The 72089-nt window shown below is 33.0% G+C and overlaps 1 protein-coding gene across 1 annotated transcript; it reads right to left on the minus strand.

Annotated features, from left to right (window-relative positions):
• Nucleotides 1–27558: 27558 nt before the first annotated feature.
• LOC115713365 (pentatricopeptide repeat-containing protein At1g08070, chloroplastic) lies at nucleotides 27559–30213 on the minus strand. The gene has a single exon (XM_030641846.2). It carries the CDS (start codon nucleotides 29959–29961, stop codon nucleotides 28150–28152), a length of 1812 nt encoding a protein of 603 aa, XP_030497706.1. The 5' UTR covers nucleotides 29962–30213; the 3' UTR covers nucleotides 27559–28149.
• Nucleotides 30214–72089: the final 41876 nt, after the last annotated feature.

Below are 72089 nucleotides of genomic sequence, written 5' to 3' on the forward strand. Positions count from 1 at the left end.
AAAGGTAACCAATTAATATTTTATTGACATCATAACCAACTATATCGCTACTCATTAATTTTGATTCAATTGTATATGAAATAATAAAATACTATAATATAACCTACAAAACAACTAACTCATTATTAAGATGTATACAAATAAGTTTGGTAGAAAAAAAAATATATCTCAAATTATATACTCATTAGTTATCATTCTACAATTTTTATTAGTTAACAAATAAATCTTATTTTTAAAATTCAGAATATATACTTATATAATATATCAGTGACGAAATATATATTACATCGTTTTATTTGAATATTACTATGAAGTATACTAAATAAAATTAATTTATATATATGCTTATTTGTTTTATTATTTGAAGTATACTTATAGGTTTATTAGCGTATATCATTTTATATTTGATTATAGTTTACTCTGTATTGAAAAAAAAATATTTTTCCAACAAATAAAAACTAGTAGGTTTAGCGACATATATAATGGTAGGCTATATGAAATAAAGAATTGTTGTTCCAATATACGAAAAGTAAAATAAAAATTTGTTTCAATATGCTAAAATAAACTAGTGGATTTATTAGCATATACGATAGTATAAGCTATACGAAAAGGCTACTATGTAAACAAAGAATAAAAATTTGTTTCAATATGTCAAAATAAATCATTTTATTTTGCATGTATGAGTATAGGCATAGTATAGCCATATATGCCAAATAAACTTCTGAACAAGACATTTCATGTGAGCAAGATATTTTATCATATTCAAATCTTTGACAAGTGCATATATTGTTAGCTAGGTTTACTATGTAAGGCATGTTACAGTCATGTTCTTTATATACATCCAGATTTGATGTCTAGACTTGAAAAAAATAGACTAATTAGTTTGTTATTTTATAGCACACATTGTGTTTGAAATAAAAAATGAACTTTTATTCCAATATACGAAAAATAAACTAATAGGTTTATTGGTGTATATCATTATGTTTGATTATCGTTTACTTTGTATTGAAAACTATAAAATATTGTTCCAACAAACGGAAACTAGTAGGTTTATTGACATATATAATGGTAAGCTATATAAAACGAAATGAATTGTTGTTCCAATATAGGAAAAGAAAAATGTAAATTTGTTTCAATATGTCAAAATAAACCAATAGTTTTATTAGCATATACGATGGTAGGCTATACGAAAAATGTAAACAAAAAATGAAAAATTGTTTCAATATGCCAAAATAAACTAATAAGTTTGTTTGGCATATATGAGTATAGGAATATCTGACTATAGGATATTTGGTCTGATCCTCATCTTTTTATTTTAAAATTGATGATTTTATCAAAAGTAACCAATTGGTAACTTATCGAAATCATAACTAATTGGTCCAAAAAAAAAATGTCTTGTTAGTAATAATTTAGAAATTGTTTACAACTTCATTCTTTATTTAACTAATCAAAAAGTATATATTAATATACATTTAAAACATATAGGTGACTTAAACATTTATGATATATATTTTTTAAAAATATATTTTACTAAAATAGTAGCTTACTGGATGACAACTCATTATTTTTGAAAATAAACTTCAAAATTACTCAAATGTATTAATATAACCTAAATAATTAATTGATTATTAAAGTGTATAAATATAAGTTTTAGAGGTAACCAAAATGTATCTCAAATTATATAATATAAAAGTGATACTTTTTTATAAAAAAGTTACTTATTGGTTTATTATCAAAATCATAAGTAACCAAAAGGTTACTCTTGAAACGCAGGAAAATTAAAAAAAAAAAAAAAGAATTTCGGGATTAGTTTCATTCAGGTATATAATTTTGAAATTAAGGTATTTTTTAATGATGTGGTAAGATATTATTGTAATTGAAATTTATTAAGTTATTTTTGTAATTATTTTCTATTTTACTTATATTTTTGAAAAAATCCCTATAATGTATGAGGTGACATAATAATTTAAAATTATTTTAAATATCTCATTTTAATTTTTTTTTTAATTTTTTAATTTCGCTTATAAATATTACTTAATCAATCAATTAAAAAAAAATAAATTCAAAATCTTTATTTATTATTTTTTTTTAAATAAAAAATCTTTATATAGTCATACATATATATATATTTGTAATTGCATTCCTAAAATTCTATTCAAAAACTTTAACTACATGTGTATGTGTGATACACTATCAGGGGTGTGCATACATTGATCAAATCTAATGATAACTGACCGATCCAATTACAACCGACCACCATTGAATATCCAATTGTGATCAGATCGGATTAGATGTTATTTTTTAAATATCCAATTGGATCGGATCAGATGGTGAATGGGGTGTCCAGAAATCTAATACATCTAACATCCAATCAAATTAATTAGTATTTTCATTTAGTTTGAATGAGTGATTAGATTTTATATTGTTATACGTAAAATCTCTATGTATATATGAAAATTAACATTAAAATTTTACTCTTTTTTCTTAGATTGGATGGATCTAGTCTAATTCAGTACATACTAGACTTAAATATTAAATAGATTCGATCCGATCTAAAAAAATACTAGGTCTAAAATATTGAGTAAACTCAAATTAAATCAGTAAATATATATGAAATACATCCAATGGATAAAACCGATCCAATCCAACATCCAATGCACGTTTGATCGATTGGATGACTGAAACTAATTGGATCAGATCGGATGGTAAATCTAACATCTAATATATAAATAGATCGAATCTGGATAAGCCTTAAAATATTGGATGTGGTCCAATAAACACCCATTTATAAATATTCAAGGAAGAAAACAAGAATATTGGATGAATTACCAACATTCATACTTTCAAATTTAATGTTAAGTATAATATTTTTTTAAGAAGTGCTTTGTATAACTATATTAAACTTCATATTTAGGGTATAACCTCTTTTCATTTTAATAGTCCCTTTGTTTAATTTTTTTAATAAGTTGCCAATCTTTCTTCCTCTCTTCTTGACCCCTTTCTTTCTACTAACTAATTAATACTACTTACCATCTTTATAGTTACTCTTTCTTAATCTAATATATCTCTACCATATATATATGAAATACTTCTTAATGGGTATTACTTATTAAAGGGTAATAAACAAATTTAACTATTAATATTAATTTTAAAAATATTAAACCATTAGATTTTAGTTGGATAGCGAATAATAAAAGAGAAATTTGAATTTCTATGCTTAATTTAGCTACTTAATTAAAAACAAAATCAAAAATACCTCTTTTTACATTATATAAAAAATATATTTATATGTAAAATATTTAAGTCAAATTCAACTTTTTTTTATCACTTTTTTGCCAAAAAACTGTTTTTTATTATTTTTTTTTCAGCTGATGGACCAATCTCGGCCCATATAATGTAAAAATGAGAAATTTTTCTAATTAAATGGAAAATTTAATCATTAAAACTCAAAATTTTCTAATATTACCCATTCATAGTAATACCCATTAAAAGTGCACCCATATATATATATGCTTTGTATAATAATTATATATTCCATTCAATATCTTCTTTACTAACATATATTTAGTACAATTTATTTAAGAAAGAAACTTTTATTCTCCCAAAGTAATACAATAGTTTATATGATTGTTTTAGTTTTTATACTATATTGTACCAATTTTATTTTGGGGTTTTTTATAATATTGTTATAAAATAATATAATATAGATAAGAAGAAAAGAAGAAAATGATGAAGAGATAAATAGAAAATGAATGAGAATTTCTTAATTGTTTATTCCAATGTGGTGAATCTCTATTTATACAAAAGTATTGACTAAATGAATGAGAAACTAAATTAATATGTAATAAAGGAAAATATAATCAAGCATTAATGGTGATAATTAATATGGTGATTTAGACATCCATAAACAATATTTCATAACACTCCCCATTGGATGTCCATAAAAACTGTCTCATTAAAAATCTTGCTGAAAAACTTGATCAAAAAAAAAAAAAAGAGTACAGTGTAAACTAACTCCCCCTCATTTAGGCATTCATGGAGATCTTCTAATCGACGAATTTCGATTTTGTCTACCGTCTTTTCAAATGTTGATGTTGGTAATAACTTTGTGAATAAGTTAAAAAATTGACACTTGATTGAATTTGTGAACACCAATATGTATTTTCTTGAAATGTATAAAAATGAAATGTGTTTTTATTTTGTCTCCTTTAATGTATCATCCTTTTAATTGAGCGATGAAAGCGGTATTGTCTTCATAGAGAACTGCTTGTGTTGATACTTCTTTATTAAGTGTAATCTATATGTTTCCCGAATATGCTATGTCAATGATCTCACTCTCAAACATTCTCTACTTGCTTCATAAAATGCAAGTATGTTAACATGATTTAAAGTTGTCTCGTTAAAAACCTTGTCATGAAAACTCAGTTGGACAAAACCTGAGCTAAAGAAAAAGAGTGCAATATATATTCATAATTATTTGCAAGTTGCCTCGTTAAAAATCTTGTCAGGAAAACCGAGTGGGACAAAACTTGAACTAAGGGAAAAAGAGTGCAACATGAATATGTCTCCTCCTCATGCACATATGATCCATAATTCTTTTGGTGATAATATATCTCATAAAATTATTGTTATCACTTTTAAAATATCACCGTATATTATCTATGATCATGTATTCTCTATAACTCTTCCAGAGTGTATGTGTGGACTTCTAAATTATGGATAAAGGGTTCCTGCAACATCAATATTTATCCAACTTGTTGTATCATTCATGTGTGTATACAACTTTGTTCATAATAAAATTTAAAATTTTAAGTAGATATGAACATAACACATTAATGATAATATAAATTTTCATTTGTGACAATGATGGTACTCCAAGATCATACATTTGTTCCATTCTTGTTGTATGATCTTAATTTCTATATCAAATGATCATATATCTATAATTCTTGATGCATATGAAGTACTTCAGGACTTCTCTACTAATGAACAAACTACATACATTTAATATTTCTCGATATACAGAAAGAAATAAAAATTTGTTCTTCAATCATTTATAGAAAACTCTTCAAGAGTCTAACCCAACGTATAATTTATGAATTTAAGCATAGACAACTATGCGTATTTTTCAAACAATAATTTACTTACATGTCTTTATTTCATACAAAGATCTTTGTCATATAATATGCGCGACTTTGAATTTATATCACTTAAGACATTTATTAAATTCTTCTAAAATTTTTAGGTAAGGCTTATTTCAAATTCTCACTGTATTAGGAGCTCCAAATAAATAATCTTTTGTTGCAACATTTATGTGACGCTTATAAATCCTCATAAAATATATTCCAGGTCAAATCATGATTATATTTTCTCAATATTTAAGCCTTATTTCAATCAATCTCATGTCTATGCAAATTTTGTACAACAATTCATTATGTACAAATACATATATGCAAATTTCTCATTAGAAATATTTATTTGCACACCCTACAAGTCTTACTTCTTTTTATGCGAGTAAACTTGGTGAAAAATCAAATGTATGTCTATAATTCTCGACAAATTTAATATCATGATCCTTGCTATTTCATGATAGTTTATTGCATATGCAAACATTCAACATCTATTGTCAATAAAAATTTTATTATATCATAATTTCCTCCCATATTGATATAACTTATAGAGATCTCTTTAAATTACATATTTTTCAAATATGTTTATCATTTATAGGTACTTATATAGAACTAATTCAGGAATTCAATTATGATTAAATGTGTTATGTCTAACTTCTCTTGGGAGTCTCTTCTAGAGTACCGTTTTCATCACGATTATCATTTTTAAATCATCTATACTTTATAATATTAAGGTATCTCCATGAGTACCTCTAGATTTAACAACTTCAAGACATATCAAATGAACATTTACTAATAATTTCTACATTGTTCATTTACGCTTCAGGCGTTTTCAACTCATTATAAATCAACTTTGAATAATATTTATTTGCAGTTGGTATATATCATTTTGAACTATATCGTTCTTATATACTTTGTGCAAGGATCATTTTTCAAAAATTATCATCGATCTCAACTGCTTTTCTCCCCCTGATCGAGAGAATTTTCAAAAATTGTGATATGTAATAATATTAATACACCTGTAGGGATTTCAATATATCACAATGAATCAATATTTATTTAAACTCATTTATACTATATGACATTGAACTTCATGTTCAATAAACTTTAGGTTCAAGTTCAATAGTTATGAACTTAATTCATTTTTAAGAATGAGTCATACGTGTATAATTAGAAATACATAAATTTATAAATTTTATAAATGCATGATCATATGATCTTATCACATTGATAAGAAACTATGCAATAAAATAACAATGACTCAAGATTGTTAAAAAAAATAATTCAAATATTTTCTGTGTGCAAATATATGCATATTCTTCTTTTGAGCCTTATAAATTAACAATGAGAAGAATCTTCTGGTTCTTCAAAAAAATTTAGTCAAATCATTTGACAATTTATTGCATATGATTGATCATGTCAAAATAACTCAATTCACGAACTTCAGGTTTACTATAATTTGTATTTCAATGAAACTTTCAAAAGGTAATGTAAAATCACTACAACATAATCATTACAAGTTTCATTTTTATATACACGAAAATAATTATATTATTCTCCAAAATATACACACTCTTTAGGAGTCACTATTATGTTTATCAAACTTTATATTTCTTCAGGAATCACTATCATTAATCCAATTATGTGTATAATTTAAAAAGTACATGACAACTTCATCATGTTGTTGTAATGGTCAAATCTATATAACCATAATATAACATTCATTTTTCCTCGTATCTTTCTAACAAGTCATCTAATTTATTAATAGACTATTCATCAGTCTAATTATCATGACTTGATATATTATATTTAAATGTACAACCAATATATATATAATAAGTTATTTCTTGTCACTTTCATAACTAGATAAAAATTATACATCTAGGTACATACAAAGATATTTTACTACTCCAAGTAGCAATTGTATGTAAAACTTCTTCAGTAAGCTTTTCAAATAATCATTTTGTGATTCTTTATCACTTTGATTATATTAGATTATATTGGATCACTAACAAATATTAGTAAATTATATATTCACTTTTGGGAATATGCAAACTGAATTAAATAGTAAACATATATATATATATATATCATGTACCAACAATAATTTGAAACTATTGATTTCAAGAAATAATAAAATATGTATATATTAATTTGCTTCTGACATTACCAATATATGTAAAATCTATATCCTTTGAAATAGAATTTCATGTCTATTCATTCTCTTTAGGGAATGATATTTAAATATTCTAAATGTACAATAAATTTGTACAATTCACATTCTATACAATAATCAAATATAATTTTATCTTGATTATAAGTGTGTCCGTACTACAGGTATGTGACTACTATTATTTAATTCCACACTTGATATATAGATTTCATGCACTTTGATTGTGTGTGGTATTTCATCTTTTGATTGTTTTCAATTTTTTCTAGAAATATTTGAGTACTAAATAATGCCATCGATTATTTAAAATTATTGCATTCACTTCAAGGAATGACGTTGAACAAGTAGAATATTATTATAAATTTCTTAAAAATTTATTAATTGTTCATCCATAAAAATATAAGAAATTATTTAGTAATTTTTTTTACAATATTTCAAATAATATATGAGTACAGTTTTTGCATAATCTTCAAGATGTATGTAAATTTGATCTTTAATATATGTCACATGCAATAATTTCTAGTATAAATATTGCAAGTAATAACAATGTATAATAACATGACTAATATATAGAATACGAACAATCTTTAACAGTAATTGACTTCAATTCATATCATTCTCTGCAGGAAATGATGAACAATAAATACATGTCTCATGTATTTAAAAAACATTAGTCACGTTCATTGTTATTCTTATACTTTAATGTTTCAATGCAATTTTCTTAACAATCTTTTTGGGTATTCAAAAGGGAAATTTGAATTTTCATACTTACAATACCCTAAAATTATTTCCCTAAATGCATAGTTATTAAAATTGGTCATATATGACCACATTGTTAATTTCCCAAAAATACCCTTCACATTTGAAAACCCTAAACTCAAGCATCTCTCTTCCTCTCTGCCGACCACGAAAGCACCACACCCACATCCCACCATCACCCAAAACCCCCATCGGAGCAACTCCAGTCCGACCCCAACCCCTCCGACCCAACCCGAAACCCCACACCCACCGTCATCAACGCATATCCTTCCTCCTCGAACCACCCACGCACGGCGTTCACCACGCACGCCGATCACCACGCACGCCGATCCACCACGCACGGTGAACCACAAAAACCGGCCGAACACCACTGGAGATCCACGCCAAATCGAACCACCATGTCAAAGGTAGATCCACGCCGAACCGAACCGAACCAAACCGCCCCCTCTCACTCTCTTCGTCTCTCTCTCTCTTGGACCGAACTGAAAAAAAAGAAAAAAAGGCATATGGTCCGATGGTCGGACCATGTGGTCCGACCATCGGACCATATGCCTTGTTTTCTTTTTTTTTTTTGTTTCAATTTGAGGAAAACGAAGAGAGAGATGGACATGGTCCGATGGTCGGACCACGTGGTCCGATGGGTCCGATTGGTCGAACCCCATCGGACCATGTGGTCCGACCATCGGACCATATGTTTTTTTTTTTTTGTTCGGTCCGAGAGAGAGAGAGACAAAGTAGATAGAGGGGGGTATTTTTGGAGTTTTGAAAAAAGAGTCATATTTTTCATAGTGTAAAATGTATTGGTTCAAAAAAATTTTTTTGAACATTTTTAAGTATAGAAAATCAAAATTCCCTATTCAAAATCCACTATAAAATTGTATCAATAATAATCATTTTTAATGATTCTTTAGTTGTGTTATCCCAAATTTGGAACTCTGACGTGGCATCACGAGAATGGTGACACGTGGACTCTACTTAGAGCATCTGTTCGGATCAACATGCCGAGCAGGATACCTCGCTGGCATATCCAGAATGGAACACTCAACGAGCCGTGCAGAATGAGCAACACTTAGCGAATTCAACTTAACGCATCATGAGTCACCAGCTCAATCCCTATAACTCAGGGATCAACTTACGTGGATGTGGCATACACACGATCCCACTATTAGTGTATTCAGCCTCAATCCCACGATCCTTGCATTCAGCATTGATCACACGATCTTTCTGTTTATGCGCATTGTAACGAGAGAGGAAACTCTTCCTCCTCAAGTTTCCAGCCCTATAAATAGTGAGGAATGTTCAATGGGCAAAAGACTGAGAAATTATAAGCCGAAACGCTGTAAGCTAAGGCTATCTAAGAATTATATATTCAGAGATATTATTGTAAGAGCTATAAGAAAAGAAAACTTCTTCCTTATTCTTAAGTCAATAAAACTAACGAGGATTAGGCTATTATCGAACTGCTCGGGGCTGAACCTCTATAAAATTTCTGTGTCTTATTATTGCTTTATTACATATTCTTATTACGACATATCGTTTATCGCTTATCAAAAAGACTCATTGTCGTTGGCTAAAAGTGAAGTCAACATTTTGGTGCTTTCATTGAGAGAAAAATCACAGATCGCTCTTTTCAATACTTGACACGATGGTACAAACTCGTAGAGGCCTGTCCGACCCAGCAAACTCACAGACGCTGGATCCGACATTGCAAGACCCAGGGAGTTCAAGGGTTCCACCCGCTGTCAATCCTGGATAGACGGGAAGCGTGGTGAATGGTGGGACAACTCCTGTTACTAAAACTGTGCCTGGTGTGCAAGAGACCGGAAACAACGGTTCCGCACACAGCCAGGGCGTTCATAACACAACTGTTCCACCAGGCATCAACGCCCAAACGACCATCGGAGATGCAACCGAATTGCAAAACCTCCGCGCTACGCTCGGACTCAGGCAGGGTCACAACAATACTTTGCATCACGATCAGGAGGAATTACGTGCCGCAATAAACCTCACGTTTGACGAAGAGAGGCATATGTTTGCCGAGTGGAGGGACAAAGAGATGGAGGCATTAAGGGCTCACCATGCAGAAATCGAAGATCGTAGTCGGCAAGCCACTGTGCTGATACGAAGAGCCTATCAGACTGTAGGCCAGCAAACGCCGAGCGTCATTCCCCTGCGGGAAACAGAGGATGACCTGACGGTGAATGCCTCCCAGACAACCAACGGTCAGCCGTCCAATCCCCGGTCACGAGTTCCACTCGTGGGCCAAGAGGTAGGTGGACAAACCTTGTCCGGGAATTCATCAGGAGGGGTCATGCTCAACGGATCCACGCAAAATAATGGAGCCATTCCACCTGCCAACCAAGCTAACCAATCGCTAAGGCAGCCAGGTTCTTCTGTGTTCGATAGGTTGGGAACAACCCATGACCTAAGGGACGATCTAAACAGAAGAAGGGGAACAGACGAGCAAAATGCTACAACGAACGTGCAGTCCGGAGCCCATACTCAAATCTCCGCTTAGAAAGACGCTGATGTAATCCAACCCGACCAGAATGCCAATCAAGTCAGCCCAGTCGTATAGGCCCAGCTCGACGAACTGAAGAATATGTTTCATGGCATGGCCGGGCAGCGTAACAATGATCTTGAGTTAGACCGTGCACGCGGAACTCCCTTCTCATCAGAGATCAACCTCCTGCCACTACCCCACAAGTTCAAGATGCCAACATGGTAGATGTACACTTGGAGAGAAGATCCTCTCTCCCATCTCAAGTATTTTGAGATGCAAATGGATTTACAAGGGGTACGAGGAGACATATGTTGCAGAATCTTCCCCGCCACTCTGTCGGAAGCCGCACAACAATGGTATTTCAAGTTGGCTCCTGGAAAGTTTAGTTCATGGAAAACCTTCTCTTCGAAATTCCATGCACAATTCTCTTCCTCACGCCAACTCCCATTGCATCTGGGAGATTTGGTCAAAGTAAAACAGCGACCAGGCGAGCCACTCCGGGCATACATCAGCAGATTCATGACGGAAGCGACCAAGGTATCACGGGTAACCAAGGATGGAAAGTTATCCGCGATACTGGGGGGCATTGAAGTCCTTGGCGAATTGTGGAAGGATATAAGGAAAAACGGACCGGTCGACTCAATGAGTGATTTCCTTGATCAGGCCGAAGGCTTCATCAAGCTCGAAGAAGCCATTCAGTGAGTAGAAGGTGAGCAAAAGCCGAGCAAAACAAAGGTTCCTTCTACGGAACGTCCGCCCAACTTCCCCATTATTCCAGCAATTTAAGTGGCAAGCGTTCAGGCAACAACCACAAGCAAGGAAATGGGAAGAAGGGAAAGTTCACCGAAAAACCCGGACAGACTCCCCGTGATCACGCCAAACACACTACATTCACTATCTTAACTGAAGATATAGAAAGTGTGTACATAGCAACTCAGTCGTTAATTCCGTACAAAAAGCCCGGGCCCCTGAAAAAAGATACCAGCAAAAGGGACATGACAAAGTTTTGTCGGTTCCATAGAGACTACGGCCACGACACCAACGAATGCTACAACTTGAAGCGGGAAATAGAACTTCTGATCAAGAAAAACAACCCGCACTTACAGAAGTACGTCAAGGCCAACCAAGGTCAGAATAACGAGGATCTGATGCCTCCGCCAATAGATGGACACTTGCAAGTCATCATTGGAGGCCCGCACATCGCTGGAGACACGAGCAAAGCTCGAGAAAGATATGCCCGAACAGCTCAATACGAGCAAGAAGAAGTCATCCTGGCCGTGGAAGAGAGGAAGCCCAAAGTTCCACACGCAGGAGAGCCAACCATAACATTCAACGACGAAGGTGCTGTCCAGATATGATTTTCGCACAACGACCCGCTAGTCGTGGAAGTCCAGATAGCAAACAAAATGGTGGCCAGAACCATGATCGATAATGGGGCTTCTTCAAATATTTTATTTAAGACTGCTTACGAGAAGATGGGACTCCAGCTCAAGGATTTAACTCCATGCCTTCAGCCCGTCTATGGTTTCTCCGGCCAAGGAGTTGCGCCTCTAGGACAAATCCGGCTACCCCTCACAGTTGGACAAGCTCCGACAAGCATAACTATCATGGCACAATTCCTGATATTAGATGTTCCTTCAGCCTTTAACGTAATGCTAGGCCGACCAGCCTTGTATGACTTAAAAGCTGTCACATCAATATTCCACTCGTGCTTGAAGTTTCCAACCAAAAACGGGGTAGGTGTCTTAGAGGGAATTAGGAATCTGCTCGGGAATGTTACAACCTTGCAGTGGCCAAGGCTAAAAAGGAAGTATCCTCCAGCCAGAGCCCAGACAAGGGAATAAATATTCCCATGTAGGAAACTTCCCAAGGCGATGATGAAGATGTGGATCCTCGACTTGGGGACCCAAGCAGCAATGTTGGACCTGTGGAAGAATTAGAAGAGATCGAGATCGATCCATCTATCCCGGCCAGAAAGCTAAAAATTGGAAAGGGTTTGCTGCTCGAAGTAAAATCGAAATTGATAAAATTTCTGAGAGCAAACCTAGATGTTTTCGCCTGGTCACATGCGGATATGGTCGGAATCGATCCTTCTATTATTTCGCACGTCCTGAATATTGATCCTAACATCCGACCAGTTCAGCAAAAACAAAGATTGCTGGATAAAGAACGAGCAGTAGCCCTGAAAGACGAAGTTGAAAAGCTGCGCAACAACAATTTCATCATTGAAGCCTTTTACCCGGCTTGGGTCGCGAACCCCGTACTCGTGCCTAAGCCGAACAAGAAATGGCGAGTCTCTATTGACTTCACAGACCTTAACAAAGCATGCCCTAAAGATTGTTTCCCACTTCCAAGAATCGATCAGCTCATTGATGCAACAGCCGGGCACGAAATATTAAGCTTCATGGATGCTTATTCGTGCTACAATCAAATCAAGATTCATCCACCAGTCTAAGAACGTACCAGTTTTCGGACAGATATGGGTCTCTACTGCTACAAAGTCATGTCGTTTGGTCTTAAAAACGTCGGAGCTACATACCAAAGATTGGTCAACAAGATGTTTAAAGATCAGATCGACAGAAATATGGAAGTGTACGTGGATGATATGCTCGTCAAATCCAGAAAGGCTAGGGGGGGGGGGCACATAGACGACCTGAATGAATGTTTCAAAGTCCTCAAGAAATATAACATGAAACTAAATCCCCTAAAATGCTCCTTTGGAGTACGCTCAGGAAAGTTTCTAGATTTCATCGTCAATGCTCGAGGAATTGAAGCCAATCCAGAAAAAATCCAAGCCCTCCTGGATATGAACTCGCCAACAAAAACCAAAGAGGTACAAAGCATAACTGGTCGAATCGCCGCACTTAGCAGATTCGTGTCAAAATCAACGGATAAATGTGTCCCATTCTTCAACATCCTGCGAGGAAACAAAAAGGTCGAATGGACAGAAGAATGTGAAAGAGCTTTTCAAGACCTAAAGGCACAGCTCGCAAAACCTCCTGTCCTTTTTAAACCTCTAGACGGTGAGGAACTGGGGATATACCTAGCAGTAACGGAGCATGCCGTAAGCGTCGTACTAATCAAAGAAGAAGACGGCGTGTAGCATCCAGTCTATTACATCAGTAAAAGACTCATCGAGGCCGAAGGCCGATATCCGTTGATAGAAAAGCTCGCCTACTGCCTCATCCTAGCAACAAGAAAGCTAAGACCTTACTTTCAAGCTCATCCTGTTCGGGTATACACCGACCAACCACTACGACAAATACTGCAAAAGCCAGATGCCTCTGGACGGTTACTCAAGTGGGCGGTGGAATTAGGTCAGTACGAAATCAACTTCCAACCCCGAACAGCTATCAAAGGCCTAGCCTTGGCCGACTTTGTGGTGGAATGCACAGGCAAAACCGAAAGCATCCCAGAAGGCAATCTCGAGTGAACACCACAACCGAGCAACACTGACAAAAAACCGACCTGGAAGCTGCATGTGGATGGGTCGGCCACAGATCAACTATCCGGCGCAAGAATTGCCCTTGTCACACCTAGGGGGCAGCACCTGCATGCAGCGGTCAAATTTGGATTCAAAGCCTCCAACAATGAGGCTGAATACGAAGCCCTAATCCCTGGAGTCAAACTAGCAAAGGAGATGAAGGCCGAGCACATTGAGATCTGCAGTGATTCACAGCTAGTGGTAAATCATGTATCTGGAGAATACGAGGCTGGGGGAGAAAAAATGATAGCATATCTGAGCAAAATACATGATCTGCTCGCACAATTCAAAAGCTACAGCCTCAGATAAATTCCAAGAGAAGAAAATACAACAGCAGATGCGCTAGCCCGATTGGCGAGCAGCAATATAAGTGACAAGGCAAACCTGGTCCCGATCTAGTTCCTTGAAGAGCCTAGCATCACTGGCACGGAAGAAGTCGAAATGATCGACACATCTTCGAACTGGATGACGCCAATAGTAGCCTATCTCAACTATGGGGAACTCCCAAATAACCGAAATGAAGCTCAGAAAATGAGAAGAAAGGCAGCATGATACACCATCGTAGAAGGGATCATGTACAGAAGAGGATTCTCAATGACATTACTCAGATGCGTCACACCAAATGAAGCTGCACGACTTCTATATGAAGTTCACGACGGATTCTGTAGAAATCATGCAGCCGGACAGAGCCTATCAAAGAAAATCCTAAGGCAAGGCTACTTCTGGCCGACGATGATTGAAGATTCGAAAGCTTATGTCAAGAAGTGCAACAAATGTCAGAGATTTTCAAAGATACCAAGGGCTCCGCCCAACGAGCTGACACAAATGCAAAGTCTGTGGCCCTTTGCCATTTGGGGAATCGACCTAATCGGACAGTTACCTAATGGTAAAGGCGGAGTGCAGTACGCAGTGGTAGAAGTCGACTACTTTACTAAGTGGACAAAAGCCGAACCACTCGCAACTATCACATCAAAAAAGGTTCAAGACTTTATAGTGAAGAACATCATATGTCGGTTCGGACTACCGTACAAAATAGTTTCGGACAACGGCAAACAGTTCGACAGTCAATCTTTCACTGATTTCTGTGCGAACCATGGTATCATCAAAAGCTTCTTCGCAGTGGCACATCCCCAAGCAAACGGTCAAGTTGAAGCAGTCAACAAGAACTTGAAGGATACACTAAAGAAGAAACTTGAAGATACCAAAGGCAATTGGCCAGAAGAATTCCCCGAAGTTCTATGGTCATACCGTACAACAGAAAAAATAGCAATCGGTCAGACACCATTTGCAATGGCATACGGTTACGAAGCTATGCTGCCCGTCGAACTCGAGCCACCATCCCACAGAAGGTTGACGTACGAGCAAGGTACCAATCACATACTCCTTGCAGAATCACTTGATGAAATCGAAGAAAAACGAGCAACTGCAAACTTAAAGTTGATAGCTCATCAACAAAAAGTAGCTCGATATTTCAACAAACGAGTGAAAGCTCGAAAATTCTTTGTGGGAGATATGGTCCTAAGAAGGGTATTCCTAAACACCAAAGATAGTGTGTCAGGCGTACTAGGACCCAACTGGGAAGGACCATACCAGGTGGTCGAAGTTCTCGACTCCGAAGCATACAAACTGGGTAAGTATGACGAAAAAATGCAACTCATTCTAGTACCATGGTACTGGAATGGAGAACATTTAAGGAAATACTACCAATAGAGTACTCAGGTCGGATAGACCACTTCAAAGTACTCAGGTCGGATAGACCACTTCAAAGAACTCAGGTCGGGTAGACCACATTAAAGTACTATTGAACATTCGCTTCTAAGTGAATGGCCTCTTGGGCGGACTACGCGCAAAGGCTTCAGAAACAAAGTACCCAGGTCGGGTAGACCACTTTAAAGTACAGTTTCTTATTTATTTTATGTCATGTTAAGCTAAAAAGATCATATTAGATCACTAGCTCTGATGTAAGTTACTACGGTAACAAATACATTTTTCGATCAATAAAAGAATAAAGATAGTATTTCCAATTCTATTGAGTCGAAAAAATTAGCATGACTATAATTTACCTAAAGTTTGTACAAAAGGTCTAGTCGAACCCAAAACACCGAACAGAAAAGCAATATATTTGCGAAAAACAAGTGACCAAGAGTCATACGTCTGCTCGGTCACTTGGGGGGTACCTATACCTGTACAAAGTATTTGGTAAACATAAAACAATCACAATTGCACGACAATTATAAATAGAGAATGAAATTCATTAAGGATAACAAGAGCATATAGTACTGGGATTAAAAGCTGACCGTTCAGCCCGTTGCCCAAAAAATGAAAAATAATATTAAGTTTAAAGACTGCTTGGTCGGTCACGATGTCTTAAAGGCCTTAAGGCCACATATAATATATATATAAACAGGAGATAAAAAGAGAAGTGTTCAAACAGCTGGAGTCCCAGGCTCTTAGTTTGGTTCTTCTGAGCCAACTAGAGCAGGAGGATCTGTTCTTCGAGCAGGAGAAGCATCAGCAGCCTGGTCAGAAGCTTGGCCGGAAGTTGAAGCAGCCACCTCTTTCCCACCATAGGCAACTTGGGCCGCGCAGTACTCAAGGTACATGTCCTTAGCGTCGCCCAAGTAGTCGAAGTTGGCCTGAGGATTAGCCTTCCAGAAATCAAAGAAGAGCTCGAGGCCGGCAGTGTCCAAAGCATTGACCTTCTCCTTCAAACGGTCCGCCTCGGTCACCTGGGCGTCCCTCTCCTCCTTTAGCCGAAGAAGAACTTGCCACAGAGAACTCCTCTCATCCTGAAGACTGTTAACTTCAGCAGATAAGATCTCGATGGTTTCCTCAAAGCGATCAGCAGCCTCGAGGTCCTTTGTCAGCACGGAGATCTTCTTCTCAGCAACAAACAACTTCTTGTTGGCCTCACCCAACTCACGACAAACAGCTCCAGTCTCCGCCCTGGCCTCTTCAGCTTCCTTCTTGGCAGAGTCCGCCTCCGCCCTCAAGGTGTCGGACAGAGCCGCACTCTTGGAAGTAGCAGATTTAGCCCGGGAGTAAGTGTAAGCCAACTTCAAACCGGCCTGCACAAAGGAAAAAAGTCAGCATATGGAGCTAAGTGTGAAAAGTAAAAAGGGAAGCGTCCAAAAAGACTTACCCTGGTGAGCTCGTTCAAGACTCCGCCCACCAACACATGCAGAGATGAGTCGTTGTCAGCACCAGCCAGTTGCTCACTGACCTCAGGAACCAACCGGTTCATGTAGTGAGCCAGCATCTCCTTGCCCTTTTTGGCCTCAGGCAGGACGGGCACAGGTGGAGTTGGTTCCTGCACCCGCTCAGGGACCCTCCTGACCAGTTTGGACCTAGTTGTTGGTGGCCCAGACTCCTTAGACTTGGCAGATTTGGGAGTAGAAGGATTTGCAGCAGTCAGCTCCTCAGAAAGGTCAATAACCTCTCCAGAAGGTCTCTTCTCAAAAGACCCCTCTCCGCCCTAGAGCTTCCGCCCATCCTCTTCCTCAGAGCGTCAAGCATCTGCCGAGACATGTCTGCACAGAACAAAAACAACGTGGTTAGAAAAAACCAGCAGAAAATACAAAGCATGAAAGTCAAGAAGCTGAAAAAGAAGTAAAGCGCAGAGTGACTGCCCGCCCAGAAAGTCAGAAGTCCATCATCACCTGACATCGAGTTTATCTCAGACATAACGACCTTCCCTTTTCCAACAAAGGGATGAGATGGCCGAACAGGTGAAATGGGCGCCCTTATGCGAAGTGCATGTTCAACAGGCCTGGGTGTGGCCGGGAGTTTCTTCTTCCTCTTCAATGGGGTCACCTGCTCAGCCTCAGCCTCAACCTCAGCTTCATCTTCAGGATTCATAGGCTTCTGAGCATACTGCTTGGCCCGGGCACCTCCCTTCAACTTAGCCTCTCGCTTAAGTTGAATCAACTCATTCTCTGGATGAGTTCGTTCAGGCCGGCCAGCATCAGATTTCCTCTTCTTCCCCACCACGGACTTAGGAGAAAAGTCCTCTGGGTAAAGCCCGTACTGCACCAGATTCTCATTGGAGGTCAACTGGATGATATTCCTGTCTTCCTCCAGCAACCGGGCAAGTTTTTAGCTCTATCCCTAAGAGCAAGAGTGAGGGGAGGATGGTGATATGTCGGAATCTGCCGAAACCGAGTCTGGGTGATGCTCGGATCCTTCACCATGAAGTACTCATCAACAAAACGCCCTATTTTGCTGATGGCCTTGTCGTCCGTCCCGCTCAGCCACTTGAAGCCTGGTTGAGAGAAGTAAAAATACCCCGACCTGCCTTGCTTGGGGGTAGACTTCAGGTCGAAGAACCAAGCGACCTCGTGGGGAGAAGGAGCATCCCATCCCTGGGAAGCGTAGAGGACGAAGAGAGCGGACAAATACTTAATGCCCTTTGGAGTAATCTTGGCCGGGCAGAGGCCGAAGAAGTCCGCCACATCCCTAAAGTACTTATGCAAGGGCATCAGCGCCTCTTGCTGGCCATGAGCCCCCGACCAGGCACACATCCCCTTATCAGGGTTTGTGGCACGATTGTCGTGGGCGGGAATGTAGCAGTCCAGCTCGCCCAGGTATTCGTCCTGGTCGAGAGTGCGGAGGCGTGCCTCTAAAATCTTGGACGGAGGACTTACCCACCTGGCGCCCAAGGCACCCTGCCTCCTGTGAGGAACTGCCTCAGCAAGCTCCTCACTGACGTAGTCAACGCCCTCAACCAGGATGTCTCCGTCAGCATCGACTGGTTGCCCAGCCTCATTGTACTCCCTAAAATTAGGGGGTCCAATCTCTTCCTCTCCCTCAGCAGCGGGAGGACTGCCCGGATGCGCCTCGTCCAGCTCCTCAACCTCCTAGACTTTAGCGTCCCCCTCACGGTCCTCCTCCATCGAGACCGTCAAATCCTGTTCGGCATCGGGCAAAGTGGCGAGCCGAGCCACTTGGGGGTCAGAAGCGTCAGCCATACACGTGGTTTTCTTCGTATGAGCCATCATCCTATGGCTGGGTACGGAATCGAAAGAATTTCCTTCTCTAGAAGGAGAGTTAGCACGAAGACGAGGGTGGACTTCGTGCAGAAGTTGAAGCAGCTCCTGGTCGATTTGATGCTTGGGCTCCCAAGACTCACCTTGGTTCATCTACAAAAGACAACACACAAGATGAGTGTTGGACGGAGTATCAAACGAAAAACAAGCAAATATGCCGACCAGGAGTACCCAACAGATTAAAGAACGACCATGTTCAAAGAAAAGTCTAAACTCAAGAAGTCAGAAAGTTTTCTTGAGTTAGGGCAAAAAAGTTCATGAAGCTTGGAAAAAGAAAAATGGAAAACAGACGCAATGCAGTTCTAAAAGAAGCCTTACGGCTGAGAGCTAACACAAGGACATGGAAAAGAAGAGTCGAAGAAGTTTCAAACCCTAGGGTTTCCTAAAGTGTTCTTTCTACAACAAAGTTACATTCAAAGCATAAACATGCAAAGGAGAGCATAAAGGGAATCAGAAACTTACTCAAAGATTTGAATGTCCGGGTTCAAGCAAGCCAGCAATCGTCTGTAGGCACTACGACAACTCTGAAGCCAGAAAATTCTCTCTTTTCGCTCTGAAGTTTACTTAACAACGAAGGGTGATAAAATGAGTAATGTGCCAGTACTCCAAGTATTTATAGGCAAAAGGGTAACTGTACATAAAGGAACCTTAGACGCCTCGGCTTCCCGCCTCAAAATCGAATATGGGAAATCAAAAGTAATCGAGTGCAACCGTCAGCCGTAGAGAGAGAAATTTGGATTTTCAAAATATTAATTTTCAGAGCATTAATTAGCCAAACCGAAGGGACGCCCAGTCAGCTTCACATCGAGTCTCGAACGGTCATGCTCGACACGTGTCCCCATACAAAGGCAGAGCCAGCTCGGGATAAGTCTACATGCAACCTCGGAGGTCCCGTACAAACTTGGGGGACAAATGTTATCCCAAATTTGGCACTCTGACGTGGCATCACGAGAATGGTGACACATGGACTCTAATTAGAGCATCTGTTCGGATCAACATGCCGAGCAGGATGCCGAGCTGGCATATCCAAAATGGAACACTCAATGAGCTGTGCAAAATGAGCAACACTTAGCGAATTCAACTTAACGCATCATGAGTCACCAGCTCAATCCCTATAACTCAGGGATCAACTTACGTGGATGTGGCATACACACGATCCCACTATCAGTGTATTCAGCCTCAATTCCACGATCCTTGCATTCAGGATTGATCACACGATCTTTCTGTTTATGCGCATTGTAACGAGAGAGGAAACTCTTGCTCCTCAAGTTTCCAGCCCTATGAATAGTGAGGAATGTTCACTGGGCAAAAGACCGAGAAATTATAAGCCGAAACGCTGTAAGCTAAGGCTATCTAAGAATTATATATTCAGAGATATTATTGTAAGAGCTATAAGAGAAGGAAACTTCTTCCTTATTCTTAAGTCAATACAACTAACGAGGATTAGGCTATTACCGAACTGCTCGGGGCTGAACCTCTATAAAATTTATGTGTCTTATTATTGCTTTATTACATATTCTTATTACGACATATCGTTTATCGCTTATCAAAAAGACTCATTGTCGTTGGCTAAAAGCGAAGTCAACAAGTTGTATTCACATAAATACAATATATTTTTTTTTGACAAATATAAAACATTTACTTCAGGAAATATTTGTCAAAATCTACATCGATATTAGATTATTTTTCATTGTCCTCAAAGAATACAAGAACATATATACATATATGTATTAATCTCTTTCATTGTATTTCAGTCAACTATACGATGAATATTACATTTGCATAATCTTCAGGATATATGCAAGATTTTATTGAGGACGCATAATCTTCAAGATATATGAAATATTTTATCAAGGATACATAATCTTCTAGATATATATATAATTTATATAGATTTTCTCGATCATATTATAAACACACATATATTATAAATATAATAAATGATAAGAACATAATATATATCATATATATACATATGAAATCAATAATAAATATATAAGAATAAGAACATATACATACACATGTAATATATAGATATATAGATAAAAAGAAAAAGAAAAAAAATTCTTGAAATTATTTCAGTCAGATGAGTATATATATAAATATATATTTAGTGTATCGTGACCTTGAAACAATTCAAGAACTTTAACCAAATACTTACATTAGGGCTTGTGTAGAGACTCGTGCTTGAAGCTTGGGAAGAGACTCGTGCTAATAACGTGTTATAAAATAATATAGAATAATATATATAGATAAGAAGAAAAGAAGAAGAAGATGAAGAGATAAACAGAAAGTGAATGAGAATTTCTCAGTTGTTTATTCTAATGGGGTGAATCCCTATTTATACAAAAGTATTGACTAAAGGAATGAGAAACTAAATTAATATGTAATAAAGAAAAATATAATCAAGCATCAATGGTGATAATTAATATGGTGATTTGGACATTCATAAATAATATTTCATAACAAATATACATTTATTGTGCCAATTATAAGGTTGGCTTATAAAGAACTTGAAAACTTATAGAAATTACATAATTTATGGAAGAAAAAAAATTAGAATTCACTTTTTTTTTATGACATAATTAAATAATAGTTTGGGATTATAGATTTTTTAGTTTGTTTAGCTTTTTTCTGTCATATTTTTGTATAATGAATCAGGAATACCACATTTTATAATTTCTCTCGTCTGTCTCGCTCTCTTTTACTCTTGCGAGACCTAAGCGAACTAGACACAATTTCGGTTGACCTCTCCCAGTTGTTGCCACAACGAAATGTTAAAGCTTCTCTCTAGGGGTGTTCATAAAATAACTGATCCAATCCAATCCGTAAAGTGCGGATTGGATTGGATTGAAAAATTCAAAATCTGCACTTGTGCGGATCGGATGTTGATTGACATGTAAAAGTAACCGATCCAATCCAATCCACACATATTTATAAAAAATTAAAAAATTATATATACAAATAATATTTTGATGTAAAAAAAATAGTAATTTAAAAGTCTAATATATATAATACAATTATATTTCAAAACTTAATAAATCACATGTACATTCCATTCTTATATATAATTTTTTTTTTCTACATACAATGTAAAATAAAATTAAACATTTCTTTATACATATTGTTAGGATAGAGTTAGTTATAATTTCTATTTTTTATTTTTACAGTTAGTTAGTTATAACTAACTATTTCTTCAGCTGCTTTCTTTTCCAGCTCTTGCATCAATCTCATGTACATTGGATCCAATATATATAGTGGTTTGCTCCTCATTCTTGAGTAGGCCTCTTTCATTTCATTTCGTTTCATCTCTCTATTTCTCTCTCTCACTCTCATACATGGTATCAAAGCTTTCATGGCGTCGATAGGAGCAAACTCAACCAACAATGGTGGACAATTCGATGGAGATGATGCTCCTCCGATCGCAGCTCAACCGATCCCTCCTGCACCTGAGGCTCCCCAAGCAGGACTCCCACATAACAATCTACTTCCGTTCAATCTTTGACTTGACAGGAACAACTACACTTTCTGGAGATCACTAGTTCTTGCAGCAGCCAGAGCTTACAACTTGGATGGCTACATTCTTGGATCGATTCCCCCATCGCCTCAAAATCTTGAAGGTAATGCATCCAACCCTACTTATCTTCAATGGTTAAGATTCGATCAATTTCTAATGCATTGGTTAATGAATTCTGTATCTGAACCAATGCTTGGCCACATCATCAATTGTCGATCCTCCTCTGAGATCTGGAGCATTTTCTCAAGACTTTTTGCTTCAAGATTCAGAGCTCGAGTCTTGAAAATCTATAGATTACTCCATGCCACCAAGAAAGGATCCTCATCAATTGAAGACTTTCCTAAAGATGAAAAGTTATGCTGATGCTCTGGCAGCTGCTGATCAACATATCTCTGATGACGATCTTGCTTTATACATTCTTGGAGGGTTAGGCCAAGAATATGAAGCTATCATAGTCAACCTCACCTGTCGAGAAACTCCTCTCAGTTTACAAGAAATACAATTCATGCTTCACAGTCATGAACTCAGGATTAACCAACACACCACTGAAGCCCTGGCCAATGTCCAAGCTAACATGGCAAATCTATCTATAGGCAACAATCACAGAGGAGGATACAATGGACGTGGTTTAAGAGGAAATTACAGAGGAGGTCGTGGTTAATCGACAAATTGAGGTGGACGTGGCAATAAACATGTGTGCCAACTCTATGGCAGGGTATGTCACACAGCACCGAATTGTTACCATAGATTTGATATCACTTTTACAGGTCCCTCATCATCTGGTTAATCCAGCAACACCAGTGAAACAACCCTCAAGCAAACCTGGCTAAACCCCTACCACAAGTGATATATCTGGTGCATGGTTTCTTGACACAGGTGCCACAAATCACATGAAAGTTGATGCTCAAAACCTACAAAACCATGTGGACTACAAAAGCAAAGCAAAAGTTCTTGAATGTAATGGTAATTCTATGCCCACCTTTCAAATTGGATCTAATCTTGTCCCCACCACACATCAAAATCAATTTCTCATTCTTAAAAATATTTTACATGGTCCCTAATGTCACCAAAAATCTTTTGAGTATATCTCAGTTCACTAAAGACAATAATGTCATTCTTGAGTTTAATGATATTTGTTGTCTTATTAAGGACAAGACAATGAGGCAAGTTATTCTAAAGGGTTCCTTTAATGATGGTCTATACAAACTCCAAGTGCAGCCCTCAAGTGTCCCTGTCCAACAAACTAGAACAAACAAAACTACTCCTGCTCACACCAGCAGGTTTCCCTCAATTTTCAATTGTACTACTACTAGTAATCATGTATTAGATAAGTCCAATATAGTTTCCACTTGGCATTGTAGGCTTGGTCACCATCCAAGCCAATTTTATCCAAAGTTTTATCTCATGTCTGTCCCAATATCAAATGTAAGAATGTCACTTTCTGTGATGCTTGTCAAATAGGAAAAATGCATCAATTTAGTTTCAAATCGACTATAAATAAAACTACTTCCCCTCTTCAAATTATCCACACTGATGTTTGGGGACCCTCATTTTACACTTCCATAAATGGTAACAAATATTATCTTAGCTTTGTTGATGATTATAGTAAATTTGTGTGGATATTTCCTATGAAAACTAGTCTGAAGCTACTACATTGTTCAATCAGTTTAATGCCTTTGTAAAAAAGCAATTTCAAGTTAAAATTAAAAGCATTAAATCAAACTTAGGAAAAGAATTCTCCCCTCTCAAAGATCATTTTCTTGCCAAAGGAATTGTGATTAGAAACTCATGTCCCCATACACATCAACAACAAGGGAGAATAGAGAGGAAGCATAGACATGTGGTTGATATTGGCTTAACTCTCCTAGCTAAAGCTGATATGCCCTTAAAATTCTGGTGGGAGGCATATGTCTCTGCCTCTTACTTAATTAATCGTCTGCCTACCCCCATTAATAACTATTTGCCACCCTATGAAAAACTATATAAAATTGTACCTGATTACGATTTAGTCAAAATATTTGGATGCTCTTGCTTCCCCTTACAAAGACCTTACCAAAATCACAAGGTGTCATTTCGATCCTCCAAATGCCTGTTTATAGGGTACAGTATGACTCAAAAAGGGTATAGGTGTTTACACCCAAGTGGTAGAATCTATGTTGCTAGGAGTGTACAATTTAATGAAAATGAGTTCCCTTACAAAGCTTTATTTTCCAACAACAAGCCCACATCTGTTCCACAGTGTACTATCCTAAACCCAAATGATTACCAACTTCCTCTATCGCTGCTTCCCCCTTCTCCCACACCAGTCACTCATAACCCTCACATAGAAGCTCCAAATTCCCCTAACCATGTCTAGTCCAATGAATTTTTGTCTACTCCAAACCCAGCCTCTGAGTCATCTCATTCATCACATACACCCACTATCAACCAGATGCACACCCCTTCTGTCTCCCACAACCCTAACTCAAATACATCTCTGCCCACACCAGCACCTGTCCCAGAACCAAATCAAAACAACCATCCTATGGTTACTAGATCCAAGGTGGGTATCTATAAGCCAAAAATATACTTGGCTGATGTCAAGACAGAATAAGAACCAACCACAGTCAAACAAGCTATGGCAAATCCCAAATGGAACAAAGCTGTGAATCATGAATTCACAGCTTTAAAGAATAAGAAAACATGGAAATTGGTTCCCCCACACCAGACATGACAATTGTCACAAATAAGTGGCTGTTCAGGATCAAGTACAACTCAGATGGGTCTGTCAACAAACTCAAGGCCAGGTTAATTGTTAGTGGTTTTCAGCAAACACATGGGGTAGATTTCTTTGAGACATACAATCTTGTTATTAAGCCATGCACAATTCGAATCATGTTTACACTTGCAACCACAAATAGATGGGACATACAACAAGTCGATATCAACAATGTGTTCTTAAATGGCCAACTTACTGAAGATGTGTACATGACACAACCCCAGGGTTTTGTTGAAAAAGATTATCCTCACTATGTCTGCAAGTTAAACAAGGTGATTTATGGTTTAAAACAGGCCCCTAGGGCCTGGTTTGATCAGCTCAATTCTCATTTGTTGTAGCTTGGATTTCACAACTCAAAGGCTAACACAAGTCTATTTTACAGCAAAATTATTGGCCAACTTGTGCTCTTTCTTATGTATGTCGATGACACACTCATTATAGGAGCAAACACATAGCAGATACAAAAATTGATACAAAATCTCCATGCCAAATTCGATCTTAAACAGTTGGGGACAATAAACTATTTTCTTGGCTTCGAAGCTTTCAAAAATGGCAGCACCTACTATCTTACACAACAAAAGTACATTAGGGACCTTTTACACAGAACAAACATGATGGACTCAAAACCTCAGTCCACCCCCCATGTGTGCAACATCAAAGCTGTCACTCAACTCAGGGCAACCACTTGAATATGCTAAATAATACAGAAGCATCATTGGAGCATTACAGTATCTCACCACGACCAGGCCTGACATCTCTTTTGTTGTAAACAAATTGAGTCAGTTCCTCAAATCTCCTACAACTACTCATTGGGGTTCTTGCAAACGGGTTCTGAGATACATGGCAGGAATAATTCACCTTGGCCTTTCTTTTTCCCCTGCCACAAACCTTGATCTTCAAGGTTATACTAATGCTGACTGGGTTAGCAGCTATGATGACAGAAAATTGACATTTGGATACCGTGTCTTTCTTGACCAAAACCTCATCAGTTGGTGCTCCAAGAAACAGAATGTTGTTGCTCGTTCCAGCACGGAGTCTGAATATCAAGCCTTAGCTCTTGCCACTGCTGAATTAGTTTGGATCCAATCTCTTCTCACTGAGATTTCAATCAATCTCCCTCAAAGTCCCATACTATAGTGTGACAATCTTGGTGCAGGATCTCTGGCCTCGAATTCGGTCTATCATGCTCGCATTAAACACATAGAAATAGACCTTCATTTTGTGCGAGACAGAGTCCTTGCCAATCAGCTTGAAGTTCGATATGTGGACACTCACTACCAAATAGCTGACATCCTGACAAAACCTTTGCCTATCACGCAATACAACCGCTTCAAGGACAAGTTAACACTTCGGTGCCCAAGTGTAATTATTAAACTATTAGATTTTAGTCCGATGGCGAATAATAAAAGAAAAATTTGAATTTCTATGCTTAATTTAGCTACTTAATTAAAAAAAAATAAAAAAATACTTCTTTTTACACTATATCAAAAATATGTTTATATGAAAAATATTTAAATCAAATTCAACTTTTTTTATCATTTTTTTGTCGAAAAATATTTTTTTTATTATTTTTATTTTCAGTTGATGGACCAATCTCGGTCCATATAATGTAAAAATGAGAATTTTTTTAATTAAATAGAAAAATTAATCATGAAAATTCAAAATTTTCTAATATTACACATTCATATTCATAGATAATATCCATTAAAAGTACTGTAATATATATATATGGGTAAATACCATTTTGGACCCTCTGTTTTACAAAATGTATTTATTTTGTTTCACCTACTTCCCTAATTCAGCAGATTTACCCCCTACCATTTACCACTACTTTTCTCATGCTCAAACTAATTAATCAAACTTGCATCATATTAGTTTTTGAAAGTAATGAACAAATTCGCTACTATAAATACTATACATCTTATGTTTATCAAACAAATACTAAACATGTCACATTTATTAAAATAATACTATACATCTCACAAAAATATGAATAGTTATATAACTAAACAAGTTGTTTATCTATTCCAAGAGCATGAACAACTAATCCTTGCAATGAAAGAACTGGTTTAAAGATGATAATATTCTAAATTACAGTGGCCATCAAATCCACTGCAATGAAAAAAAAAAATAAAACTAGAACGATATGCAACTGATAAAACACTCACTCTCCCTCCCAAACAGAAAGAGTAATTTGAGTTTGAATAGAATAGATCATTAATGGCAAGATTACGTGTAAGTTAAACAAGTTTATGGTGACAATTATACACATAATTTGATTAACAAATCTACATCTACAAGAATGTGACGGTACAACACGTTTCTTGGGTGGCTGCATTTTGTTATAAACTAATAATATTTTAAATTCTAGTAGTTTAGCCACAAAACTATACACTTTGCAGGAGCCATAATATTTGTGTGACTCATCATTGACTTCTTTTTCTCAACACTCTCTTCTTTTCTTGTACGTTAATCTACTATTAACATTAACATCCCGAACACATAAACAGGCCATTACAGTTGACCAATTTAAGTAACATCACTCACCTCAAAATCTTCATCTCACACATCAAATTGACAATTTTGGAAAAGGGTTTTCAGTGTTGTATTCCATCACTAAGTTGCAGCTCAATATTTACATTATGATATTCTGCAGTGAAACTATATTCTACTATGAAGTTGATGAATGAATAACCACATTTGTGAATTTGAACTAGAGAACTAAACCAAATATGGCCAACAAATAATTGGGTGGTTTGTTTCACTGTAAAATCGTCCAGTTCATCATTGTGCCAAGTTGTTGAAGTTCTTTATGTGGCTCATGATTTCCTCCAGCAGCTTGTATATCTCTTTACTTCTTGGGTGCGATTTACCACCCTTTCGAAACTCGTAAACTACACCATCGAGTTCAATCGAACTACACCCTGGAGTTTTCTTGATGTTCTTGCCTTTCATTTCCTTCCTTAACTTCACTGCATCCCTCCATTTATTTGCAGATGAATATATATTTGACATAAGTACATATGCACCATCTCTCTCTGGCTCCACCTTCAGTAGCTTTTTCATTACATCTTCTCCAAGTTCAACACAACCGTGAATCCTACAAGCTCCCAAAAGGGCTCCCCATATATAAGCATCAGGCTCCATCGGCATGTTTTCAATAAGCTCCTGTGCTTCCTCAATTAATCCAGCACGGCCAAAAAGGTCGACCATGCAACCATAGTGTTCTGTTTGAGGTCTAAGGTTATACACACATGACATGTCTTTGAAGTACCTTTTTCCTTCCACAACAAGACCTGCATGACTACAAGCTGTTAAAACACCTATAAATGTCACCTCATCTGGTTTTATACCTCTTCGAGGCATATCGGAGAATATACTCAGTGCCCTTTTTGCTTCTCCGTGCATAGCTAAACCAATAATAATGGCAGTGTAAGAATACACATCCCTACACTTCATGCCTCGGAACACTTTAAAGGCTTGGTCTATGGCTCCACACTTAGCATACATATCCACGAGTGCATTCCCTATGAACCTATCAGCCTCAATCTGTTTTCTATCGATGTATGCATGAACCCACTTCCCCAACTCAAGCAATCCAAGATTTGCACAGGAATTCAAAACGCCCACCAATGTAAAGTCATCAGGCTCAACCCCTATGCTTTGCATTTTCCGAAACATATCCATTGCATCCTTGAATTCGCCTTGGTTAGCCAATCCTGATATCAAAGAATTCCAAGAAACTACATTTCGAACAGGCATTTCATCAAATATTTTGCGTGCGGAATTAGCATCACCACACTTGAGATACATATCAACCAGTGCATTGCCCACGTACACGTCTGAGGGAACCCTATTGTCCAGTATATAGTCATGTAATTTTCTACCTAATTTTAAGTCTCCTAGCTTTGAACAAGCAGAGAGAACAATAACCGCTGTCATCTCATCGGCTTTCATTTTGGCATCACACATCTCAAAGAAAGTCAAAATAGCTTCCCTGGCAAAGCCATTCTTCACGTAACACTGAATGAGCGTGGTCCAAGATACCACATCTCTCAGAGAACTTTCTTCAAACACCTTGCGGGCGTAACTCACAGACCCACAAACAGAATAAAGCCTGATGAGAGTGTTCTTCACGTACACATTGGATAACACCAGCCCAGTCTTGACAGCATAAGCTTGAACCTGGACACCTTCTCTGAGCGCCTGAGACTTGGAACAAGCCTTGAGAACATAAGGAACCGTATAGTTATCAGGACGGAAGCCATTGACAAGCATCTCGCGAAACAAAACGACAGCTCGAAGTGAGTTGCCATTAAGGCTCCGAACGATGTCATTGCATATGTCGAGGCCGAGGTCCTGGTTTTCCAAGTGCTTTAAGATAAAACATAGATAACCCAGATTTCTAGAGGAAGAAATGAGTTCAAGGGTCGGCGGTGGGAGAGGGAAAGAAGCAGTTTTGAGTATAAAGGCGTGGATTTGCCGTAGATTTTTAATGTTGTCCGTTTTGGTCCCCCCGGCGGCGACCCGAAAAGCTTGTGAGTTGACGTAATTTGTGGTTGCCCAGTAGCTGCTCATACAAATCAACATGAACATAAAAACATGCAAGGAAGAAGCAATTAGCAACGATAAATGTTTAGGTATGAAAATGAAAGTAAGGGAATATGTATGATAAATTAAAAGCTCATTAGGATTTTTGCTTACACATGTACCAAATTATGTAAGTTGAGGGGCATAATTTAGTACATGTCAAAATTCGAAGGGCATGATTTGGTAGATATCAAAGTCTGGGTAACATGGTTTAGTATATAAACAATTATTGAAATAGTAAAATTGAATTAAATTAGACAAAAGTCTTTAAATCCAACAATCTCAATAGTTCATGGGGCATTTTCAATAGCTTTAAAAGTTCAAGGGCATAATTTGGTACATGTCAAAGTTCAGGGGGAAAAATTCTATGTTGATTTAGTTTCTCCCAATCTCAACTGTTATGACCCTTTTCTTTTTACCGTTACATTACATGGCACAACACACCTAGAAAACACAAGAGAGTTATTTAAGTCAAAATTGAGAAGTGTAGTTGCAGAGTATTGAGGAAGAGGTTGAGGACTGTATAGAGGAGCACAATTTTGAACTTTAAAATCAAAATTCAAAATTTAAAATAAACAAATATATATAGGATAAGAGTATAGTAAGAACTATTGTTTTGTTCCTACCGTAGGGATGTTTTTTTAACCATAAATAATTTAATGGTAATAAATGAGTAGATGTATAATAATACTTTACACTTGCCGTGCATTATATAATTTCTTCTTATATTATTATAATAATATTTCATAATTAAATATTCTTTTTTTTTAAAAAAAAAAAAACTTCCATTAAATAAAAAATTTCCTCTTAACGAAGTCTCTTCCTCTATCTCTCTCACTCATCTTCTATTTCTTCAACTGAAGCCCTTATTAAATTGGCGTTTTTTCTCAAATCATCCATACCCAAATCACCGTCCACATCTCTTATAAGAACTAAAGGAATCGATGAAGGAATGGAAGAAGAAACTGAAGGATTACTGGAAGGAGAGGGTGAGTTCGGGAAGGGCATGATTCAGATGAGGAAGAAGGAGCTTTCTTTGTGATGCAATGAGAAGAAAATAAAGGGAAGGTTGTCTTTATTTTATACTTGCTGGGAGAGAAACTTCTTGGGTTGGTTTGACCACATATAGTAATAAATTGTAAATGTATTAGCTTCAAGAAAAGAATGGGTTCAGCTATCTTGAAACATGCTTATTCCCAAACAACTACAATGGGAATACAATTCATGCCGTAACCTTCTTCAAAAACAAAAAATAAAATAAAATAAAAGGGAAAAGAAAGATCTCCACCAAAGAAGCTTCTATCTAAGTATCAATGTAATGTTTTAATGTCATTGCTTTAAAAAAAAAAATGTAATGTTTTAATAAACATTTGTTTTCTTCAATATTTTATATTAAAGGCCATATCTTTTTATATTTTGAAATGTCAGAATTTTTGAACCATCGGATTTCAGATTGGAAACTTTCAAAAAGGTTTTATCTTTGTTTTCCATTCTGAATTTAGATTTTTGGGATAGTTTGTTCTTGGTTCCTGAGATAGTTTGTTTTGGGTTCCTTGTAGTAACAATTGAGCTACTCATAGGATTGTCGCTTGAGCTGCTCATATGATTGCTACTTGAACATTTTCTTTTAATATTTTTTATTTCTCACTGTTGGGGAGCTTGCACCCCTGTTGCAGCCATGGACTGGTGTTGACGTTTTTCTTCTCTTTTTTCTCTTATCTTAATGAAGTTTTTTATTCAGCAGGAAAAAAAAGAGGTGTCAGAATTTTTAAACAGCAGTTTATTAAATATTTAATCTAATAATCTTTTCTCAAAAAAAAAAAATAATCTAATACACATAAGCCTATATTAAATAGGATGTATCCTCAAAAGTCACATGTATCAAGGGTTAAAAAAATGTATGTATACTATGAGAACAAAACTAGTGTTCCTATGATAGAATTATTCTATATATATATATATATATATATATATATATTTATATGAAAAATTGTTCAATAGTGACTTTTTAAAATCACTGTCCGTAATTGTTACTTTTTTTTTTTAGAAAATAAAACTAAAACTTAAGATAACTTACCATTGTAAGTAATTTTTTTTTAATAATTAATAATAAGAATAAGAATAAAATTAGTTTATTAGAATAATTGTTTAAAAATTTTCATAATAATCAAAAATTTGTAAAGTATTACTAATATACAATACAATACTTTATGAAGTGTTATTTCACTTGTCAATTTTTTTTTTAATTTATGTCCGCACATCTACTCATCCATAAAGTCAAGAAAATCCCAACATCTATATAAATAGTCTTTCTACAACTAGGTAGATGGTAAACTCGGCCACCAAACTTGAGAGATGTCACAATTTTGTAAGAGAATGAGCGAGAGTATTACTACTCCATTTCTATTAGAGTTAATTAGATTAGTTAGTCTGTTAATTAGTTGTTAGGAATAACCGGTTCAGTTAGTTAAGTTGGTTAGCTTCTCTTCTTAACCGATTCTATTTTTCATTACCTATATATTTAGCTCATGTGTATTTAACAAACATAATTCAATAATAAAATCAAGACAAAGTTTCTTGCTTTGTTTCTCTCATATGGTATTAGAAGAATTCTTGCCCACTACTTCCATGGCAAGATCTTCAACTCGTTCCCAAGATGGTGGTCCTCCATCCACGGTCGACACTCAAATAGCTGACATCACATCCCATCCTCACGTTGCTCCTAATCTCAATTCCTCGGTTGTTCCTCACAAAAATCAATCTTCCAGGCCCCAATCTCAGAATACCTTGAACCCAGAAATGGTTCATTCACAAAATCAATCCACCATTGTCGATGATCACAAGACCACATCTCCTCTACAAGCCAATCGTCTAGTCAATGATGATCATTCCAGTCCTTCTTTCTTAGCACTAGTGATCATCCTGGACTCGTGCTCGTGTCTATTGTCCTCAATGGCAGCAACTATTAATCCTCGAAAAAAGGAATCACCATGGCTTTGGTTGCCAAGAACAAGATTGCCTTCATCGACGGTTCCCTTCCTCGTCTAGAAATTGGTAATCTCTATCTCAATTCTTGGCTTCGATGCAACAATATGATTATATCATGGTTAGTTAATTCTGTATCACATGAAATTTCTCAAAGCATTATGTATTTTGACTTGGCCATTGACATGTGGAACGGTCTTGCTTAGCGGTTTAACGAAGGCAATGGCCCTCACATTTACAAACTAACTCACCCGTTTACAGCAAAGTGACCAATTTGTTTGTTCATACTTAACTAAAATGAAATCCCTTTGGGATGAGTTAAAGGAATTTTAACCAATCACCACTTGCACTACTTGTGGTGCAATGAAAATTTTCTTAGATTACTATAGCCAGAATCAAGTGCTTCAATTCTTGACTAGTTTAAATGAATCTTTTGCATCGGTTCGAGCTCAAATCTTGCTCAATGAACCAATCCCCAATCTATCTCGTGTGTCTGCCATGATCATACAAGAAGAGTGTCAAAGATCTCTTGGCTCTGCTGAAACACTTCCCTTGGCTGCTGCTACAAACTCCATGCCTACTAATCCTCCAAGAGCCAAGAAACCCCGCCCTTCTTGCTCTAATTGTGGCAAACCAAGTCACTGTTGGAATTTATTTTACCAGGATCTTAGATCTACTCACAAGTATGTTGTTTAAACACCCTAAATATGAACTTTCTAAAACGATAAATTAAACACATATAAAGTTAAGAAAACCTTACATTGATGCAGCGGAATTAATGTCTCCTTCCACTCAGATCTCTAACCCTTGTATCCTTTCTGTAGCAGAGTATAATCAAGATCTGAGCCCGAATGTCCTTCTTCTTCAAGTTTGATCCTTCATAGTCTTCCAATCTATGGTTGAGTTACTGCTTGCTGTGTATGGGAACTTACTCTCTCACTAAGGTTCGAAATTGATGAAAAAGAAAAGAGAAAGGGATTTTGGCCAGGTATAGAAAGTGGGAAGGCTCAGTTTTTCTGAAGAGAGAAATTTCTGTCAGAAAGCTAATGAAAAGTATGTGAAAGCATTTGTTGTGACTGAGCCATCACTTTCTATTTATAGGCAACTACTAGGTTTAGGTTAAGAATTATTTGGCATTAAAATAATGAAAATATTAATTTGAAAAACCCTTAATAAGTGGCCGGCCATGGTGTTATAGTGGGCCCCACTTGATTTTGCAGTTTTATCAAATTTTATCTCTATTTTCTCAAAAACACCAATTTTCCAATTCTAACCTTTTAAATGCCAAAACTAATTATTTAATAACTAGAATAGATTATTAAATAATATTGTCATTTAATTTAATTATTAATTAGACATATAAAGTCCATTAATAAATAAATAAACCTAGAAACTCTTTTCTTTACAATTTCACCCCTGCTTAGTGAAAATTCATAAAATTAGACATAGTCTAACTTTAGAATTATAATTGATCAATCACGAATCAATTAATGAGTCTTACAAGCAGCATGTTCTCAACTAGAATGGGGACCATGGATCTATATGCTGAGCTTCCAATAAGTGAACCAAATTTACCAAGTAAATTCCTACTTATTAATTTTTCGTTGAATCCACTCTTAGAACTTAGAATTGCACTCTCAGACTTATATAGAGCATATTGTATGTTCCACGATATCAATATGCTATCTCATTTAACCATTGTTATAATCTTATTGTGATTTAAAGATCCTCTATATAGATGATCTACATCGAGATGGGATTTCTTTACCGTTCTCACCCCTCAATGTATTTTGCCCCTTAAAACACTTAGCTACCTGTAAATGGTGTTTAGTGATCTAATATATAGTCAGTTAAACAAGAGCTCATCCATTTACTTCTATTTGCTAAGCTCGAAGGGAATCATCACTTGACTTCTATACACCAGTAGAAGCTATAGATTCCATATTTATGTTCAGCACTCCCACTCAATCATACTATCATGTTCCCAAAATATACGTATCACCCTGACCCAAAAGTAGGCTTAACTAATAAATCAAAGAACATGAATAGCACTCATGAGTTGAGCCTAAGCATATCAGGATTTAGATTCTTTCAATCTCAAGATCAACTACTGATATTGACTTGGAAAGATATGTATAATGGTAAGTTTGTAATATCTTAACTTAGTTGCAATATCGGTCCAGTCCAATGTATACTCCATACATTCGAAACTAGTATACTTTACTAATGTCCTGGAAAGAACATAACACTTACTCCAAGTGTAAGTACACATCATCGCTGATTATCACATTAGTGTAAATCCAATAACACTGATGAAACAGGGACCAATACTTTTGATTCATATGATCACAATCACATTCCACTGTGTTGACGATACTATAATTGTGAATAAACATATGATCTGTATTTAACTGATTCTGTGTGTAAACATAATAAACATATTAAACCATTAGCATGTAGAATTCATGCAAACATCAATCACTTCAAATTTCTTATATTGATAACTAATCAGATTGTAAAGAGTTTTATTTAGGGCATAAAACCCAACAAACTCCCACTTGCACTAATATAAAACAAACTGTGCAAATAGGTCAATCTGATGTCTTGATCTTCAGATCAAGTGTAGTATATTTGAATCCACCCAAACTTTTGGAAACTAGTTCATAAGTACACTTATGAAACATCCTTTACTATATGCTTTACTCATCAAGGGATACTGAAATCTTTACTGTTTTAAGAGTACATCTGAATAAACAGAAGACATATCTCTCATATTTTAAAATATGTAATTGAGATAATACAGTGTAGACTTTTCTTCAGTGATATAACTTTCTTGGATTTCGAATAGACAAAGTTATACTTTTTCTCTGGTAGAGCTTGAATTATTATTCAATAATTCCTCCACCCCCAAAGTAAACACCATCTCATAGAATCTCGAAATTAGATGGTGAGATACAAGGATAACTGATACACAGTTCCTTAATATCTGACATATAGATCACTTTCATAAATCTTTCTTGAATATCTTCTAATGTTCCCTATTTGATTACATCTCAGATAGCTCCCACTCGATAGCAGATGTCTGGTTAAATAATACTTTTAACCTCTGATTGTTTGGAGAGTTACCTAGTTGTGACTTTTGTATTAGTCTGAAACTTTAAGTCAAGACTAAGTCATCAACATAGCAGACTAGTATTTGAAGTGAAAAATACATGCCAGAGATAAAGTAATCAAAAATTAAGATACCATCAAATTTTATGAGGAATAAGAATTTTAGATTCAAGTCATTCGAATGGACTGAACTAGAGTTCTTTATCTTATTCTCATAATTCTGATAAGCTATTCCTATCCATGTGAATGGTTAGATTTGCTTTTCAGTAGTGTTCTTAAGTACCTATCACAAGTATCAACCTAATGAAAATGGGTATAGAATTTTAAAATTCTCCCACTCAATTAAGGTAGTGTGAAACTTTAACAAAGAACTTTCAAAAGTATCAAACTTTTACTTACAACAGTAAAATCGAAATGGAACATACAATCAAGATCAAGTATTTATATTGATAATAGCTGACTCATTATATTACTTCCATGTTTAAAGAAGATATGTGTTACATAGGGAATTGTGGAATAGACTCCACCCCTAAGAATATACATATAGGGTGCTATGGATAACCTCCACCCCTAAGTATATAGAGATTATGATCCACCCCTAAAGGTTGTAAAGATCATGATTCTCTAAGTGTGATAGAGTTTATGTGGAGTTGAATACTATCCAGAGTTTATTAGATATAAAAGATCGTTGAACTGCATAGTTTTCTTAACTTTTCTCCACCCCTATCAGATCAAAAGATCCTTTTATTAAACAAATTCTTAATAATTGTATTAGAATGAACAATTATTAATAAACATAGAAATAGTTGTTGGGTTTTATGCCCTAAATAAAACTCATTTCAATATAATCAGATTTACTTATTAATATAGATCAGAAATAACATCTAATGTTGCATGGTTCACATGATTTATTTCATGATTATATGTACATAATGTATAAATTCATCTGAAACCCTTTTCACATACTTGATCCTGTTTATTGTGCCGTCAACACATTGGAAAGTAAACATGACTATGTGAATAAAGTTTCCTAGATTTATCAGACATAGGGTTTTACTGATATGATAATCTACAACAGAGTTTACTTGCATTTGGAGAAGTGCTATGTTCTTTCCAGAGCATTGGTTAAAGTAAAGCTCAGGTTGGATGCATGGAGTATGCATCGGAAGGGACTGATATTGAACTTTGACTTAGATTTAATTAAACTTACCGTAAAATCTATTCAAGTCAATATCGCCAAGTTGATCCTAGATCAAATGTTCTTAATCATGTTATGATTAGGCTCAATCTTGAAAGGCTATTCGTGTTCTTTGATTTGTTAGTTAAGCCTACTTTTAGGTCAGGGTGATACGTACATTTTGGGAACACGGTAGTGCAATTGAGTGGGAGCGCTAGCATAAACATGGAATCTATAGCTTCTATCTGGCGAATAGTAAGCAAAGGATGATCTCCTTCGAGCTTGACCAAACGAAAATAAATGGTGGAGATCTCATTTCACATAAGCTGAAATATCATTTATACGGGGTCAAGTGTTTTAAGGATAAAATACATAGTAGGGTGTTACGGTAATTTAATCCCTAAACTGTGTAGATCATTCATATAGAGGATCATTGATCAAATTAGGATTATAACAATGGATAACTAATGATGTGTCTATATGGTGGAACATATAGAGCATTCTATATACTGAGAGTGCAATTCTAAGTTCTATGCGTGGATTCAACGAAGAATTAATAAGTTAGTGAATTTTAGTGCTAAATTCTTGATCTACTTATTGGAAGCTCGGTTATATAGACCCATGGTCCCCCCACTAGTTGAGATAATGTTGCTTGTAAGACTCATGTAATTGGTTTTGATTAATCAATTATAATTCTCAAATTAGACTATGTCTATTTGTGAATTTTTCACTAAGTAAGGGCGAAATTGTAAAGAAAGAGTTTATAGGGGCGTATTTGTTAATTATGATACTTTGTATGGTTCAATTAATAAATATGATAAATGACAATATTATTTAATATTTATTTATAGTTATTAAATAGTTAGAATTGGCATTTAAATGGTTGAATTAGAAAATTGGCGTTTTTGAGAAAATCAGATGCAGAAAAGATAAAACTGCAAAATTACAAAAAGTGAGGCCCAAATCCACTAGAAAATTAATATTTAAGTTGATTTTCATCATCATACTTAAATATTTGAAATTTTTCTTATATATTTAATTAAATAGGAAAATTATATTTTTTGTTGTAAATTAATTTTGTTAATTAATTTTGGGCCAACATTAAATTAGAATAATTTTTCCAGGATTAATTTTTTATTTTAACATGCATTTTCGAAAATTGTATTCTTAAATACTTTAATTTTTCGAAATGCAATATATATTTATAGAAAATTAAATTTGAGTTGTAAATTAATTTATATTAATTTTGTAACAACTTAAATTGGATATTTTTCTAAATATTTATTGGAAATTATTACTAAGATGGAAATAATTCATGTTATTTTCATATCCATCTAAGTAAAATTTATAAATATTAAATTAAAATTTATATTTAGAATTTTTCATTCTAAATTGGAAATTTTAAATAAATATATATTTAAAATAAATAAATTAAATAAAGAGAATCAAAGAAAATACAACTCACTTTAAATAATGAGCTTGATTATTATTAAGATATTCGATCTCCATTGTTGGTCTTACAAAAGTTAAATGTTTTCAATATAACCTCGAGACGCTAGACTTCGTCCCCCTATGGATGGTTATTCGTTGAACGCATTTAACACCGTAAGATTTCATTTGATAAGTGTTTTGTAAGTTTTCATCTCTATTAGACTCTCCCCTACGGTGACTACTTAGAGATAAACTTATGAAACATGAAACAATGGTAGAAGCTCATAAAATGAGAATAACCTTGACTCTCGCCTACCGGGACAACGTTGGATTCTTATTTTGATCGAATAAAAGGTTGCTAGAATGGTTTCTATTTTAGATGAGCTGACAACTCTATTCAATAAATGATGCTTTGACTCTCGCCTACCGGGACACTGTATCAGTTTGTTGAAAACCTTGGAAATTATTTAGGATTGTATGTTTTAGTATTTTCACTAGTCATTCCTACTTGCTATATGTTTATAATTTCTGAATTGTGTATGAATTTATATTGAACCATGTTATTTTCTGTTATTAAGTTGTAGTTTAATTTCGAATCTTCATTGTTGGTCTAACATGTTTGTTTTTCTAATGAGATAAATCCCTAATGGATTTTCACCATTAGACATACATAATAGTGTAAGATCTCGAAAGATAAATATTGTCTATGCAACATCTAGCTGTTCATCAATTGATGACACCTTAGACTAGTATTTTTACAATATGAAACAAGAAGATTACATAAATAAGATTACTTTGTCTTTCGCTAATCGAAGCATCGTTGGATTCTTATTTATAAACGAAATTATCCTAATTCCTCTTAGCTTATTCATTTCGAATTAGCTTTAAAAACATATCATTGGATGAATGGTCTATAAATCATTTCATGTCATTATATTTTCTCTTAAGAAATTAAATGACGCATATGATTATAATCCCGAAATTCTATTCCCAATTGATATAAATCCTCAATCTTAGAAATCTCCTACTTGTATGGGCAAATCTGACTTAGAGTTTGTATTAGTAGTGGTGGTCCAAGATAGAATTACTCATAATATTTGGTATAAATTTAAGTCTTTGACTTTAATTTTAGAATCCAAACAGAAATTTTCTTATATTTCTATTTCCAGAATACAATACAGTTACACTTTCTCAAGTGTTTAATATCTATCTTCTATTAATGGATTAAAACTGTATGGAATATGAGTTAGGTATTCTGTGACCAGGATCCACTTGCAGTATTCTAAGAACTCTTTGATGTAACTAAACCTATGTCATCATAGACACTACCACATTTTTTTAATCTATGGCATTTGTATCTTGTTCATAGTGGATTTGACAAGATCAATCTCTGCAAAGAGTTAATATGCCTATATCCACTGAAAGTAGTTCATCTCATTCGCAGATGGATGTACATTCAGGGGTGGATATGAGTTTATCGTTGTATTCTTAAAACGATAACTCAAGATTATACCTTTTAGCAAAGAAATTTGAAATGTTTGAAAAATTTCATTAATTTCTAGCAATGGTTAAAACCATTAAGGTAAGTGGTTAAAGATCTTGCGAACTGATAGGGGTGGAGAAATAGTTAGTAGATATGCAGTTCAAAGATCATTAAATTGATTTTCGAATTATATCCAAACTTACCTCCCCAGAAATTTCGAGTTGCATATTGATGATTAGTTAGTAGTCGTTGCCTAATCCTTCTATGGTAATACAATTTCAGAATGATGTAATGGTTGTATACTTAATGTAAATCATTACTAGATTCATGGATGACCTAATCAAAATCTTAAGAAAAGCTAGAACCATTAACCATGGTTTGTTAGCTATTCTAAGTGATTAGGGGTGGACCATCCCATTGTCAATAGATAAGAAAGTGTTTGTTCAAACAAATACTACTTTTCTAAGAAAATGACTAAGTCTGAAAAACAAGTAGCAAATAAAGGAGATATTTTTCTTGACTCCAAAAGTGTTCTATCATCTTATATAACATATGATGATCCCACTGCCTCTGTTGTCTTGTCACAACCGAAGAGATCAATACCATTTAGTTTTCTTCGACATAATTCATGGTACCTTGTCGTAGTGGGAGAGTTTCTAGGAACTCACCTTCTTATGACTTGGGAGACATTAGTGATTAAAATCCATTGTGAGTTTAAACAAGTAATGGATTGTCAAGATAAGAAACTAAGAAGAAAGCCAATAGAACTATGGTTTAATCCATTCACATGGAGTAACCTAAAGTTTTCTATTACAAGGACATAAAAGGAAATTTTCGTTTATAAGACTATTCAATGGACTTAACAAACTTCCTGTTCCTAGTATTATAGGTTTGAGTTTATCTAAACCTATGGCTTGTGGTATACCTGGTAATTACTTACTCTAATGCAAGCAACTTACTTTAGTAAGATGCTGAAGCATTTTCTTTCTAATGGCAATCTATAGAAGCTTCACTACTTCTTAGGTATAGATTTTATTTATCTAAGGAAAAGTCTCAACTATTCCAGAAAAGATAAAGCCATGAAAGAATTTCTTATATCAACAGTGAGAGGTCTTATATATGCTTTTGTATGCCTTAGACCAGACACCTGCTGTTGAGTGGGAGTAATGAGTAGGTATCAGATTAATCCAGGAGAAGAACATTGGAATACAATCAAGTAAATCCTAAGATAAAGAAGAGGAACTATATGTTAGTCTATAAGGGTGTGTTTAAAACTCTTAGACTACACAAATATCAGATTTCGAAATTTGTCTTTGTGCTAGTAAATCTTTCTGATAAGATGGTGGTTACTCTGGGGGTGGAATAGTGATTTTGGAGAAGTGTAAAAACCTATCTGAAGTTTCTAGGTCTACCAAAAAGGGACTGAATGTTAAAGCTGCAGGAAAGGTACTTATTCAGTCTAAGGAAAGTTCTATACATTTTTGGCATCATTCCAAATTGCCTTAAACTACTAGTGTTAATTTCCTGATTAACCAAAAGTAGTTGCCAAAGATATAGAATCCAGTATCCCAAGAGAGTAGACATATAGAGAGGAATTTCACATTATCAATGATTTTGTGATTAAGGAAGAGTAATGGTGGAGAAAAGGTTGTGGTTAATTTCAACCTTTCAGATCCTATTACGAGGAGTTTACTAATACTACACTTGATTTGTATATCAAGGTGTTGAGATTATTTGAAACGCACTTTTTGTTTTATATTAGTGCAAGTGGGAGTTTGTTGGGTTTTATGCCCTAAATAAAACTCATTTCAATATAATCAGATTTACTTATTAATATAGATCAGAAATAACATCTAATGTTGCATGGTTCACATGATTTATTTCATGATTATATGTACATAATGTATAAATTCATCTGAAACCCTTTTCACATACTTGATCCTGTTTATTGTGCCGTCAACACATTGGAAAGTAAACATGACTATGTGAATAAAGTTTCCTAGATTTATCAGACATAGGGTTTTACTGATATGATAATCTACAACAGAGTTTACTTGCATTTGGAGAAGTGCTATGTTCTTTCCAGAGCATTGGTTAAAGTAAAGCTCAGGTTGGATGCATGGAGTATGCATCGGAAGGGACCGATATTGAACTTTGACTTAGATTTAATTAAACTTACCGTAAAATCTATTCAAGTCAATATCGCCAAGTTGATCCTAGATCAAATGTTCTTAATCCTGTTATGATTAGGCTCAATCTTGAAAGGCTATTCGTGTTCTTTGATTTGTTAGTTAAGCCTACTTTTAGGTCAGGGTGATACGTACATTTTGGGAACACGGTAGTGCAATTGAGTGGGAGCGCTAGCATAAACATGGAATCTATAGCTTCTATCTGGCGAATAGTAAGCAAAGGATGATCTCCTTCGAGCTTGACCAAACGAAAATAAATGGTGGAGATCTCATTTCACATAAGCTGAAATATCATTTATACGGGGTCAAGTGTTTTAAGGATAAAATACATAGTAGGGTGTTACGGTAATTTAATCCCTAAACTGTGTAGATCATTCATATAGAGGATCATTGATCAAATTAGGATTATAACAATGGATAACTAATGATGTGTCTATATGGTGGAACATATAGAGCATTCTATATACTGAGAGTGCAATTCTAAGTTCTATGCGTGGATTCAACGAAGAATTAATAAGTTAGTGAATTTTAGTGCTAAATTCTTGATCTACTTATTGGAAGCTCGGTTATATAGACCCATGGTCCCCCCACTAGTTGAGATAATGTTGCTTGTAAGACTCATGTAATTGGTTTTGATTAATCAATTATAATTCTCAAATTAGACTATGTCTATTTGTGAATTTTTCACTAAGTAAGGGCGAAATTGTAAAGAAAGAGTTTATAGGGGCGTATTTGTTAATTATGATACTTTGTATGGTTCAATTAATAAATATGATAAATGACAATATTATTTAATAATTATTTATAGTTATTAAATAGTTAGAATTATTTTAATGGTTGAATTAGAAAATTGGCGTTTTTGAGAAAATCAGATGCAGAAAAGATAAAACTGCAAAATTGCAAAAAGTGAGGCCCAAATCCACTAGTATAGGGCCTGCCACTTTTGTAGGAAATTTAAACTGATAATTTCATTATTTTAATGCCAAATAATTCAAACCTAACCCTAGTGGAATGCTATAAATAGATAGTGAAGGCTTCAGGAAAATCACACTTAAATTTTCTATTTTTCTTTCAGAGAAAAACCTGAGCCTTCTCTCTCCCTATCTTTGGCTGAACCCACTCTCTCTCTCTTCATCATTGAGATTTCGAAATCCTTAGTGTATGAGTAGTGCCCACACACAGCAAGCAATACCTCAATCATAGTGAGGAAGATCGTGAAGAAAGATCATCAGCAAAGGAGATTCAGCATCAAAGATTCAGAGAAAGAGATCCAGGTTCAGATATTGATAATGCTCTGCTACAGAAAGGAATCAAGGGCTAGATATCTGAACGGAAGGAGTCATTTAATTCCGCTGCACCCAATGTAAGGTTTCCTAAACTTTATATTTGTTTAATTTATCGTTTTAGAAAGTTCATATTTAGGATGTTAATAAACATACTTGTGAGTAGATCTAAGATCCTGGTAAAATAATTTCCAACAATAGTTTCTAGTGTTTATTTAATATAACTCGATGAAGAGTTTTAAATATTATAGAATTTGCTTCAATAATAAAAACACTTACACATACAAACATACAAATATAATGTGGTAATAATTGATGAAGATAAATTAAATGAAGCTCAATCTCATAAATTGCAATTGTGAATTTCGGAAATAAAACTTTATTAATAATAAATAAACAAAAATATTGCAACAATATGAGAAAAACAGGGATAAATATCCCTAACTAAAATTTGAAATCCAAATTGTCTTTAAACTAAAACAATTAATTCAAAAAATAAATTGAAGAGCTTCATCTTCATCTGGACGATTTCACCCTTTGGTCCAGCTTTTTGATCAAACTCAATTGAGTTCAAGTAGCTTGGCCTATAAGAAGAAGAAAAGAAATAAACAAAGTTAGTCCAGAATCATAAATCCAATTGAATAATAATTCACTAAAACTCTTAAAGTTTATAAAGAGAAATACCTTGTTTCTTTGCAAGAAGTTTAGGACATTGGGGTTTCCAATGACCTTTTTCATTGCAGTAGAAACACTTTCCCTTAAGTGTAGCATCACCAGAAGGAACAACCTTTTTATTCTTCATGGCTTTTGTTTGCTTCTTGGTGTTCTTCCACTTCTTCTTCGATTTGGGCTTTGAAGCAGAGGCAACATTTGCTTCAAGTTTCATCGTCCCATTACCATTCCCAGGATTGTGAGGTTTACTCCCTTTCTTCTTGGGTCCTCCAATCAAATTTTCATAAGTTTGAAGGTCATTGACTAATTCATGAAAGTCAATTTCCTTCTTATTCATGACATAATTTGAAGTGTATGGTAGAAATGCTGGAGTTAGGCTATTCAAGATAAGACTTACTTGAGTAGCACTATCCATTTCAGCACCATGATCCTGGGCTTCTTGGAAATAACTTGACATAAGGAGAACATGGTCACACACGTTTTGATGAGGTTCCATCCGTGCATTAATGTACTTCTTAGTCGCGTCAAAGCGTGACTGAAATGATGCCTTACCGAATAGCTCATTTAACTTCATCATAACTTCAGCAGCCTTCTCAGTTTTAAAAAACCGAGTTTTGAGGGTGTCAACCATGCTAGAAAGCATAAAGTATAGAGCTTTGTCATTTGCTTTCTGCCAACGCTCATACTTTTCTTTCACAGCTTTGGAAGCATTGTCCCCAGGCACTTCAGGTGACGGCTCAGTTAAAACAAACAAGGCACTTTCTCCTATGAGAGCAATATTAATGTTCTCATTCCACTTATTAAAGTTAGATCCATTCAGCTTGTTTTCAATCAACAGTGATAACATGGGATTCATTTTGATAATACAGGATACTACAAAATAATAGAAATCAACAAATAGAAATTAATTATGGTTTAACACAAAATCAATTCAGAAATTATAAGCACATAGAAAGTAGGAATGATATGAGAAAATACTTTAAAAAAATCAATCCTAAATAATTTCCAAGGTTTTTCAACAAACTGATATCAGTGTCCCGTTTAGGCGAGAGTCAAAGCTACCATCCATTGAATAGAGTTGTCAGCTCATCTAAAATGTTAAACATTCTAGCAACCTTTTATTCGATCAAGATTGGAGTCCAGCGTTGTCTCGTTTAGGCGAGAGTCAAGGCTATTCTATCTTATGAGCTACTACCATTGTTTCGCAATTTGCAAGTCAAATATGGTCGCCACCATTAGGGTGATCTATACCATATAAAACACTTACAAACTACTTATCCTTCGAGATTAAACGGTGCAAAATTGCTAATGAACGTTCCTCCATTAGGGAGGATTACTCACTAAAACAAACGCGATGTAAAACCCACAATGGAGATCGAATATCTTAATAATAATAAAGCTCATTCTTTAAAATGTATTTTCTTTATTATTCTAATAAATAAATTCTCATTAAATTCGAAATTTAGATTTAAGATTCAAAAATAAGAATTTAATATAATATTTATAAAATTATACTTAGATGGTGATTGAAATAAAATTAATTATTTCCATCTTAGTAGTAATCTTAAATATAAATATTAAGGAAATTAATTTAAGTTGAATTAAATTAGATTAATTAGCAACTTAAAAATTTCTTTGAGAATATATTTATTGAGTTCGAAAATTTAAAGTATATAAAAAATACAATTTTTGAAAATAATAAAAATAGAAAAGAAATACTTCAAGCAAAAAATATCACCTATCTAGATTTTCTTTTGACTAATTAATTCACTTTCTAATAATATCTATTCTATATAAAGTGTGTCTATATAACTGAAATTCTTGGTTTATGAGAAATTCTTGGTTTATGAGAAATTCATGGGTGAATTTTAATTTTTATTTAATAAAATAATAAAATATTATTTATGTATAATAAAATAATGGTTTATGAGAAATTCATGGGTGAATTTTAGTTTTTATTTAATAAAATAATAAAATATTATTTATATATAATAAAATAATAATAAAATAAATTCTATTAGTATTTGAACTGACATTAAATAGCTCTTCCCAATTTAAAAAAGAAAACATACCGTATCTTAAATTCCTAATGAAATTTTTATAGGAAGTTAATATCTAAAAAATATTAACCTTGGTCAAGTAAATAATTTGTAACAGGTATATTTACAATCTTCTTTCATCTGTGTATGACCTAGCAACATGATAGGATCCATCCAAATTGTGTGCCTGTGTGAGCCTATGTGTTTAATTTTATTATAGATGCATATAGGTTGTTGTTGCTAAATAAAATATCATAGTTCTTGATTGATTTTATTTAGGCCCATTTAGTTTTGGGCCTATTCAATTAATAACAGTTGTTCATTTTAAGGTTAAATTCCTCTCTTTTGGGCCTTGTGTGAGAGTTAGGAGCCATAGTAGTGGGTACGACATACTGAACCCAACACCCCCTCCCATGAACTACCCCAATTGTGAAGGCCCATTTGCATGATTTGAATAACTGTACTAGGTTAATTAAATTAGTTTAACCTAATAAAATTGATTAGCAACATAATTAATTTCATTTATTTTGAAATTAATTTAAGAAAACCATAGTTTAAAGAATTTTATTCTAAGCTAAACTATATGTATTTTCTGGTATTTAATTAAATATAGAATTATAACCATCTAGATTCTTTCTGAAGCTTAATTTAAATTTTTTATTAAATATTTTTATTTAAGTTGATATTTAGTTATATTTAACTAATCAACTTGAATCTGAATATCTTTTGGATTTAAAATTTCAAAATTAAGTTGAGGAATTTTAGGAATTGGCTATTAAGATTCTTTAGATATTTTTTAAGTTTATATTTTTTCAAATATTAACTTAAAATAGAATATTTTCAAATTAAGTGGTTATAACTTAATTTTAAATTTAATTAAATCTAATTTGAAAGATATTTAAGTTGATTTTAGATTCTTCTAAAACAACTTAAACAAGATATTTTTTCAAATTTTGTGGAAAAGATACTTTGTCAAATAAGATATTTTCTAGATACTTATTTCTAGACTACTTATTATTTCTAATATTAAATAGGAAAATATTATACATTGTGAAATTAATTATTTAAATAATTAATTTTGGTACAATTTATTTTAAGTATATTTTTTCCTAGTATTAAACTAGAGATTAATAATTAAGCCTTCTCTAAACTTAATTATTTATGGGTAAATACCATTTTAGACCCTCTGTTTTACAAAAGTTACCAATTGGACCCTGTGTTTTGTTAAATGACAAAATGGACCCTGTATTTTCTAAAATAGTACAAATAGGACCCTGAATTGATTTTTTGTCAAAATAAAGTTTAATTATAATCCGATCTAAAAGTGCTATGACAAAACTGTTTACATTTTTTGTATCTGTTCGTATTAAGCATTGTCTTCAAGTTGGTTGTATTAAAAAAAATTGACAAAAATTAAGCTCAGGGTCCTATTTTTACTATTTTAGAAAATACAGGGTCCATTTTGTCATTTAACAAAACACAAGGTCCAATCTGTAACTTTTGCAAAACACAGGGTCCAAAATGGTATTTACCCATTATTTATTTCTTGAATTTAATACATTTAATTAAATTGAAAATTAAATATCTAAGTTGATATTCATCACGATACTTAAATATTTCTTTTTCATGGCATTTAATTAAATAGAAAATTATTTTTAGTTGAAATTTATTTTTTCAACTAAAGTTAAATAATTTTCAAAATATATTTTTTTTCTTTATTTTATTAATCAATTTTTCCAAATTGCATTTTATAATGCAAGATGATTTTGAATTTATCTTGAAAAATAGATTAAGTTGTATATTAATTATTTATTTTAATTAATTCTTGGAGCAACTTAAATCAATGATTTTTTTCATTTATTGATTAATTTAAAATAAATGAATTAAAGTATATTATTAGAAATTGAATTAATTAGTCAAAGAAAAATCTAGATAGATGATATTTTTGCTTAAAGTATTTTTCTAAGTAATTATTATTTAAGTATTTCAAAAAACATAAAGTTTTTATACTTTCTTTTTCAAAATACAATAAATATATTCTCATGAAAATTTATTTTGAGTTGTAAATTAATTTAAATGAATACAACTTAAATAATTTTCTTAATATTTATATAAATTACTACTGAGATGGAAATAATTCAATTTATTTTAATCACCATCTAAGTATAATTTTATAAATATTAAATTAAATTTTAATTTAGAATTTTAATTCTAAATTCGATATTTAATGAATATATTTTATTATAAATAATAATGAAAATAAATTTTAAATAATGAGCTTTATTATTAAGATATTCGATCTCCATTGTTAGTTTTACATCGCGTTTGTTTTAGTGGGTAATCCTCCCTAATGGAGGAACGTTCATTAGCAATTTCGCACCGTTTAATCTCGAAAGATAAGTAGTTTGTAAGTGTTTTATATGGTATGGATCACCCTAATGGTGGCGACCATATTTGACTTGCAAATTATGAAACAATGGTGGAAGCTCATAAGATAGAATTGCCTTAACTCTCGCCTAAACGGGACAACGCTGAATTCCAATCTTGATCGAATAAAAGGTTGCTAGAATATTTAACATTTTAGATGAGCTGACAACTCTATTCAATGGATGGTAGCTTTGACTCTCGCCTAAACGGGACACAGATATCAGTTTGTTGAAAACCTTGGAAATTATTTAGGATTGTATGTTTTAGTATTTTCACTTGTCATTCCTACTTGCTATATGTTTAATAATTTCTGAATTGTGTATGAATTTATATTGAACCATGTTATTTTCTATTATTAAGTTGTAGTTTAATTTCGAATCTTCATTGTTGGTCTAACTTGGTTTGTTTATCTAATGAGATAAATCCCTAGTGGATTTTCACCATTAGACATACATAATAGTGTTAGATCTCGAAAGATAAATATTGTATGTGCAACATCTAGCTGTTCATCAATTGATGACACCTTAGACTAGTATTTTTACAATATGAAACAAGAAGATTGTATAAATAAGATTACTTTGACTCTCGCTAATCGAAACATCGTTGGATTCTTATTTATAAACGAAATTATCCTAATTCCTCTTAGCTTATTCATTGCGAATTAGCTCAATAACATATCATTGGATGAATGGTCTATAAATCATTTAATTTCATTCTATTTTCTTTTAAGAAATTAAACGACACTTTTGATTATATTCCCAAAATTCTATCCCAAAATGATATAAATTCTCAATGTTAGAAATCTCCTACTTGTATGGGCAAATCTAACTTAGAGTTTATATTAGTAGTGGTGGTCCAAGATAGAATTACTCATTATATTTGGTATAAATTTAAGTCTTTGACTTTAATTTTAGATTCCAAACAGAAATTTTCTTATATTTCTATTTCCAGAATACAATACAGTTACACTTTCACAAGTGTTTAATATCCATCTTCTATTAATGGATTCAAAACTGTATATTAAAGTATGGAATATGAGTTTAATATTCTATGACCAGGATCCACTTGCACTATTCTATGAACTCATTGAAGTAACTAAACCTAAGTCATCAAACGACACAACCACATTTTATTAATCTATGACTTTTGTATCTAGTTCATAGTGGTTTTGACAAGATCAATCTCTGCAAAGAGTTTATATGCCTATATCCACTGAAAGTTGTTTATCTCATTTGTAGATGGATGTACATTCAGGGGTGGATATGAGTTTTTCGTTGTATTCTTAAAACGATCACTCTAGATTATACCTTATGCAAAGAAATTTGAAATGTTTGAAAAATTTCATAAATTTCTAGCAATGGTTAAAACCATTAAGGTAAGTGGTTAAAGATCTTGCGAACTGATAGGGGTGGAGAAATAGTTAGTAGATATGCAGTTCAAAGATCATTAAATTAATTTTTGAATTATATCCAAACTTACCTCCCCAGAAATTTTGATTTGCATATTGATGATTAGTTACTAGTTGTTGCCTAAGACCTTCTATGGTAATACAATTTCAGAATGATGTAATGGTTGTATACTTAATGTAAATCATTACTAGATTCCTGGATGACCTAATCAAAATCTTAAGAAAAGCTAGAACTATTAACCATGGTTTGTTAGCTATTCTAAATGATTAGGGGTGGACCATCCCATAGTCAATAGATAAGAAAGTGTTTGCTTAAACAAATACTACTTTTCTAAGAAAATGACTAAGTCTGAAAAGTAGCAAATAAAGGAGATATTTTTTCTTGATTCCATAAGTGTTCTATCATCGTATTTGACATATGATGATCCCACTGCCTCTGTTGTCTTGTCACAATCGAAGAGGTCCATACCATTTAGTTTTCTTAGACATAATTCACGGTACCTTGTTGTAGTGGGAGAGTTTCAAGGAACTTTACTTCTTATGACTTGGAAGACACTAGTGATTAAAATCCATTGGGAGTTTAAACAACTAATGGATTGTCAAGATAAGAAACTAAGAAGAAAAGCCAATAGAACTATGGTTTAATCCATTCACATGGAATAACCTAAAGTTTTCTATTACAAGGACATAAAATGAAATTTTCGTTAATAAGTCTATTCAATGGACTTAACAAAACTTCCTGTTCCTAGTATTATAGGTTTGAGTTTATCTAAACCTATGGCTTATGGTATACCTGTTAATTACTTACTCTAATGCAAGCAACTTACTTTAGTAAGATGCTGAAGCATTTTCTTTCTAATGGCAATCTATAGAAGCTTCTCGACTTCTAGGCATAGATTTTATCTAAGGAAAAGTCTCAACTATTCCAGAAAAGATAAAGCCATGAAAGAATTTCTTATATCAATAGTGAGAGGTCTCAGATATGCTTTAGTATGCCTTAGACCAGACACCTGCTGTTGAGTGGGAGTAATCAGTAGGTTGTTGGAAATTATTTTACCAGAATCTAGATTTACTAACAAGTATGTTGGATTAACAACCTAATATGAATTCTAAAACAATGAAAATAAACACATATAAAGTTAAAAAACCTTACAGTGGGTGCAGCGGAATAATATGACTCCTTCCGTTCAGATCTCTAGCCCTTGATTCCTTTCTGTAGCAGAGCATCACCAAGATCTGAACCTGGATCTTCTTTTCTCCTTCTTTGATGTAGAAATTCCATAGTCTTACATACTATGATTGAGATACCACTTGATGTGTGTGGGCACTACTCATCTCACAAGGATTTCGAAATTTTCTCTCTTTTTCTCTCTTGAATTTCGTGGCTTTTAGCATCATAGAGAAGAGAACAAAGGTTGCTTTATATAGGGAGAAGGGAGAGCACAACTTTCCAAATAAACAGTTTCCTCTTTTACTGTGTAATTGATTAACTGCCTTATTTAGTGTGATCCACCACTTTCCTATTATTGCTAGGCTTTGATTAGCAATTACATGGCAATTAAAATTGAAAATAATAATTGGGAAACACACAAAGAGGTGTCGGCCATAGGGTGAAATGGGCCTCACTTGGATTTTGCAGTTTCCTCAATTTTATTTCAATTTCTCCAAAAATGCCATTTTTCCAATTCTAATCATTTGAATGCCAAAACTAATTATTTAATAACTAAAATAGATTATTAAATAATATTGTCATTTAAAATAATTATTAATTAGACATGCAAAGTCTCTCAATTAATAATTAAACCTAGAAACCCTTTTCTTTACGATTTCATCCTTAAACTGTGAGAATTCATAAAGTAGACATAGTCTAACTTTTAGAATTATAATTGATTAATTAAAATCAATTAACTGAGTCTTACAAGCAGTATGGTCTCAACTAGTATGGGGACCATGGGTCTATATAACCGAGCTTCCAATAAGTCGAACCGAATTTACCAAGTAAATTGCCTAACTTATTAATTCCTCATTGAATCCACACTTAGAACTTGGAATTGCACTCTCAGTCATATAGAACGCTCTATATGTTCCACGATATAGACACGTCATTAGTTATCCATTGTTATAACCCTAATGTGATCAATGATCCTCTATATAGATGATCTACATTGAAAAGGCACTACTGTTACCGCTACACCTTCAATGTATTTTATCCTTAAAACACTTAACCCTGTATAAATGATATTTCACCTAAGTGAAATGAGATCTCTACCATTTATCTTCGTTTGGTTAAGCTCGAAGGAAATCATCCTTTACTTCTATTTGCCAGATAGAAGCTATAGATTCCATATTTATGTTAGCGCTCCCACTCAATTGCATTACCGTGTTCCCAAAATATACGTATCACCCTGACACAAAATTAGGCTTAACTAACAAATCAAAGAACACGAATAACACTCTTGAGATTGAACCTAACCATATCAGGATTAAGATCATTTGATCTAGGATCAACAGGTGATATTGAATTGAATAGATATTACGGTAAATTTTAATATATCTAATCAAAATTCAATATCGGTCCCTTCCGATGTATACTCCATACATCCGATACTGGTAAACTTTGCCAATATCCTGAAAAGGACATAACACTTTTCCAAGGTGTAAGAATACCTATCGCTGACTATACCATGTCAGTCTAAATCCAGTGTTCTGACAAATCAGGGAATAAACTTTTGAACATATAATTAAGATTATATTCTACTGTGCTGATAACACTATAATCTTTAACCAACTCATATGTTCTGGACTTAAAAACAATTCATACATTATAGACATATAATCATGAAATAAATCATGTGAACCATGCAACATAAAATGTTATTTATGATCTTTATTAATAAGTAAATCTGATATATGAAATGAGTTTTATTTAGGGCATAAAACCCAACAAACTCTCACTTGCACTAATATAAAACAAAAAGTGCATTTCAAATAATCATTAACACCTTGATATACAAATCAAGTGTAACAGTAGTAAACTCCTCGTAATAGGATCTGACAGGTTGAATTAAACACAACCTCTTCTCCACCATTACTCTTCCTTAATCACAAAATCCTTGATAATGTGAAATTCCTCTCTATATGTCTACTTTCTTGGGATACTGGATTCTATACTTTTGGGCAACTACTCTTTGGTTATTCAGGAAGTACCCCTAGTAGTTAAGGCAAGTTGGAACAGTGCCACAAAAGTATAGAACTTTTCTTTTTTTTATTTTTTTGAAATGGACTTTTCTTAGACTGAATAAGTATCTTTCCTGCAACTTTTAACATTCAGTCTCTTTCTGGTAGACCAAGAGATTTCAGATAGGTTTTTACATTTCGCCAAAATCACTAATCCACCCCCAAAGTAATCACCATCTCATCAGCAGACTTTCTAGCACACATGCAAGTCTCGAAATCTGATGTGGTGTAGTCTAAGAGTTTCAAAACCACCCTTATTGACTAACATATAGTTCCTCTTCTTAATCTTAAAATTTACTTGATTGTCTTCCAATGTTCCTCTCCTGGATTAATCTGATACCTACTCATTTCTCCCACTCAACAGCAGGTGTCTGGTCTAAGGCATACTAAAGCATATCTGAGACCTCTCACTGTTGATTTAAGAAATTCTTTCATGGCTTTATCTTCTCTGGAATAGTTGAGACTTTTCCTAAGATAAACAAAATCTATATCTAAGAAGTTGTGAAGCTTCTATAGATTGCCATTGGAAAGAAAATGCATCAGCATCTCATGCTTGCATTAGAGTAAGTAATTTCCAGGTATACCACAAGCCATAGGTTTAGATAAACTCAAATCTACAATACTAGGAACAGGAAGTTTTGTTAAGTCCATTGAATAGACTTATTAACGAAAATTTCCTTTCATGTCCTTGTAACAGAAAACTTTAGGTTACTCCATGTGAATGGATCAAACCATAGTTCTCTTGGCTTTCTTCTTAGTTTCTTATCTTGACAATCACTAGTGTCTTCCAAGTTATAAGAAGGTGAGTTCCTAGAAACTCTCCCACTACAACAAGGTACCGTGAACTATGTCTAAGAAAACTAAATGGTATAGACCTCTTCAGTTGTATTAAGACAACAGAGGCAGTGGGATCATCTTGTATCGAATAAGATGATAGAACACTTATGGAATCAAGATAAAATATCTCCTTTATTTGCTACTTTATTTTCAGACTTAGTCATTTTCTTAGAAAAGTAGTATTTGTTTAAACAAACACTTTCACATCTAATGACTATGGAATGCTCTACCCCTAATCACTTAGAATAGCTAACAAACATGCAAACCAAGGTTATCAGTTCTAGATTTTCTTAAGACTTCGATTAGGTCATCCATGAATCTAGTAATGATTTACATAAAGTATACAACCATTGCATCATTCTGAAATTATATTACCATAGAAGATTTAGGCAATGACTAGTAACTAATCATCAATATGCAACTCGAATTTCTGGGGAGGTAAGTTTGGATATAATTCAAAATCAAATTAATGATCTTTGAACTGCATATCTACTAACTTTTTCTCCACCCCTATCAGTTCGCAAGATCTCTAACCACTTACCTTCACCATTGCTAGAAATTCATGAAATTTTTCAAACATTTCAAATTTCTTTTGCGTAAGGTAAAATCTAGAGTGATCGTTTTAAGAATACAACAAAAACTCATATCCACCCCTGAATGTACATCCATCTGCGAATGAGATGAACTTAATTTCAGTGGATATAGGCATATTAACTCTTTGCAGAGAATGATCTTGTCAAAACCACTATGAACAAGATACAAATGCCATAGATTTATAAAATATGTGGTTGTATCTTTTGATGACTTAAATTTAGTCACATCAAAGAGTTCTTAGAATAGTGCAAGTGGATTCTGGTCACAGAATACTAAACTCATACAGTTTGAATCCATTGAAAGAAAATGGTTATGAAACACTTGTGAAAGTGTAACTGTATAATTAGTAATTCTTTCTTGGACCACCACTACTAATCTAACTCTATGATTTGCCTATACAAGTAGGAGATTTCTAAGATTGAGGATTTATATCATTTAGGGATAGAATTCCGGGAATATAATCATATGCGTCATCTAATTTCTTAAGAGAAAATAGGACTTTATATGATTTATAGACCATTCATCCAATGATATGTCATTAAGCTAATTCGAAATGAATAAGCTAAGAGGAATTAGGATAATTTTGTTTTAAATAAGAATCCAACGATGCTCCGATTAGCGAGAGTCAAAGTAATCTTATTTATACAATCTTCTTGTTTCATATTGTAAAACACTAGTCTAAGGTGTCATCAATTGATGAACAGCTAGATGTTGCATATACAATATTTATCTTTCGAGATCTAACACTATTATGTTAGTCTAATGGTAAAAATCCATTAGGGATTTATCTCATTAGAAAAACAAATCAAGTTAGACCAACAATGAAGATTCGAAATTAAACTACAATTTGATAACAGAAAATAACATGGTTCAATACAAATTCATACAAAATTCAAAAATTATGAAGCACATAGCAAGTAGGAATGACAAGTGAAAATACTAAAACATACAATCCTAAATGATTTCCAAGGTTTTCAACAAACTGATATCAGTGTCCCATTTAGGCGAGAGTCAAAGCTACCATTCATTGAATAGAGTTGTCAGCTCATCTAAAATGTCAAACATTCTAGCAACCTTTTATTCTATCAAGATTTGAATCCGCGTTGTCCCGTTTAGGCGAGAGTCAAGGCTATTCTATCTTATGAGCTTCCACCATTGTTTCATATTCTTGCAAGTCTTATACAGTCGCCACCATTAGGGTGGTCATAAACTATATAAAAGACTTACAAGATTACTTATCTTTCGAGATTAAACGGTGCTAACTTGCTAATGAACGTTCCTCCATTAGGGAGGATTACTCACTAAAACAATAGCTATGTAAAACCAACAATGGAGATTGAATATCCTTATAATAAAGCTCATTATTTAATGAAGGTTGTATTTTCTTCTAATATTTATTTTAATCAATTTATTTTAAATATATATTTATTTAATTAAAATTTCCAATTTAGAATGAAAAATTCTAAATATAAATTTTAATTTAATATTTACAAATTATACTTAGATGGATATGAAAATAACGTGAATTATTTCCATCGTAGTAATAATTTCCATAAATATTTAGAAAATTATTCAATTTAAGTTGTTTCAAAATTAATTTTTAATTAATTTACAACTTCAAATTTAATTTTCTATAAATATATATTGCATTTCAAAAATGCTTTAAAATAAAATAAAATAAATCCTGGAAAATTACTCTAATTTTATGTTGGCCCAAAATTAATAAAAATTAATTTTCAACAAAAAATATAATTTCCCTATTTAATTAAATATCTAAGAAAAATTTCAAATATTTAAGTATCATGATTAAAAAATCAACTTAAATATTAATTTTCTATTTAATTAAATACACTAGAAAAATACTTCAAGCAAAACAGATAATATCTATCTAGACTTTCATGGACTAATTAATCCAATTTCTAATTATAAGATATTTTAGTTCATTTATTTTAATTAACCATTAAATGAAAAAGTCACTGATTTAAGTTAGTCCAAAATTAAATAAATAATTTTCAACTTTAATCTATTTTTCAAATAAAATTCGAAATTTCTGCATTAAAGAAATGGAATTTCAAAATTTTGGGAAATGATTAATAAAATAAAATAAAATATATTTTGAAAATTATTCAAACTTAAGTTATTCTGAAATAAGATTCCAAACTTAAAATAATTTTCAACTTTAATTAAATAACATGAAAATAACAATATTAAAGTATCATGATGAAAATCAACTTAGATATTGAAATTTTCAATTTAATTAAATGTATTAAATTCAAGAAACAAATAATTAAGTAAAGAGGAAACTTAATTATTAATTCTAGTTTAATACTAGGAAAATATTCTAAATTTAGATTGTACCAAAATTAATTATGAGACAATTAATTTCACAATCAATGATATTTTCCTATTTAATATTAGAAATAATAACTAGTACTAGAAATAACTATCTAGAATATATCATAGACTAAGTGTTTTTCTAAAATTAACTTTAAAATATTACATGAAAAATAAATTTCATAATATTTTAAAAGTTAATTATGTTGCTAATTCAATTTTAATTAGGTTAGACTAATATAATTAACCTAATACAATTATTTAAATAAGGCAAATGGGCCTTCACAATTGGGGTAGTTCATGTGAGGGGGAGCTGGGTTCAGTATGTCGTACCCACTTCTATGGCCCCCAACTCTCACACAAGGCCCAAAAGAGAGGAATTTAACCTTAAAATAAACGATTGTTATTCATTGAATAAGCCCAAATCTAATTGGACCTAAATAAATTTCCTTATGTCAAAATTTATTTTAGCAACCTAGTCCATTTACTTAGTAAAAACTTAAATGGGCTTCCTATATGCATCTAAGCCCAAAAGCAAACATATAGGCTCACATAGGTCAAATGATTTGGATGGGCCCTATCATGTTACTAGGTTTACACAGATGAAAGAAGTACAAAATTTACCTGTTACAAATTATTTATAAGATCTATCGTCAATTGAACTATGATTAAAATCAGATCATAGGATCTGTCAACAAGTTAATCATAGCAATTTAGATCAGATAAATAATAGGTTTGTTAAAAAGTTTTGAATAAACAGTATAAATAAACAAACATTGTCCATGTAACAGATGTGAAAATAAGATATTAATATAATTAAATTATTATTCTTAAACTAACCAAATAAAGGAAACTAATTTTAAAATATCTAGGTTTATTTGAATCAAATTAAATTAAATATCTAATAAGATCAATGATTTGAAAGGAAAGAATCTTCAATATCATTTTCAGATCTTATAATTTGATAAAATAAACCAATTTTTAAAATAGATTTGGTTAGATAATTATTATTTTAGGAATAAAATAATAAATGAATAATAATTACCATAATTATATGTCAAAATATCTCAAATTAAGCAATATTCAAATCTCTACAAAAATATCTATGTTATTTAAATATTTAAGATCTCATTTATAAATTTCTAATAAAAAAAATGATATATGTAGAAAAAATATCATTTTTAAACTTATAATTTATAAATAATTAAATATTTAACAAAATAACAAATTTTTTGAATTTGAAAAACATTATGGTAAGTATATCTATAAAAATATCTATGTTAATTTCAAATTTATTAATTATTTAATTTGTCATATAAGATAATTTTAATATAATATTTTAAATAAAAAGACAAAGTTATCTTTTAATTTAAAATATCTTAAATATCAAAATATCTAATCTTCTAATTAAATAATAAATAAATATTAAAGAAGTTAACAAATTTTAAATCTGACCATAATAGGAAATATTTAAAAATGAAAACATTCCAAAATAGAAATATTTAAAATTGGAAAAATTTCAAATTGAAAATATTTAAAATTGGAAACATTTCAATTTAGAAATATTTAAAATTGGAAAAATAAATTTTGGGAAACAATCCCATGAAAAATTGGATTTTTGGGGAAAAAACCTCAAAAATTCGCAATTTGTGGGGAACTGCCAGAATAGGCTCCATGCAGCAACCATGATTTCCAATCTTCCAAAATTCATATCTTTCTCAATTTTTATCGGAATCGACTTCCGTAAAAACGAAAATTGCTCAATTTTTCACAAGCAATCCAAATAAAATATTTTCAAAAATCAAAAAAATATTTTTCATGGAAATCAAAACTGTACAACATCAACATTCATCAAACAACACATAAACCAACATGAAACCATCCAAATCAACACAGAAACATGCAATCATCGTTTTAATTCATATTACATGAAAGTAAATCATTACCATGGCTCTGGTGCCAGTTGTTGGAAATTATTTTACCAGGATCTAAATTTACTAACAAGTATGTTGGATTAACAACCTAATATGAATTCTAAAACAATGAAAATAAACACATATAAAGTTAGAAAACCTTACAGTGGGTGCAGCGAAATAATATGACTCATTCCGTTCAGATCTCTAGCCCTTGATTCCCTTCTGTAGCAGAGCATCACCAAGATCTGAACTTGGATCTTCTTTTCTCCTTCTTTGATGCAGAAATTCCATAGTCTTACATACTATGATTGAGATACCACTTGATGTGTGTGGGCACTACTCATCTCACAAGGATTGTGAAATTTTCTCTCTTTTTCTCTCTTGAATTTCGTGGCTTTTAGCATTATAGAGAAGAGAACAAAGGTTGCTTTATATAGGGAGAAGGGAGAGCACAACTTTCCAAATAAACAGTTTCCTCTTTTACTGTGTAATTGATTAACTGCCTTATTTAGTGTGATCCACCACTTTCCTATTGTTGCTAGGCTTTGATTAGCAATTACATGGCAATTAAAACTGAAAATAATAATTGGGAAACACACAAAGAGGTGTCGGCCATAGGGTGAAATGGGCCTCACTTGGATTTTGCAGTTTCCTCAATTTTATTTCAATTTCTCCAAAAATGCCATTTTTCCAATTCTAATCATTTGAATGCCAAAACTAATTATTTAATAACTAAAATAGATTATTAAATAATATTGTCATTTAAAATAATTATTAATTAGACATGCAAAGTCTCTCAATTAATAATTAAACCTAGAAACCATTTTCTTTACGATTTCATCCTTAAATTGTGAGAATTCATAAAGTAGACATAGTCTAACTTTTAGAATTATAATTGATTAATTAAAATCAATTGATTGAGTCTTACAAGCAGTATGGTCTCAACTAGTATGGGGACCATGGGTCTATATAACCGAGCTTCCAATAAGTCGAACCGAATTTACCAAGTAAATTCCCTAACTTATTAATTCCTCATTAAATCCACACTTAGAACTTGGAATTGCACTCTCAGTCATATAGAACGCTCTATATGTTCCACAATATAGACACGTCATTAGTTATCCATTGTTATAACCCTAATGTGATCAATGATCCTCTATATAGATGATCTACATTGAAAAGGCACTACTGTTACCGCTACACCTTCAATGTATTTTATCCTTAAAACACTTAACCCTGTATAAATGATATTTCACCTAAGTGAAATGAGATCTCTACCATTTATCTTTGTTTGGTTAAGCTCGAAGGAAATCATCCTTTACTTCTATTTGCCAGATAGAAGCTATAGATTCCATATTTATGTTAGCGCTCCCACTCAATTGCATTACCATGTTCCCAAAATGTACGTATCACCCTGACACAAAATTAGGCTTAACTAACAAATCAAAGAACACGAATAACACTCTTGAGATTGAACCTAACCATATCAGGATTAAGATCATTTGATCTAGTATCAACAGGTGATATTGAATTGAATAGATATTACGGTAAATTTTAATATATCTAATCAAAGTTCAATATCGGTCCCTTCCGATGTATACTTCATACATCCGATACTGGTAAACTTTGCCAATGTCCTGGAAAGGACATAACACTTTTCCAAGGTGTAAGAATACCTATCGCTGATTATACCATGTCAGTCTAAATCCAGTGTTCTGACAAATCAGGGAATAAACTTTTGAACATATAATTAAGATTATATTCCACTGTGCTGACAATAATATAATCTTTAACCAACTCATATGTTCTGGACTTAAAAAGAATTCATACATTATAGACATATAATCATGAAATAAATCATGTGAACCATGCAACATAAAATGTTATTTCTGATCTTTATTAATAAGTAAATCTGATTATATGAAATGAGTTTTATTTAGGGCATAAAACCCAACATAGGTATCAGATTAATCCAGGAGAAGAACATTGGAAGACAATCAAGTAAATCTTAAGATTAAGAAGATTTCGAGATTTGCCTTTGTGCTAAAAAATCTTTCTGATAAGATGGTGATTACTCTGGGGGTGGAATAGTGATTTTGGAGAAGTGTTAAAACCTATCTGAAGTCTCTAGGTCTACCAGAAAGGGACTGAATGTTAAAGTTGCAGGAAAGGTACTTATGCAGTCTAAGGAAAGTTCTATACATTTTTGGCACCATTCCAAATTGCCTTAACTACTAGTGTCATTTCCTGATTAACCAAAAGTAGTTGCCAAAGGTATAGAATCCAGTATCCCAAAAAGAGTAGACATATAGAGAGAAATTTCACATTATCAATTATTTTGTGATTAAGGAAGAGTAATGGTGGAGAAAAGGTTGTGTTTAAATCAACCTTTCAGATCCTATTACGAGGAGTTTACTACTACTACACTTGATTTGTATATCAAGGTTTTGAGATTATTTGAAATGCACTTTTTGTTTTATATTAGTGCAAGTGGGAGTTTCTTGGGTTTTATGCCCTAAATAAAACTCCATTTCAATGTAATCATTTGTGTATGTTTTGGTTCATATCATCAATTGCTTGTCTATTTGATTTATAAATTCATCTGAAACCCTTTTCACATACTTGATCCTGTTTATTGTGTCGTCAACACTTTGGAAAGTAAACATGACTATGTGAATAAAGTTTCCTAGATTTATCAGACACAGGGTTTTACTGATATGATAATCTACAACAGAGTTTACTTGCATTTGGAGAAATGCTATGTTCTTTCCAGAGCATTGGTTAAAGTAAAGCTCAGGTTGGATGCATGGAGTATGTATCGGAAGGGACCGATATTGAACTTTGACTTAGATTTAATAAACTTACCATAATATCTATTCAAGTCAATATCGCCTAGTTGATCCTAGATCAAATGATCTTAATCCTGTTATGATTAGGCTCAATCTCAAGAGGTTATTCGTGTTCTTTGTTGTTAGTTAAGCCTACTTTTGGGTCAGGGTGATACATACATTTTGGGAACACGGTAATGCAATTGAGTGGGAGTGCTAACATAAACGTGGAATCTATAGCTTCTATTTGGCGATCTCCTTCGAGCTTGACCAAACGAAAATAAATGGTGGAGTACTCATTTCACATAAGCTGAAATATCATTTATACGGGGTTAAGTGTTTTAAGGATAAAATACATTGTAGGGTGTAACGGTAATCTAATCCCTTTACAGTGTAGATCATTCATATAGAGGATCATTGATCAAATTAGGATTATAACAATGGATAACTAATGATGTGTCTATATGGTGGACCATATAGAGCCTTCTATATACTGAGAGTGCAATTCTAAGTTCTATGCGTGGATTCAACGAAGAATTAATAAGTAAGTGAATTTAGGTTATAAATTCTTGATCTGCTTATTGGAAGCTCAGTTATATAGACCCATGGTCCCCCCACTAGTTGAGATAATATTGCTTGTAAGACTCATATAATTGGTTTTGATTAATCAATTATAATTCTCAAATTAGACTATGTCTATTTGTGAATTTTTCACTAAGTAAGGGCGAAATTGTAAAGAAAGAGTTTTAGGGGCATATTTGTTAATTATGATACTTTGTATGGTTCAATTAATAAATGTGATAAATGACAATATTATTTAATAATTATTTATAGTTATTAAATAGTTAGAATTGGCATTTAAATGGTTGAATTTGAAAATTGGCGTTTTTGAGAAAATGAGATGCAGAAATGATAAAACTTCAAAATTGCAAAAAGTGAGGCCCAAATCCATATAGCCATGGCCGACCACTTTTATAGGGTTTTTCATCTGATATTTTTATTATTTTAATGCCAAATAATTCAAACCTAACCGTAGTGGAATGCTATAAATAGATAGTGAAGGCTTCAGGAAATTTACACTTAATTTTCTACTTTTTCCTTCAGAAAAACCTGAGCATCTCTCTCTATTCTTGGTCGACCGCTCTCTCTCTCTCTTCTTCCTTAAGATTTTGAAATACTTAGTGATTAGAGTAGTGCCCACACACAGCAAGTGATACCTCAATCATAGTGAGGAAGATCGTGAAGAAAGACTTTCAGCAAGAAGGAGTTTCAGCACTAAAGAATCAGAGAAAGAGATCCAGGTTCAGATATTGATAATGCTCTGCTACAGAAAGGAATCAAGGGCTAGACATCTGAACGGAAGGAGTCATATTATTCCGCTGCACCCAATGTAAGGTTTACTAAACTTTATATGTGTTTATTTCATCGTTTTAGAAAGTTCATATTTAAGGTGTTAATCAACATACTTGTGAGTAGATCTAAGATCCTGGTAAAATAATTTCCAACATATACATGCTTAAAAACAAGTTTGATGTCCAAACTATAATACCTAATTTTTTCAACATGGTTTGCACTCAATTCTCAACCAACATTAAAGCAGTCTGATCGAATAATGCTAAAGAACTAAACTTATAAACGTTTTTTGCCTCAAAAGGCATCACACATTACAATTCATGTGTGGAAAGACCACAACAAAACTCGGTTGTTGAAAGAAAACGCCAACATATTTTAAATGTAGCTCAAGCTCTAGGTTTCCAATCTAATTTACCTTTGGTAATTGGTATATTGGCCCTATCTAGTTCAAACTGCTATTATCTTATCAATAGAACACCTTCCAAGTTGTTCAAAGGCCTCACTTCTTATGAAACATTTCATAATACTGCTCTCCATTATGATCATTTAAGAAGCTTTGGTTGTTTAGCCTATGGCTCCACTCTCCCTTCCAAAAGACACAAATTTAGACCAAGAAGTAGAGCCTCTATTTTTATTGGCTATCCACAAGGTATGAAGGCTTATATGCTTATGGATATTGAGATAAAACAAACTTATGTCTCTGGGGATGTTGTTTTCTATGAACATATCTTCCCTTTATTTTCCCTAACATCCCCCTTTGAGATTAACAATTTGTTTCCTCACACTGTGCTTCCCACTGTTAGACCTGTGCAGGAGACTCACAGGCCAATAACCACCAATTTCATGATCATTCCTGCATCTAAACTAGTTAAAGTTGATCCCCATCTCAGCCAGCCAAGTTCTCCATCTACTAAACCTGACCAAATTCAATCAACACCAGTTCCCACTGATGCTACTGTTAGAATATATTTTACCAGGATTTAGATTTACTGACAAGTATGTTTATTAACATCCTAAATATGAATTTCTAAAAGAATGAAATTTAAACACATATAAAGTTTGAGTAACCTTACATTGATTGCAGCTGAATGTAATGACTCCTCCCACTCAGATCTCTAACCCTTGTTCCTTTCTGTCGCAGAGTATTATCAAGATCTAAGCCCGATTCTTCTTCAGGTTGTTTGGATTCTTCATAGTCTTACACACTATGATTGAGTACTAGACTTGCTATAGGTGGGCATGTACTCACTCACTAAGGCTCGAAAAAATTATGAATAACATTCAAGGGATTTCAAAATTAGAAGGAAGAAGAAGAAGAAGTCTCAAGAACTCTCTAGTTGTCTGACAAGCTGTAAACTAGGTTATGAGTCATTAGTTTGATTATGAGACCATCCTATTCTTTTTATACTAATTCACTTAGGGTTATAATTGAATTATATGGAATAAAAAATAATAAAATAATAGCCAAAATAGGGATTAAGTAGTCGACCATATGTGGGCCCCACTAATTATATTTTTACCGTTTTTTCAACCATTTATTTATTATTTCACAAATGCTATATTTTCTAATTTTAATCCTATAAATGCACTTATTAAAAAAATTCTATAAATGTCAAAACTATTTAGTTAATAATTATAATCAATTATCAAATAAAATTATCATTTATATTATTTATTAATTAGACTCCACAAAGTCTCTTAATTAACAAATAAACCCTAAAATTTCTTTTCTTAACAATTAAGCCATAAATTAGTAAAAATTCATAAATAAGACATCGTCTAATTTTAAAATTATAATTGATTAATAAAAATCAATTAACAGAGTCTTACTAGCAGTATTGTCTCAACTAGTATGGGGACCATGGACCTATATAACTGAGCTTCCAATAAATAGCTCTAGAATTTACCAAGTAAATCCTCTAACTTATTAATTCCTCTCTGCACCACTATAGATTTAGAATTGTACTCTCAATTATATAGAGCGCTCTATATGTTCTACGATATAGATACGCTATGAAATTATCCATTGTTATAATCCTAATAATCAATGATCATCTTTAGATGATTCACATTGAGTAGGGACAAATTTACCGTTACACCCTTCAATGTTTTTATCCTTAAAATACTTAGCTACCAATAAATGATATTTAAGTGAACTAATATAATCACTAAAATGAGTAAACTATTTATCTCTATTAAGCCAAGCTCGAAGGAAATTATCGCTTCACTTCTATGTCTAGATAGAAGCTACAAATTATGTATCTATGATTAGCGTTCTCACTCAATTGAACTACCATGTCCTTAACCTATATGTCACGAGAAGATCCATTGGTTGACTTTAACGAACAGATTGAAGAACAAAAATAATACAACTGAACTAGAACCTAACCATCTCAGGATTGAGATCATTTGATCTAAGATCAACTATGTGATATTGAATCAGATAGATATTACGGTAAGTTTATTATATCTTATCCAAGTTCAATATCGGTCCCTTCCCAGGGCCGGCCAGAGGGTGGGGCAACCAGGGCCTCGGCCCCAGGCCCCACAATTTTGGAGGCCCCGAAAAAATTAAAATTAATATATATACATATAAAAATGTATAATATATAAATATTTAACTCAACAAAATACATGAAAAACATGTAGCACAAATGGTAAGTGGAGCTTCAATTGGACTTGAGGTTCAAGGTTAGATTCTTCTCTCACCACTTTTTATACTTTTAATTATTTGTGATAAATAATAATATTATAACTTAACTATTTGTATTAGATTGTATAAAAAAAAATATATTAAAGTATTTTTAATTTTAAAATATTAATAATAAATAAGATTTATATTTATTATCTATTTTTTTAAATATATATAATTTAAACACATTATTTTTTTTCTTTCAAATGTGCTAAAATATATATCACTTCAATTAGGGCCGACCCTGAAATTTAGTGGGCCATAGAAAAAAATATATTTTGGGCCCTCATTTAGGAAAAAGTGTGGTATTTTTCAAAATTGATAAAAAAAAATGTGTAATTTTAAAAGGGAACAATTTTTTTGGGCCCCTGAGCTAGGTGGGCCCTAGGCACAGGCCTAGCCCGCCTATGCTCAGGGCCGGCCCTAACTTCAATATAGATGTTCTTAGTAATTAAATATTACTTTGATCGAGTTAGCTTACGTTGCAAAAAAATATTTATTTCATAGAGATAAGAGAATTAAAATTAATACTGTGTCAAAATTTAATTAAAATTTATTTTTAATTTTTATTAAAATAAAAGTCCTCGTTTCAAATTTCACCCTAGGCCTCTCATCACCTTAAGACGGCCTTGTCCCTTCCGATGCATTCTCCATATATCCAACCCAAGCTTACTTTAACCAATACCCTAGAAAGAATATAGCACTTATCCAAGGTGCAAGTAAACTACATTGTAGATTATCCTATCAGTTAAACCCCGCATACTGATAAATTATAGGAATACATTCAATCACACAATCTTGATTACTTTCCACTGTGTTCACAACACAATAAACAAGAATTTCAATGTGATAAGGATTTGCATGAATTTATAAATCAAATAAGTGATCACATGAACCAAATAACAAATTAAATAAGTAATAAAAATAAATCAGTTTCTTTATTGATAAATGAATATAAAAGATTACATTGAAATATAGTTTTATTTAGGGCATAAAACTCAATAAACTCCCAGTTGCACTAACATAAAACAATCAGTACATTTCAATTAATCCTAAATTCAGTCTGTGCTTTTCAAATGCAGTTACAGTCAAAATTTTGGTGAATGGATCAGTTAAGTTGTCTTCAGTATCAACTTTCTCCACCAATACGTCCCCTCTTGCCACATATTCCCTGATGATGTGGTATTTCCTCTCTAAGTGTTTGCTTTCCTTGTGGCTTCAAGGCTCTTTACTATTGGCTATAGCACCAGTGTTGTCACAAAGTAATACCAATGGTTTTTCCATTCCAGGAACAACACCAAGTTCTATAAAGAACTTTCTTAGCCAGACCAGTTCCTTAGTAGCCTCAGCGACAGCTATGTATTCGACCTCCATGGTAGAGTTTGACGTTGCGGTTTCCTTAGCACTTCTCCAAACAACTGCTCCACCCCTAAGAGTAAATACAATCCTAGATATAGAGAAAGAGGTCGTAGTCAGTAAGACGGTGGTAACCAAACCCGAATGAGAGAAAGAGATTCAGGCTCAGATCTTGATAATACTCTGCGACAAAAAGGAACAAGGGTTAGTGATCTGAGCGGAAGGAGTCATTATATTCCGCTACAACCAATGTAAGGTTTTCTAAACTCTTATGTGTTTAATTTCATTGTTTTAGAGATATTCATATTTAGGATGTTAATCAACATACTTGTTAGTAAATCTAGATCTTGGTAAAATATTCCCAACACAATAGTAGATTAGCCTAAATCCTGAGTAATCATGAACTCCTATTTATGTTATTAGTTTTTTTTATTCACTCGTTAAAGTTTCTCAGAGAAGATGATTCTTACAACTTCTTTTTTGGGAATCTAATAATGTAGATGGCTGGGAACATGATTTTTAATTATAGAATCCTGACTTTCCTAAAGGATCGAATGTCAGTTCCCTTTATTATCGTTAATGTGAATGGTTGGGAACAGGATCTGCAATTATGGAATCGTGACTTTCCTAAAGGATCGAATGTTGGTTCTCTTTAAGTGTTAATTTTGGAATTGAAAAGTTGTGCACAAATTTAGATGGGATCTAAATTATACTTTCACTAGTGAATTAACGGTACTAAAAGATAAAAAAGTTATTAGAAGAGTAAAATGGTATTTTGACCAAAACTAATTACGAACCAACACAAGGAGGGCTAATCACTAGAATTGATTGTATCAATGGACACTGCAGTAAAACTCAATAAATATAATTCTATAATTACTAAGAGTTCAATTTTATATTTATAGTGGAGTAATCATGGAATTAATAAACAGGATTATTTGGTTGATAAAACTCACTAAATAATCTAGTTTATCGTAGCATAGAATTATAGGTCCATGGTCCCGGAATTGGTACCTTAAAACACTATTAAGGGTAGGGATAAAGAATTGTATACTGTTATTCAGAAAAATCGATTTTGAATTAGAAAAATAGAAGTTATTTAGTTTTATATTAAATAAATATTTTTTCAAATTAATTAAATAGGAAAAAGACAAAAGTTATGAAGACAAAATTTGTCACGACAAGAATTCTTGTCACAAAAGTTATCAGGACAAAAAATACTATCCTTGTCTTAATTGTGACAAGGTAGGCGCCTACCCTATAGTAGGGTGTCCCTATTAGGTTTATCATTTTGGGTTAATTAATTATTTGATTAATTCAAATAGATAAATATTTGAATTTGAAAAGTGGTTAAAGATATTTCAAGTTAGTTGAGATATTTCCTCAAAGTTAGTTGAGAGATTCCCTCATCTAAAATATCAGTAACTGAATTCGGTTATAGATATTTGTTTAAATAATTAAATATGATTTAATTAATGAGAAATTAACTACTATAAATAGAAGCCTGATTTTATAAATCAGAAGAAGCTTTTCACATTGGATTTTTGAAATTCACTTGGAGAAAAGGAAAACTATTTTTTTTTCTCTCAAATGTTCTTGCTCACGTGTTGAGAATTAATTAAGAACACTTATACACTTTATCCTAGTATGCCACACTACTCCTTATACGTGGTGGATCCATTTGGAAGACTACAGTGTGAGTTTCTAATCAACCCAAAAGGATTCAATTTACGAGAAGTTTCGAGGATAACTTAATAGTAATCAAGAGGTAAACATTCCTTTCATGTAATTTATGTTTTGATTTAATATTTATACCTCTGGAGATCCATTGGAGCTATGGTACATTGATAATCAGATATACAAATCTTTCATTGCGTACCTAATTTAGTACCATAAAACTAATAAAGGAATGTGAGGAGAAAGAAAAAAAAATAAATGAACAGACCTCTTCAGAATCAATATAAGAACACAATAATTTTAGAAAATGCAAAAAAAAAAAGGCTTACCAATCTTCTCTATTACATCATTAGTGTTCCTAATGTTTGTTGTATCAAGAAGTGTAATAGAAATTCAATACATGCCTCAACCACATTAAGAGTGATTCTAATTAACTTCTTATCCTTGTACATCATGAGTGGTTCTAACGATACTTATAACTATTGCTCTATCACTTTGCACTTTATATAAAAACATGACATTTATTATGATGACAAACTTATAATAAATTACGTAATTATACAGTACAAGTAAAAAAAATAAAAATCACACCCTCTCTCTACAAATAATCACCAATATTGTGGAAAAAAACTAATATAATAAATTTACATAAATTTTGCCCTTAGAAAATTTACAAATTGAAACAATTTTATCTTAATAAGTTGGCAACTTAGAGAAATGATCATTTGTACATCATTGAACAACTTCTTAGTCAATAATCTTGACGTGTTTCTTAATTTTTTTTTTTATTTTTCCCTAACACAATAAGTAATCTTCATAAACAATTGATAATAATAATAATAATAATAATAATAATAATAATAATAATAATAATAATAATAATAATAATAAAACTTTTATTTTTTGTTTTTAATTTACACATTAAAAATCATTAAAACATTTAGAAACAAAATAGATAAATTAATAATTTAAAAAGTAATTCACGGTGATAATACTTAAGTTTATCTTTTAGTTGCGTATTTATACCTAAATAAAGAAAAAAAAAAGATAAAATAGTATCAAAGAGAAGGAACAACGAAAGAAAAAGACATATATAATTTTGTACAAGCACGTGTAAATGCTTTTTTTACTAAGAAAAGCAGCTCATCCAAGATTGAGGTTTGTGAAAGATCATGACCAAATAATAATCGATAAAGAAAAGTCAATCATAAAATTTATTTTGCGGTATTTTATCTAAAGTCAACCATAATAAAATCTATTTTGCAGTGTTTTGTCTCACTATAAGGATTAACACTTTCACAGGCACAATTTAGTGCCTACAAAAGTCCCATACATCGCCTGCAAAAGTATCACAGACAAATTTTTGAGCGCCCTCTAGCGTCCACAATTGCGCTATTACAAAAAGTCATGCAAGCGCAACTCCCAAGAGCGTACGGAAAGAAAATACCTTTTTGTAGGCGCAACAATAGCGCCTAGAAAAAATATTGAGAAATAAATTTTATCTTCTTAAAAATATTTTTGCAAGCACTTTTAATTCACCCACACAAAAAAATTGTTAATACTTTTGTAGAAGCATTCAAAGCACCTATAAAAGTATTTTTATAAAAATAATATATATTTATATAATATAATATATATTTTAAAATCAATTCAGATACTTGTTATTTCAACACTAATATTTATAAATCTAATTATTTCCATACAAATATTTGTAAATTTAATATGGCATCAATTTCTTTTAAAATGTTCATTACATGATATGGTTGTCTAAATTTGTAAATTTTACAAAGTGTAAGAACATTTTATTATGTTAGCTAAATTCTCAAATACAACTAGACAAAATTAGAGAATCAACCCAACATATTAAAAGTTCAAACACAAATATTCATATAATGTGATAATATTCATACAATATTATCAAAAGTTTTATAAATTACATATTAGATATTGGATGAAAATGCATTACTAGAAGGCAGATAGTTGAAACCCTGTAAATATTTCTTCAATTTCTCAAAAAGTCCTTCAAAATTATATTGAGTCTCTATTAACTTTTGTGTGAAAGAAGTAATGGTAGCAACTTAATCTTTATATAGATTATAAACAGAGTTATTAGAAGATGTTGTTCTACCAATTGCCTTCAGCCTAGGCATTTGACATCTTCCTTTTTTATAACGTGAACGGGTTCCCAATACCATATCAACAATCTGATCTTCAGATAAAATATCTAACTGATCAACAGTAACATCAGAACCAATAAGCTGACTAACATGTGTTCTCTGAGTAGAACGCAAGTTGTCCATCTCTATTTGCAACATTAGAAAAAAGTAAAAGCAAACCCATGAATCTCATCTCTTTGTTAATCCATAAAATGAAAATTTATAAAGCAACACATATATATTGCAATTTCAATAATCCAAACTAAAAATTACACAAATAAAAAAAAGTATTTTAAATATATATAAAAAGAACAGACTCCAAATGAGAAACAAAAATGAACTCTTAGCATTACAACTCAAAAGTTCTTTTACATTAACTAATACACATTAAATGAGCTCTTAGCATTACAACTCATCACTTATATAAATATCTCTTCTCATCATTACCCTAAAGACATCTAGATTTGTGGTCTCAATAAACATTTAAACAAATAATTTATCTCATAAACAAATGGATAAAAACTAATGCAGTAATAAAGTACACAAAAAATCAAAAATTTCGTGTTTCAGCTCTTCTTGAGCCTCAGTTCACAAGAACAACCAAACTCAAATACTTTTATCGATTAAAGCTTCAGTACAATAGCAACTGAGCAGAACACAACAATAAATTCTTGCTTAAACAACTATACAGAAGATAAAAACAAAGAACAAACTTTGTACTTGATAGTTAATTTCTATCTTCTCTCAAAATAATTATTATTTTGATGCAATGACACACATAACAAATAAACAAAGACATGATTTCAAACTTACAAATTTATCACTTGCAGTTTCCTTTATCCACTTTTTTATTGGATGCTAGTGCATATTTTTAAAACTGTCCACCAAACTGGGCATTTATTTTGTGGTTGGATCCTCCTATAATTGAATATAAAAATAATTAGTATGA

Source organism: Cannabis sativa, chromosome X (genome assembly GCF_029168945.1).
Source record: "Cannabis sativa cultivar Pink pepper isolate KNU-18-1 chromosome X, ASM2916894v1, whole genome shotgun sequence".
In the NCBI taxonomy this organism is placed as follows: domain Eukaryota; kingdom Viridiplantae; phylum Streptophyta; class Magnoliopsida; order Rosales; family Cannabaceae; genus Cannabis; species Cannabis sativa.

What these genes read in the sequence shown, in the direction of transcription:
- LOC115713365 (XM_030641846.2), bottom strand. Translation starts at nt 29,961, where the DNA reads ATGTTCATGTTGATTTGTATGAGCAGCTACTGGGCAACCACAAATTAC.